Source organism: Rhinolophus sinicus, chromosome 18 (assembly GCF_057876585.1).
Source record: "Rhinolophus sinicus isolate RSI-liver-muscle chromosome 18, RSI-T2T, whole genome shotgun sequence".
Classification (NCBI taxonomy): Eukaryota; Metazoa; Chordata; class Mammalia; order Chiroptera; family Rhinolophidae; genus Rhinolophus; species Rhinolophus sinicus.
Window position 1 is genome coordinate 106,113,991 of NC_142518.1, and position 72,089 is coordinate 106,186,079.

General features: G+C 37.1%; 1 long non-coding RNA gene and 1 pseudogene across 1 annotated transcript; one reads left to right on the plus strand and one right to left on the minus strand.

Moving 5' to 3' along the window:
* Positions 1 to 7,408: 7,408 nt before the first annotated feature.
* LOC141569545 (uncharacterized) lies at positions 7,409 to 22,445 on the minus strand. Its single transcript, XR_012493262.2, has 6 exons — positions 22,037 to 22,445; positions 21,704 to 21,897; positions 12,772 to 12,927; positions 11,242 to 11,317; positions 7,626 to 7,792; positions 7,409 to 7,500 (listed from the first exon to the last, which is right to left on the minus strand). It is a non-coding gene; the product is annotated as an uncharacterized LOC141569545 (long non-coding RNA).
* Positions 22,446 to 39,068: 16,623 nt separating this feature from the next.
* On the plus strand, positions 39,069 to 39,613 carry LOC109461244 (calmodulin pseudogene; annotated as a pseudogene).
* Positions 39,614 to 72,089: the final 32,476 nt, after the last annotated feature.

Sequence of the window (72,089 nt, forward strand, 5' to 3'; positions counted from 1 at the left end):
GATAATATATTGTTATAATTCTACATACTGGGCCCCCATTCTGGGAGTTATTATTTATTTACTTGTTTAGTGATGGGGTGTATTATGAGGTCTGACACTTAAGTTCACGAACTTACTACAATGATGTTGCAAACATTTTTTTTATATCAGAGGGATTATTCAGAATGAATTTGTACCAACTGGACAGTTAACCAACTTTACTATTTGGAAGTGCTGAAAAGGCTGTGCGAAAAAGTTACAAGAAAATGACCTGAAATTTTCGCCAATGATTCATGGCTCTTGCATCACGACAATGCACCAGATCACTGTCTGTGAGGGAGTTTTGAGCCAGTAAACACATAACTGTATTGGAACACCCTCCCTACTCACCTGATCTGGCCCCCAATGACTCCTTTCTTTACCCAAAGATAAAGGAAATATTGAAAGGAAGACATTTTGATGACATTCAGGACATCAAGGGTAATATGATGACAACTCTGATGGCCATTCCAGAAAAAGAGTTCCAAAATTGCTTTGAAGGGTGGACTAGGTGCTGGCGTCGGTGCATAGCTTCCCAAGGGGAGCACTTCAAAGGTGACCCGTAGTGATATTCAGCAGTGAGGGATGTAGCACTTTTTCTAGGAAGAGTTCGTGAACTTAATTGTCAGGGCTGTGTTTTAGAGAGGTCTATTACTCCACACCCCCCCACCCCGCACGCGTGCACGCGCACACACACACACACTCACACACAGTGTTAAGCCTGTGCTGTTGCTCCTCTGGGTGGCACAGCTTTGGTTATGCCCACAGTAACCATGTGATGACAGTCGTATAGGTAGGGCCCTCAATCACTCTTTCCCAAAAAACACACTTAGCAGTTAAACTCCAGTAATTAAAGACGAAGATTGCTTCATTGTTCTTAACTACGCTCTGGAGCGTAATTTTTTTAATTGTATATATTTAAAGTATACAACTTGACAATTTGCTATACACGTACGTTGTGAAATAACCGCAATCAAGCTAATTCATAATCTTTACAATACTGAATCTATCGAAGGACAAGATAAAATTGACCTCTTTTTTGTAGTGCTTTTTAAACCCTCCAAACCCTGCATCTATCATACAGTCAAATAAATCACAACGAAGATGGCCTGAATTTCTATACTTCCTACTGAAAGAAAACACACTGAAAAACCTATTGGCTATACAGTGAGTAACAATGTGCTGTGTGCTGTTCTTCTCCCTCCAGGGTTTAACAATTACTCTTCTCCTTCTTTCACTGTGAATATTCTTCATGACCAATCAACACTGCCTCTGGTGACCTAGGTGTCACATTCTGTTCTCTAACTCCCTTTCCTGCTAATTACAATTAGAAACTGGGGAACATCGTATAAGTGATGCTTACCCCAGAACACCATGGCCATTTCATTACCTAGTGCATTATTAAGTGTATAGCTTAAGGGAGGGAGGGGTATGGGAATCTACCTTCACATTCAGAATACTACCATGTTTCCCCAAAAATAAGACCTAGCCGGAGCCGGACAATGAGCTCTAATGCATCTTTTGGAGCAAAAATTAATATAAGACCCAGTATTATATTATATATTATATTATAACTGGTATTATATTATATTATATCTTGTCTTATAGTAAAATAAGACTGGGTCTCATATTAATTTTTGCTCCAAAAGACTCATTAAAACTGATTGTCCAGCTAGGTCTTATTTTGGGAGAAACATGGTCACAGCCTCTGAGAATAGTAGTAACTGTAACAAATATTTATTAAGCTCTTCTTAGATTATTGAACTTAATCATGTTTCTCACATCATGGCGTAGATACCATTTTTACTTCATTTTCACATAAGGAAAGGGAGGCATGTATAGGTTAAATCACTTTTCCAGTGTCACAGGCCATCAAGCGACAAAGTAGAAATTTGAAAACAGGTCTATATAACCCTGAGAGCCTCATTCTCTTAACAACGGTTAACTCCTACTATAGACTCATTCCACCCTCCTACTTGCTCCTGCTCTTAGATCCTGAAGTTTCAGTCCAGGTTGCAATGCTGTGCCTTCCACCACCTTCTTCTCTCCACTTATTTATGACTGACATTCAGAAGAATACTTTTCACATATCTTGAGTATGAGTCAAAGAAAGGGAATGTGCAGTGGCTGGAGGAAGAAGTAGAATTTAGAAGGATTTCCTCTAGTGGTATAGATCTGAATATGTTTCCAAGGGAATGAAAGGCTGCCAGGATAGGAGAAGAGAGACTGAACATACAGGTAAGAGGATAATTGATGGAGCAAGTTACTTCTTCCTATGAAAATTATAATTCTGTGGTTCTGGGAATGACTATAGAGCTCGTTAAAGCAGTTCCAATAGGAAACCAGCTGCAGGCCCATTAGCATGGCATTTTAATGAAACAAGTTTATAAGAAAAAATGTATAAACTATTTTAAAAAGATGGTTTATTTGAAATTATGCCAACATTAACTTAATAGCATTAACTTAATAGCAATTTTAAATGTTAAAAAAGTGAAAGATTTTAAGGATCTTTTAGAACTATTGTGCTTACTATAATACATCGCCTTGCCAAAACTATTCTCGAAACTGAGCAATTTAAGAAGCTATTTTGGAAACTAATTGCAAAGATTTTCCATTAAAACAGTTTCATTTTCTTTTTTTTTCATTAAAATCTCAAGTAAATACATAGCCATCCATAGAATATTATTTATCATAAGACACATCTCACAGTATAATAAAGCCTTAGATGAGACTTTGGCATGCATTATGAATTTAATTCTATCACTGAGGATTTTTCCATTTCTTTCTTTAAAGTTAAATCTTATTTTGTGAAGAATATTCAGCTTATAGCCACAAAGCTGTCCATTCATTGGACTAACAAATCAAATATTTTGCTTTGGCCATTCAAATCAGTCGAATACCTCATACCTTTACGTCTCCTGTTTCTTTGTTGAATGAAGTAAATCCCACAGCCATTCATGTCACATAGACTGTCAGGAGTAACTATCAGAAACTGTTTCCTTCTCCATATCTGTTGGTCCCTTCTTATAATATTTAACCAGTCAGTAGTTTGCAATTGTGCTCTCGTACAAGCTAATGGTCCTGTCACCCTCAAGGACTAGATCCTCTGGGGACAATAAAATAGAAAATAGCTTTAGATTCTCTCTGGAAAAATGGAGAATACATACATAAATACAGTATTTTGCACACAATTTCAAGGGGGATAAAAATCCACCTGTAGTTGATCCATGAATCTTCTAGGAGTCACTTAATTCTTATTGTAGAAGGTTCGTCTGACTCTGTGCCCCTATTGATGTTGATAGTCAAGAATGAGAAATGGGGGGGGGGGGAGGCAATGATCAAGAATACAATCATGTATCTCCACACCTGAAAAATATGAATTTCTACGTTGAACAGGGCCACCCCATGTCCAGCAAAAGGAAGGAAAACGACAGAAACTGTGAGACATCATCAAGAAATTTCAGGATGCTAGGGATAAAGAGAAAAAAGTAAAAGCTTCTTCTAGCAGTCAGAATGCTTTGGGCTGGAGGGGGGAAAATAAAGAAAATTCTCACTCTAATCTCCTTAAATAAAAAGCAAATTAATTATCTTACTAAATAAAAGATAGTGTAGAAGTAGGGTTGGTTTCAGTAAGGGTTGCATCAGACGCTCAGTTGACATCATCAACGATTCCAGTTCTATCTGCCTCTTCTTTCTTCCTCTGGTTCTCCCTAAATCTGGTTTCCTTAATGTTCACAAAATAGTTGAGAGTAGCAAAAAAAAACTACAAATTTCATAGTTCACATTCATAAGAAGAGTAAGAACCCTCTCCACCAATATGCTGTAAGTCTTTTCCTGCAGGTTGATGGGGTAACTAATATCACATGCCCATTTCTGGGCCAATATTGGCAGATAAAAGAATACCATCTACTGATTGTCTGAAACTACTCAAGATACTCTTATGAAACTGGTGATGGGGTAAATACCTGGACAAATTTGGGGTGAATGGATGTTGGATAGGCAACAACATCTACTGCAGTATCAAGTGGAGAGAAACAGGGAACATGAAAGGATGAGGAATCTGCTGTTGGATTTATCAACAGCAACAATGGAAAATCATACAGACTACACACTTTCAACATGATTAAGGAAAATAATTTCTCACGTAAAGTTCTATCGTCATTCTAGCCTACTTGAAAAACATGATACAATAAATGTATTTTCAATATTTGAAGTCTGAAAAACTTTGCCTCCTAGGTATTATTTTTAGGAAGTTATTTAAGAATGTACTCCACCAAAGAAAAGGATATACCAAGAACGAGGGAGAAATGTGATCCAAGAAACAATGAATTCACACTGAAGAGACCCAAAAGAAAGTGCCAGGATGACAGCTACCCTGTTTCCCTGAAAATAAGACCTAGCCAGACCATCAGCTCTAATGAATCTTTTGGAGCAAAAATTAATATAAGACCTGGTCTTATATATGACCTGGTCTTATAGTAAAATAAGACCCAGTATTAATTTTTGCTCCAAAAGATGCATTAGAGCTGATGGTCCGGCTAGGTCTTATTTTTGGAGAAACATGGTATGCAATAGGCCTAGAGAGGAACCAGGAAGAAGAGACTATAAGGCCCGCAACAGAAGACTCTAGAAAAATAAAAGGGATGAAAACTTACTAGATGAAATTTATCTTGTGGAAGAGAAATCCAGATATTTGAAGCTGCGTAAAGAGAGAAAATGCACATGAATAAGAAAAAAATGAAGACAGAAATTCTTACCCCTAGGAAAAATGGAAAATAGTGTAAAAGAGGAAACATAGTCCTAGTAAACCGCTGGTTCTGCAGTGAAGAAATTTTATGGGGTGATAATTAAAAATATATACATATTATTGGTGTCTCTAAGGAAGTCCAATAAATAGTTCCTTCTTTTTCGTACCTGGAATCTGAGCAAATTGAGAAGTGAAGAGCAGCAGATTGGAGGCCAGAATATCACTGTCATTACTTATAAAAGTGGAGGATAGAGCGTAGTGTAAGAGAAAACAGGCCTCCTAACAAATCCCTAGCTTGTCCCACCGACTCATAGCAAAATTGGATAAGGAAACGTCTCTCCCCCCTAGAAGGAGCAAAGTGTACCCTGAAGGAGCATTTGGACACAATGCTTCCTGTAGGCAGCGCAATCTGAAGAGCGCGAAAGGCAGAGCCCAGTACAAGATGCTCTTTATTTTTCTGAATTGATCTGTCTAATAAATCACCTCTCCTGCTGTGAAATGAATAAAATAGCAGGAAACAAAAGCCAAGAGTAACCCAAATGGGGCTGCATCCACTGAGAAGGAAACAACAGGAGTGGGAAATAAGCAAGTCACACGCAAACAATCATTTCATTAGAAATTTGGAATTCACTATCTTGGGAGAATGGCAAGGATATAGGTGATAAATGGGGGTGCGAGGCATTAAGGGAGGTAAATTTGGTCGTTCATAATATGGCAGTAGAAAATGTACAAGTATATTGTTTAGAGCCGGAATGAGGTGACTATCAGATAAAAGAGCAAAATGAGTCAATGAATGGTACTTGGGTCTGGTGTGTGGGATTATAGAGGGAGACGTGGTGGGATAGAAAATGATTAAGTTTTTGTTTTATGCATTCTAGTACTATTTGATCATTTAAAATATGTATATATTATTTGGGTAAAACATTAAGGCCGTTCTTTGAAAATAATGTTCAAGTATAGGACCTTACTATATGAAAATACTGCCTAAGTATACTTCTACTTTCTAACCTTGAAAGAGAAAATTCAAGTATTTTTCTGAAAATTTAGAGGATGATCCATTCTGGACAAGAAAAGTCTAAGCTTCCTTTAAACACATGATTATTGTTAACTAGAATTGTAACCTAGTCTATATTTTGTTGGGATTTCACCTAAATTTAAAATTGTACTTAATACATGTTTTCACTTCTTCATAAACATTTGTCTTCCTTTGTATCCCACATGACCGTTCTGTTTTATTTTAAAACACTTTGTCATGAAAATGATCAAAGATGTATATACAAGAGTGAAACTAGTTTAATAAACCCCCATAAGCCATTCTTGCAGCTTCATGACCAATCTTGTTTCATGTGTGCCCCCTTATTGGATTATTTTGAGACAATATATTTTTCATTCATCCATACATTAATATCAAAGTTTTGTGCTGATTCCTCAAATATGATTATGTCTATATAGTTAGAATTGCTCCTTAGGAAATACCATCACAACAAAAATGTGTTTAATGAATTTACACTCTGACAAACTATAGTTAGTACGTCATTGGTCTATTTGGTTCATGTATTAAACAAAGATGCCAATACCAGTGACAAAAACATTAATGAAGTGCTATATAACTATAATGCAAGATTTTGGGTTGTTTGGTTTGGTTTTTTGAGGTCTGCCAATTAGGAATAGTCATGTGTCTGATTCTGAATAGTGGAGAACTGGGGTCAGGACAGTGGTAGGTGAATACAGTACTACCTGACTGTCCTGTGGGGGGCGTAGAACTGAATTTACAGGAGTGGGGAGGAACAAGAACGGGCCTCAAAGACAAAGAGAGGTGAAAATGCAGTATATCGAGAGCTGGATGCCATGTACCTGTTCTTACTGACAGCTTTCACATCAGAGATTAAGACATGTTGTGTCTTTGTTGTATTGCTTTCAGCTTGATGGTTGACATAGAGTCTTGACTGATTCAATTCTTACAACTGGTATTGATTGTAAGCGTCTTGACTGATTCAATTCTTACAACTGGTATTGATTGTAAATGCCATAAAATCTCCCTGATTTTGATGGAACCAGTTTCTGTATTTACAGAACAAAAACTGAGGCTTTCGCCAGGAGAAGACAATGGGCAGTGCACGATTATTAACAGATGTCAGGAGTGACCCATAAGTCACCACCCCTCAGTCTTTCTATTTGTGGCCATATCTGCATGCCGTGCAGAATCCCATCCTGCTCTGTAGGAGAGACAGAGAGGCTGGATGTGACTGAAACAACCTGTGAGCAGCTTTGGTGATAACCAGATATATTATATTATCATGATAGAAAAAAACAAGTGAGGCCTAAAAAACAGTAAAAGTACTACTTATAGCATTTCAGGGTAGATTTACTAAAAAAGAAATACCAACCATTTCTCCATATAATTTTACACTTGAAAATACTTACAGAGAAGCACCTTCAAAGAAATCTGTCCTTGATTAACCCTCTTTTTTTATTTTCTGATGTGGCTTCCCCAAGTTTTACCAACTAATTCTGGTCCGTGGAGGCAGAAGATGAAAAGGCAAAACTGCTTTCCTATATTATATTTCTGCATTCATATATACATAATGTAAGCCGCATATGTTATACGTATTATTACATATGTATTACTTTTTTAGTCCCCCACACATATTCATCTTTACCTTGAAGTAGTAAGATGGTCCCAAACTCTGGAAACTCATGGGTTCTATTGCAGAGGCTGTTTCCATTCAACGGACCTGAAAAAATATTTGATGCTATTTGTCTTTTCTGTTAGAGAATATTCATTGAGCCCAATGCTAGACATTATTTAAAGCGTTTTAAATACCCTAGTTTATTAATTCAATAACCATTTACTGCTCACCTGCTTTATGCCAGTGAATACAGAGGTGAAAAAAAAGTTCTTGCCTTCTGGAGTTTACATTCAATCAGAGAACCCAATGAGAAACAACAGTGTTCAATAAACTTTCCCAATCTTTTGAGAGCGATGCAATTATTTTCTTCCTCGCTTTACGAAGAAAAAATAATAATCTGAGGAACAGAGAGGAGAAATGTTTTACCCAAGGCCAAGTAGGTAGAGTCTGACCCACTGCCATCTGATCGGCAGTTCTGTGATAACCACACAATACAGCCTTTTCTGGTATTACTTTCTCTAGCCTTGTAAATTTTCGACCAACACAGGTGCAGTTTAGTACTTACCCATAATCTCAAGCGGTCTCTTCTGAGCTGTAGGGTTTTCTTTCTGTACAGCTCATTTTCTCCAATACTCTACCTATAATTCTAGCCACCTTGGACTCCTGAATCTCTGATCGCTGTCTCTTCAACTCAGTAAAGCCACAGGACTCTGCTTGTTTTTCCTCTTCTGCACTGTGACCTCGATTTGAACATGCCATTAGGAAATAGGGCTCATCTTGTTTGATTTCCCTTTCTCAGAGATCACAGCCCTGCACTACCTGTTGTGCCATGTCTTAAAACCATTGTTTCATATATATATATATATGTGTATATATATATATATATATATATATATATATATATGTATGTATATATATATATGTATATATATATGTATATATATATATACATGTATATATATATATGTATATATATATATATATATATACATATATATATACACACACACACACATATATATATTTGTCTTGTTTCCTAGTTATAGCTGCTGAAGGGCAATTCCTGTAGCAATCAGCACTTCATGGACAGAAGTGGAAATTCTGGCATCCTTTATTTTTTAAAAATTGTACTTCATGTTTTACAGTTTTCTTACATGAAAATGCTAATTTGGGTATATATTTTTATGTAATTTGTGTTAATAATGAATATTATTTTTAAAATAAATGCGTGGTCATAGTAAAAATAGGAGAAATTTTATTGACTTGGAGAATAGTTACTTGTAGACATATGAGGTGTGACAATTAAGTTCACAAACTCACTGCAACGATGTTGCTCACCTTTTTTTTATATCAGAGGGATTATTCATTGAGAATTTGTACCAACTGGACAAACAGTTAACCAAGATTCCTATTTGGAAGTACTGAAAAGGCTGTGTGAAAAAGTTAGATGACCTGAACTTTTCACCAACAATTCATGGCTCTTGCATCACGACAATGCACCAGCTCACACGGCACTGTCTGTGAGGGAGTTTTTAGCCAGTAAACACATAACTGTATTGGAACACCCTCCCTACTCACCTGATCTGGCCCCCATGACTTCTTTTTTTACTTGAAGATAATGGAAATATTGAAAGGAAGACATTTTGATGATATTCAGGACATCAAGGGTAATACGATGACAGCTCTGATGGTTAGTTATCCCAGAAAAAGAGTTCCAAAATTGCTTTGAAGGGTGGACTAGGTGCTGGCATCAGTGCATAGCTTCCCAAGGGGAGTACTTTAAAGGTGACCATAGTGATATTCAGCAATGAGGTATGTAGCACTTTTTCTAGGATGAGTTTGCGAACATAATTGTAGCAATAGCTTCCTGTAACATGTAGTTCTTCCCTTATTTTAATCACTCAACATCAGAAGCATTTTCACACAGCATAAATGTTTTCAACCCTATTTTAAAGGTTGTATAATAATCACATTGCTATACCGTGATTTTCTGAATTATATGAATATTGAAGGCCATATTTAGTTTTCTGCTATTTAAAAAAGGAATATAAAATAGTGGTTGATACTTAAAGCTTTGAAATCAGACACAGATAAATTTAAAATCTAGCTTCCCTGCTTAGCAGTAGTGTGGATTTAGGCCCGTTTTAAAATCTGTGTCCTAATAATTAATATTATTCTTTATAGGATTATTGTGTAGATCAAATAAGATAATGCATATAAAGTGCTTACCAGAGAACTAGCCATCCACAAAACTTTATCATTTATGTTCCTGATATATACTAGGCATTACATAGCTTTGGATAAATTGTTTTTTTGTTATACCATAATGAACATAACTGTGCCTGAGGAAGGGAGGTGAATTAAGTTAGATAGGACCACATCTATAAGGACCTTGTTTATCAAACGGACGAATTACTGACTTGCTCTTGAGGTTGATTTTATTTTTCCTATGTTCATATACGTCACTCTGATATTGCTTAGAAGTATATTTATTGGAAACAATACAATCGTGAATCAACTTATTTAATGACATCTTTTCAGTCTAACAAATGATCATCTAGTAATAGAGAATGTTTTATGGCTTATCTTCATGTATTCATAGTTCTCAAAATATTTTATTTTCTCAACCTTCATATTTTCTCTTAATTTTATTCCTCAGTAGTTTGTATATTCTGTCAATATTCTGAGTGGCTTATTTATTTTGTAATTGTATGTTGTTTTATAGGGTAGCTATCAATTTTTATATTCTTGGATTATAACTAACCATTTTATTGAATTCTTTTTAGTTTTAACAGCGTGTCTGCTAATCAAACATTATTTTCTATCCTTCTAATAATTCTGTTCTGCCTTCTAATTCGGTTGCATTTCTTGTATATCTTTCAGAATGATATAATAATAGTAATGACATGCCTATCATTCTCTTCCTAGATTTAATAAGAATGCCACTAGGATTTCACCTAAGTATGATACTATTGGGAAACTGAAAATCACTGATAATACCATCCCCCCAAAAAACCCAGTTTGGTACATATACAGTAGTCCCCCACTTACCCATAGAGAATAAGTTCCAAGACCCCCAGTGGATGCCTAAAACCGTGGATAGTAATGAACCCTATATATACATATACACACACACACAAACCCTATATATGTTCTATGTTTCTTTTGTCCCATACATACATGTAATATAATAAAGTTTAATTTATAAATTAGGCACAGTAAGTGATTAACAATAATAAAAATAGAACAACTATAACAATATATTATGATAAAAGTTATGTGAATGTGGTCTCTGATAATCCAGACAGCTACTAAATGATAATGGGCGGGGAGTATGTACAGCAAGGAGACGCCAGACAAAGTGATGATTCAGGCGGGGTGGAGAGGGACCCCGAGATTTCATCACACTATTCAGCATGGCATGCTATTTAAAACTTATGAATTGCTTATTTCTGGAATTTTCCATTTAGTATTTGCGCACCTCAGCTGAGTACAGGTGACTGAAACCACAGAAAGCAAAACCATGGATAAGGGAGGACTACTGTATACACATTTTATGGCAATTGCTCTTAAATTAACACTCTTGGCTATTTTTGCCCATGACTACTTACATATCTACATTCTTTCTCAATACTGTATATTATTATTGCATTCTATGGATATGGTACTACTCACCAGTTTCTGGCTATTTTGGTTGATTCCAATATTTAGTTATCAAAATGAATGCTGCAATAACATCCTTTTGCATGTACATATAGATGCTTTTGTGGGTATACTGAGATGAGGTTATGAATAGATTTTTATAGTTTAGTAATGCAACTTTGATGATATTTTTTAAAATATTACCTTTGAAGTATTGCATTTCCTGAAGGTCTTTTAGATTTGAGGTTCCTCAGCACTTCGGATGGATGTTAGACACTACCTTGAAAAAAACACACACATTGTTCAGTTAGTGGTTAAAATTTTGATTTTACTGGATGCAAATGGAGACAATACTCTTTTATTTTTAAAGTTTATTGGGGTAACAATTATTAGTAAAGTTACAGCGATTTCAGATGTACAATTCTGTAACACATCACATTGTGTGTTCACCACCCAGGGTCAGTTCTCCTTCCATCACCATACATTTGACCCCGTTTACCCTTTTCTATAACCCTTCTTCCCCCTTACCCTCTGGTAACCACTAAACTATTGTCTGTGTCTATGAGTTTTTGTTTCTTCATTTGTTTGTCTTGTTATTTTGTTGTTTTTGGTTTATATACCACATATCAGTGAAATCATATGGTTCTCTACTTTTTCTATCTGACTTATTTCACTTAGCATTATAATTTCAAGATCCATCCATGTTGTCGCAAATGGTACGATTTCATCTTTTCTTATGGCCAAATAGTATTCCATTGTGTATATATACCACAACTTCTTTATCCAGTCACCTATCGAAGGATACTTTGGTTGTTTCCATGTCTTGGCCACCATAACTAAAGCTGCAATGAACATTGGAGCACATATGTCTTTATGGATCAATGTTGATAATATTCTTTTAACCATGATGTTTTTGAGACAGAAATAGATTTTTGAAATTTAAAAGCCTTCTTCTACATATGAAGAACCAAGCTTCGATCTGAGCATAGACATTTACTAGAATCTGCAGTGTGAAAAAGACAGACTATCGATGAAGGTAAGTTCCTGATGGACAGGAATGAGGGGAAAAAAAACAACAACTTTCTAATGCTGGGAGGAACATGAAAAGACCCAAAGGGGATGAAACTATGTTAATGATAATGTCTGCATTATTGAAATACTGTTCTGCACCCCCCATCCCCTAAACCCTGGCCCTGTGTTCAAATAGAAGAGGGTGGGGTCAATAGAGGGGCACCGAGTCGTATTAATAATAATTTTTAAAAGAGAGGGGAAAGCTAAAAACATAGGGTGTCTTTAAACATTTCTCCCATGGAACTCTATAAAAAAATAGTGTCCGAATACAAACCTGGGGTGGTTGTAACAGAGCAGAAATGGTGATTTCATGTATTTAATAAAAGAGAAGGGCCCCTCTATTTTCCCACAATTTTTACCAGACATGCAAGAGGTCCAGAGGATCCCATGAGACCCTGCAGAGAGCGTAGAAGGGATGTAAGAATAAGGGAGTATGGTTCTCTGGGGGTCAGGATGCCAAAGGGCATAAGTATATATTCTAGACGTTTCAGGGCGGGTATCCCAAAGCTGAAATCTAGATGGAGTATTAGATGATTTAGCCCAATAAATAAGAACAAAGATGGGAAGCCGAGTAAGCAGAAAGAGTAAGCAGGAAGAATCAGCTGATGGTCCTAGAAATCCCTATACATTTCTGTACCACCAAGAAACTCTAAGTTATATTACCTGGAGACACTTCAACAGCAGATGAAGGAAGAACATTGGGCCACATCCCCAAAGCAGAGGTCAGTAGGTGTTCAGAGAGAAAGATAATTCTTGGTCCAGATAGCCCTCCCCGGCTTCCATAATGGTATCTAAATTTTCTCTCTGTCCAGATGCCGTCTGTAGAAATGGGAAGAGGAGGAAAGCAAATGAACTTGGAAAGTTTGACCGTTTAACTACAAAGAACCTGAGTTCATCTGAAACCGTTTGTAAACCTTGCGATATGTTCAGTTACTTTGAATGGGCAAGTTTAGTATACGTCCCCAGATGCTGTCACTACTAAGAGGACTTAAGGGTTCAGAATATGTAGGAAAGTGTGGTCATATATACATTTTTTACCGTGTTGCAGAAAGTATTTCCAAGTTGTCCTCCAAAAGGTTGTGTCAATTTCCATTCCTGTAGGAAAGTGTGAGAATGCTTATCTACCCTCACCCTACCTCATACTGGAGAAGAGGTAAAAATTGGAGGCTGCCAAATCCCCTATAGATAAAAAACAGTGAAAAGTGCAGCTCAAAGTGATTTACAAAGTAATGCGGTTCAAGTTCTATGGCTCACTTAAAATTTACGAGTTCACTAAAATGAAATTGGTAACAACCTGGTTTGTCCCCTTTCCCTACACAATGTTATCATTTCAGTAAATGATGTCAGAGATATATTTGAAAGTGTTTAATTTTGGTAAAAGATACCTCTATCTTTGTTTTCCCTTTTAAAACATTATTTTAATTAACAATACTCTGTTCCTGTACTGACTCCATCCACTTAAATAGAAATGTGAATATTAAAAATTCATTCAATATGTTTAAAGCATTTTCTTTTTAAATGTAGGGAAATATGTATTACAAGCCTCTACTCATTTCAATTTCAGAAAATCTTTGTCTATAAAAAGCCAAATGTATTTTATATTATGAAGGGTAAAAATGCATCATTCATGATATAAGACATTGACATCTTAAAATGCAAGTAATAGATAAAAGTAAATGACATCAAAAATTTTTAACTGCTGAAAATCCCAAGTTTGGGTTCTTCTGCTTTAGGATTTTCATGCACTGAACTAAACTAGGCCTAAGATCAAGGGTGATGATAATTAAAATGTAATAGGAGAAAAGGAAATTTTGATAAGATGTTCTGTAAATGTTTGAAAACCTAGAGTATTTTCTTGTGCTTGACTCTTAGCTATATTAGGCAAAAGTTTGATTGCAATTTCCAATTAAACTTGTCAGATTTGTTGACATTGTTATATAAATTATTTCAATCAATGAACAAGGGGAAAAAAGCAAGGATATTACAAAAGTTGTTTGACCATCTTTAGAAACTTCTGTTACTATCTTGAAAAAGTCTGGTATCTTGTTACTCAAGTAAACCCTCTTTTTCAAAGGTCCCTAGACTCAAAAGAAGGCTGACTTGTTTGAGTAAATGATTTTAACTTGCATTCTCATTATCACAGATGTTCTGTTGTGGCAATTTTCTTTGTGACAACTAAAATGATCTCATATAAGAGTGCCTGTTTAAAGTCAGAAGGGGTGTATTTTGAATGCCCATATAGTATTAGAAACGTGTTATTAATCATGAAAGCAAGAAAAAGGGCAGGATAAATGTGAACCTATTTGAAAACCAAGAAAGACTCAAAGCTCAAGTTCTGTGGTGGGTGGGTCAGTGGTGTCTGATTAAAGAAGAGGTTATATTCTTTGCTATATATAAAAGATCCTGGACCAAGTTCCACTTGTTTGCCTATGCTAAATGAATTTTTGGACAGAAGGAAGTATGTGAGCAGAAGGAGCTGGAGTGATGGGTGGAAAGCTTATAACCAAGCATCACCATACTTCTTCCTATGTGACCCTGGACAACGTAAGGCCTCTGAGACTCATTTTTGTCCTACAAAACAATACTTCCTTTACCTTCTAAATTTGACAGCATATTTATTATACGGTCCTCACAGATATTTGTTATATCTAGCTATGATTCAAGGAGAAATTTAAAAAACATTAACAATTGGCCTAATAGGAATTCTTCAGTTCACTATAATTAAGAAGTAGTTGGCTTGGCTCACACATCTCAAAGCGTTTTCTTCATTTTAACTGTTGAATTAGGTGGCATAAAGTTTGACTAGTGTTACTCTGGGTTTACTTACACCAAGGCACTGTCTTAGGCTGTTCTGAAATACTTAAAACCGTGCCTTTCTCAGAAGAGCAGTGCTTGTTTTTTGCTTTTCCCCAAATTTGAACAATATATGAACCTTCCTGTAAGGAAAACATTGCCTCAAGACCCCAGGTTTGACATTTTATTGGCTAAATATGCACAATCATAAAGCTAAGAATAAACTTCTTATCCTCACAGCTCTTAAAACCATATTCAAATAGCCAATACAATTCAAAGTTACAATATTAGTTTCATATGAAGGATGATGTTTTCCAACACATAGGTTGCTCCTCACAATATGAATGTAGTAATGACTACTGTGAGGGGTCATCGAACTAGTTAACAGGCCTCTATCACTTTGTGTTTGTGGTAACTCAATTTTTTTACTACCTTTCTCCATTCAAACTACTGTGAAATTTTCATTTAGACTGGGACATAATCATTGGCCTTATACTTGGCAAATACATTATTTGGATACTTAATCTACCTCCCCTTTTCCATTAGTCCACAATTAAAATATAGTTAATAAAATTACACGACGGGGCTTAGCTCCAGAGGATTTCTTCCAGTTGATCTAGACTATGATTGCATTATTTTTGCAGATCACTCCAAAGGGGAAAAGCCACAATTAAGAAGGTTTTATGGAAAACTTACAGACCCACCAGAATAGGGCTCTGGGAAACCATCAACAAAAGGAACAGGCATCTTACGAAATGGGAGAAGATTTTTGCCAATGCTACAGCTGAAAAGGGGTTAATATCCAAAATTGATAACTCATACAACTCAACACCAAAAAAACCAAACAGTTCAATTAAAAAATGGGCAGAGGACCTGAATAGACATTTCTCCAAAGAGGACATACAGAGGGCCAACAGACATATGCAAAGATGCTCAAAATTACCAATTACCAGAGAAATGCACATTAAAACCATAATGAGAAATCACCTCACACCTGTCAGAATCGCTACCATCAATAAATCAACAAATGTTAGCGAGGATGTGGAGAAAAGGGAACTTTGTGCACTGTTGGTGGGATTGCAAATTGGTGCAGCCACTATGGAAAACAGTATGGAGGTTTCTCAAAAAATTAAAAGTAGAACTACCTTATGACCCAGCAATTCCACTCCTGGGTGTTTAGCCAAAGAAATCCAAAATACTAATTTAAAAAAAATATATGCACCCCTATGTTCAGTGCAGCGCTATTTACAATAGCCAAGATGTGGAAACAACCAAAATGCCCATCAATAGATGACTGGATAAAAAAAAAAGTTGTACATTTATACAATGGACTATTACTCTGCCTTAAAAAAGAATGAAATCTTATCATTTGCAACAACATGGATGGACCTAGAGGGTATTTTGCTGAGTGAAATAAGTCAGACCGAGAAAGACAAATACCATATGATCTCACTTATATATGGAATCTAAACAACAGAATAAACAAGCAAACAAAACAAACAGACTCAGAGATACAGAGAACAAACTGATATTTGATAGATGGGAGGGAGGTTGGGGGATGGGTGAGAAAGGTGAAGGGATTAGGAAGTACAAGTTGGTAGTCACAAAATAGTCACAGGGATATGAAATACAGTATGGGGAATATAGTCAGTAATGTTTTACAAACTATGTTTAGTGTCAGATGGGTACCAGACTTATGGGGGGAACCACTGCATAAATTATATAAATGACTAACCACTGTGCTGTACACCTGAAAATAATATAAAATAATACTGAATGTCAACTATAATTAAGATTATATATATATATTATATGTAATATAATATGTATATATGGTATATAGTCACAGGATGTAAAGTACAGCATAGAGAATATAATGAATCGTATTAGAATAGCTAGGTAGGGTGTCAGATGGGTAGTAGACTTGTTGGGGTTATCACTTTCTGACGGGTGTAAATGTCTAAACATTTTGTTCTTCTGTTCACCTGAAATTAAAAAAAAAAAGAAAGAAAAAGAATTGTGTCTGGACTACCAGGAGTCCATTGACCCTCATTTGAAATACCATGACAGCTAGCAATAGTTTCATTGTATAAACTTAAACACAGATTAGAGGTTTCAGAAGCTGCTGCAAAACATTAGGGCATTATTTAGCTTTGTACAGTTATGTAATTAGATCACAACATGTGACAATTGATTCTTGTTCCTTCCTCTGTCTCATGGTTGGTAACCACCCTAGAGCTAATGTCTTTTCTCTCCATTTTGAGTCACAATATCCCACAGCAGTTCGACCTTGCCCACTGTAACACGTCACAGAGATTTAAATTAGCCCCCTCTCTCACTAGGAGGTTGGCCATATAAAACATCTAAAGCTGGCTCGTGAGAAACAGACTAAACTATGCTCAGAAGCATCCCTCTCTCTGATGACTAAGGAATAATGAAGTGAAACCTTGAGGACCTGCCGTCCCCTTCATTCTAAATGAGTTCCCTCCCCCTCCCCCTGCAGGTGACTCACTCTAGCCCACAAATAGACCCTGTATCCTTACCAGCCTTCTACCTGTTCCCAGGCCTATTTGAATCCCAGGAAGAACGCAATGCTGATCAACTGGGTCCCCATCTTTCACCAGAGAAACAAGAGGTACTTAACTGTTGCTGCATTTTGGACACCCAATGTTGTGTTACACACTGACTCCCCGGGATGATTTGTGGTATCTCCTGGAGACTTGTCTAAACGGAAAAATGCAATGGGGACGCCTCTAAGATTTCCTGATGACACTGATATTCCAGGAGCATCTATAAGCTAGTTTACTGAGCACCAAAGTCTGTGTGACTTTGAGTCTGACAAGCAGCATCGTATGTAATCAGTGTTTTCTAATCCATCCTTGTGTGCTGCTGTCACTCCTGCTTTAGACCACCAGCTCCATCTCCTTGTTATGCCTTATACACAAACTAGATACGCAGATTTTGTTGCTATTCCAACCATGTTATGGTTGGAATTTTTGTGTGTCCCCCCCCCAAATTCCCATGTGGAAATTCTAACCCCAAAGGTGATGGGACTTAGGTCAGTCTGTGACCCGAAAGAGGGCCCTCACTAGAACCTGACCAACTGGGCACTGTGACTTCAAACCTCCAGCCTCCAGAACTGTGAGAATAAATTTCTGCTATTTACAAGCCACCCAGTCTGTGGTATTTTGTTATAGTAGCCCAAATAGTAAACACTGCATGACATTCTGATTTTCCACCTTTGCTCACTCTATTCTATCTGCAACATCCGTCATACCCTATCAACTTTTGTGACTTCCTATATGCCATGACAATCCTAGCCATCATTCTCCACACCATAGTTATTTCCTAACATGCTAATTATATAATTACTACTATCCCACTCTTACTATTCCTGTTCCCTTATTCCTTCCCTCCATCTCTATTGAACTCAACTGCTTGAGAAAAAAATACAAATACTCATCTATCCCCTACAGTTTCAATTAATAGTTACTCAAATTAAGCAACAACTGTTCCTAATAATCCTGTTGAAAAAATCTGTTTTAGACAATTTTAACATGGCCTTAAAATAAAATGACATATTCTTTGAGAACTCAAATTGAGGTACAATAAAAAGAGGGCAAATTGTTCTATAAGACACTTGGAAATGAGCTGTGGTGTTCTTGAAAGGAAGAAGGGTTGTGATCCTCAAACCAAATTCATCACTGTTGGGAAGGAGTCTCCCTATATACACGTATGTGTAATATAAAGCCCGTTCCTGCCTGCAGTGGCCAGAGCTCAGTTGTTTTTCTTTTTTCTCCCTTCTGTCGGCCATCACAAGGAAACAGTTTCACTTGCTGCTTAATGACATTGCAAGTTTATAGATCTGTGGGCAATTGAAGTCTACGCAGTAGGATACAAACTTGCCAGAATCAAGGTGATAGATGGGAAAAACATTGAAAGCCAGAAAAATCAAGTGGGATCTATGACAGTGAACTGATAGGTCTCAGATGATGTAGTTATAAAGCGTTCTTTCTTTCTTTTCAAAAAAAAGTGAATACAGTTTGATATTTATTCTAGACTTCAAAATATCATTATTCTTTATTGTTTTGGGGGTTTCTGCATATTAAAATTTTAACTCGATTTATGAACTGGAAAGAAGGAGCAGGAGTAGCCTTTTCACAACACCACACTTTGGTCGAAGTGCTTCTGTGCTGACGCCAGAAGTTTAACATAAAACATTGCTAGTATCTTTCTTAAAGGGTTGTCAAGCATATTATGGATTTCTCTGTTTTTAGCCTTGCCATGATGCTATTAAAGCCAGAATTTCAAAGCCCCAAAATTACATTCAGAAATGTTTTTTTGAGAACACTGGGTCTCAGAAATATGGATATACTAGAATTCCCTCCTAAAAGAACATTACTCCTATTAATCAAAAGAAATGATTTAACTCATTGTAACATGAACAAAATCGGTTTTACGTGACCATAGCTTAAAAACTGAGTCTATGGCTATTCAATTACAACATCTGACTTGGGTATACACAAAGCAATTAATGTTTGGAATTTGGAGGAACAATGAACACGTATATGAAAAATATTGCTATTATAAATTGTTAATATTAAGTGAAACCCTGTGTCTTGGGTACAGGACCCTGTATAAAAAAGTAGCGATTTAGTTTGAGTCCCTGATAACAAATGTAAACATAATTTGTACCATTAAGGTATTTTTATGTTGCAAATAGATACTTGACATTAAGCTAAATAGGGAGATTGAATATGAGTATACTGGATGAATCCTATCTCAAGGTGCAGGAATACAGCTGAGTTTCAAGAACTAAAACTAGAGACTGAAATGTCCATTACACTTGCAAAATCTTCTTTCCACTCCTATCTCTATGCCTGGCTCCTCTATATCTTTAGATATAGAACCAATAAGAGATTACATTAATAGGTACAGATATATTTTATTCTGGCTATAGGCAGGTCATTTGTGCTTTTGAAGACACTAGACATAAAACATGGTCATAGGCTACTCCCAAATTTTCACATCACTAGTCCACCTACTCGAGAGAGACAAATTCAAAATTCACAATATGTTTGGCTAACTACCATGTTTCCCTGAAAATAAGACCAGGTCTTATACCATATTTCCCTGAAAATAAGAATGGGTCTTATATTAATTTTTGCTCCAAAAGGCACATTAGGGCATAATTTCAGGGGATGTCTAATTTTTTCCTGTACAATAATCTATACTTATTCAAATACAGGCATGTCATTTTCTTCTGGAACATCGTCATAATGTACTAAATGTATCCATCTGGCTGACGATCTTAACTGGGGCTTATTTTTGGGGAAACACAGTACTTATATTTGGTCTAATCAGTTGTGGTCAGGGGTATAACTCACATTGTATGGATTTATCTGTAGTTCCCCCCTTGAAAAGATGACAAAGGAAGCTTTCAAACAAAGGGAAACCATTGAAAGTTGGAAAGAAATGTAATAGGCAGTGAATACGAGTACAGTATGCAACTTTGATGCAAAGTCTGCTTGCTGAGACGTGGAATGAGTACTGAACTAGGCACGTGATGGCTGCACCAGCCAAGAGGAAGCGACCAAACAGGCCACAGAACAGTGTCCATAAAACTGGGTGGTGGCCTCTGGGAATTAACATTCACTTAGCTCAATAGCTACAACACTACTGTCAAGTAGGTATATTACACCAATTATGCAAGCACAGAAAATGAGACTCAAATTTTGAGGTTCTTTACCACTGCTAGTCAGTGAAAGGAATGTCAGGGCCAATGCCTGTTCTTTATACTTTGCTGCTGAGAAGGCGTCAAGGCCAGATGAGATTCAGTGAAATGCTGGTATCGGAATGTCCATATAGAAATTCCTACGTGAAAATCTAAGAGTGATGGTTGAGGAGGCTGATGGAACTGAACTTTAGTTCTATATATTCTCACAGACCATTTAGCTAGTGTTTATGAATAAAGGAAGCAGAATCCAGACTCAAGGGCTAAAGAGATTGTCAAGCATAATTATAATGCTAATTAAAGGCAGAGATGCCATTTGATAAAGAACATTATTGGTTATAATGTATATACTAGGCACCTGTTATAAGTCATACCAAGGCCTGTAGAATAAGGCAGAGTAACTCTAGGGTCTTGATTCCTTAGTTTGATCTAGAAGGCTCTCCACAGTCTAGTCCCAATCTTTCTAGTCACGTGTATCCATACTTGTTTTATACAAATACACTTATATTTCAACCATACCAGACTTATCACCATTTGCTGAACATGCCATGTTCTTTTAATGGTTTCAACACAACCATGTCTTTCATTACGTCTTCCCTCTTCTATAACCAGGACACTGCCTGCTCCATTTCTACCGTGTAAGTTTCTATTGTCTTTTGAGATCCCCATCGCTTCCTCTGTCAAGACTTATCTGAAATCACTTCCACACTAGTTAGAGGTGAGTGCCACTCACAACACAATATTTGTAATGATCTGTATGCGTCTGTAAGCCCCATAAAAGTATGAGTACCTTGAGGGCAGGAAGAAACATTGTTTAACATTGTTTTCTCTATCCACTGGCAAAATACAATTATTGCCAAATACCTGGTCAAACACCATCAGAAGCTTATCTCTTCACTCCCACAAAGACTCGCTTCACACATCATGCTATTTCGACTTGGGTCATTTTGCAAATTTGTGTGGCCTACAACTGTTCCTCATAATTTCAGCCTTCTGACTGACACACAATCACAGGTACTTTGGCTTCCCTGAACAACATACCGTAAGTTCAGGAAAGCCTGCACTCACGATTTAGATGGGTGTTAGCAATTTGTCCTTTTTTTCTGTCACCTCCAAGACACTGCAGCAACTTCTTCAGAAGATGGTGATATCTCTGCCTTGGTAAATCCTGTGTGTCCGTTTTGTGGATCTTAACCTTCACCAAGGATTTTCAAGTGTGGGGCTATGTTAGATTAAATGGTACATCTTCATTAGCACAAGGGCTGTAATGGAAGAAAATATTAGAACATTGATATACATGCATAACATTAATTTTATTTAAAGAAAAGTAAGCATTATTTATATTTAATATATTCATTACCACTAAACTAACATAGAGACACCTTCATTTTGTCTACTTACGGAAGGTAAGGTATCCTGAGGGAAGAGTGGGAGTTCCACAACCTTTACTCTTTGATTTGCTTTGAGCACAGTGTGACACATCACTTCTTACTCATGCCCCATTAGATAAAATAATCTGAAAATGTAATTAATAATTAAATTGTCACTAAGTGGACAGTGGCTTAAAGATATTAATGGAAATAAAGAACAGATTTCAGAGAGTAGGGATGACTCAAGCACAAGTAAAGACAACAAACTGCCAGAACTGACAGTATTCCTTCCCTGGCCTATCTGACTCTCCAAAGTAAAGGTGACATATTAGCATTTTAATTATAAGTAAAAAGTGAAGGCCTTTTGACAGGAACTTATGCTAATGAAAGAACATTTCAAAGATGGATGTTTGTAATATTGACATCACCATGTGATTTTTCTTTTTCTTTTGGTCAACACAATATAAATATGGTGCTTGTAAAACCTCTCTTATCTGTACACATTAAAAACACAATTTTATAAACCGCTTTATATTCCAAGAAAAGAGTATATGTCCAAACTCATCAAATTATACATATTCAATATGTGCAGGTTTTTTGTGTAACAATTATGCTTTAATACAGCTGTTTTAAAAAAGAATATGGAGGCAATTGATATAGAAGATAGAGTTCAAATGCATTAGTAAGGTGTTTAAGCCCTCCACTCTTCAGCCACTGCATACCTATTTGGTTCTCTCTCCTCTTCCATCCCTTCAGTCACTCTGTATCCCTTGCACCATCTCATACTCTTGTGCCCAATTTTCTTTGCCTCCACATTTCTGCATGGAATAGTCTCATTTGATTTTTACCGTTCTCTTAACCATGAATGCTCATTTCCACTATGATATCAAAATCCTACTAGACTTCAAAAGCTAGCTCATGACCTCTTGTCATATCTTGCTTCTTTATGCTTCCATATAACTTGTTTTATACCTCCATTATAGCTCTGATCATAGTTATCCTTGTAAGAGCTTCCATAAATGGCTCTCTCCTCTTAGGAGTTCCTCAAGGTCAAGGATCACATCTTATCCGTGTGTTTTCCCAGTCCCTAGCATAGTAAGTCACCTGGCATGACCACTGATAAATGGGTTGGAGTGTATTTCCTCACAGGAAAAGAGAAATGAAACAAATGGCTACACTGTGATTAGAACAATAGACTACTTTGAGATGCCACAAATGCTTGCCTCCAACCACGACTGTAATGTTTTGCTTACCTATCACTTTTCATTTTAATCTTTAGATCGTATTCTTAGAAGTCAGTTTTTACAAGGATGCTGGGAATTGATGTGACTACAATTGGAAATATTCCAAGGATTTTATTGAAATAAGAGGCAGCCCAAGAACTGACCAGGTGTTAAAGAACTACAAAGATGTACCTTGGGCATCTCATTTTAGTTCTGGTGAAATATGGACATGGGAGTAAGTTTTCAAAATTGTATGTGGGATTCACATGCACAAAGCCCATTATTTTCCCACATGTACCTGAAATAATAGGGGTACAAACAACTCTTGCTTCTATGTTCCCTACACACATCTAAATAAGATTGAGACCACAGGGATGCATGAAAAGTGCTCAATGGTTTTGCAGTAGTTTGTAAATCTTTCCTCAACAAATAATGTTATTCTCAGCATGAAAATTCTGGTAACATATACAGTGAGGATGGAAAGAAAGCAATGAGTTTCAAATAGGAAACTGAAATATATCTATTTTCTTTTTATATATTTAATCTAATGTGGGATTTGAGAAAATATGATGTAAGAAATACATCTATTATATTATAGATATAATACAGAACTGGAGATACTGGCTTAATGACAGTTCATCCTGCTGTAAAAGTCCATTTGCTCGCTGGACCACTTTTGGCAAACTACATAACCTTTTTCCACTTATGTCTTTTTTTTCCTGTTCTTAAGCAGGGTTAGTAATAACTGTTGCAAAGGGTTATTGTGCTAATTGAAATAATGGATGCATTGCTTAGCACACAGATGTTTAAAATTATAAATGCCATATTAGTAATTATAATTTGTAAGCTAAAACATCAAGATAATTTTATTTACCAAAAAGGTGATTTTAATTATTCTGAAAATAATGTACTACTTAAACTTAAGTAAAGCTAGTCTATCAATCAAAGGGAATAAATCTATTTTCTAATATAACAAATAGAGATAAGGCTCATATGGCAGATTTTATTCATGTCCCCCATGCTTCACCCCTTGCTCTATCCATTCCTTCTGTCATGTGTGAAATTTGGCAATGTACCTTTCATGCTGGGTAGGGGTCCTTTCCTATCCCTTGACTCTGACCTTGGCCATATGACTTTCTTTGGTAAACAGAATGAAGTAGAACTAAAAATGTGCTATTTCCAAACTTAGGGTGAATGCATATTTTCTTACGCCTCTCCAAGCACCATGAGAAAAGCATGTCCAGACTCACCTCTCGGTCTCAGAAGCACAATGAGATACACTTGGAGTAGACTGACCTTTAACCAAGTCCAGCATATATCAAGTGACTCCCTGCCAAACCATCAACTGCAGAGATAATAAACGATAGTTGTATAGACATTGACTTTGGATGGCTTAATTATGCAGCAAAGGCTAAATCGATACAGATACAATGGCTGAGAATGAGGAACCTATATGGTATTCAAAGACGAGGGTGATAAGATACATATATGGTCCCAAAGCAATCATATCACAGCCCCCAAAATCCTCAGAACTTCAGCTGATACTTAGTGGTTACATGTTCCTTCTGGAAGTTCCCTGTTAAATTCTGTCACATAGGTCAAGTGAATATATTAATTTAGCCTCATAATTTTTAATAAGTTAACATTTATCAGGGTTGAGAGAAAGAAAAATACAAAGGCAAGACTCCAACTGAACAGATTCAGGGAGCTCAAAGTAAGAAAATAATTACCAAAAATAAATTATATATTCTTCCAAATTATTCTTCCTTCAGAATTCTAAGGAAAACACATTTTCATTAACCTATCTTTTTTTCTGAGCGTGAGGTTCATTTCTATTCATTGTAGAACAATTTTGAAAACACCTAAAAAGCACGAGGCACATAAATACCTGTACCATTATAATGCAGATATAATCTTTGTTAAAATTTAGCTGTGCATTATTCCATGCATTTAATTATTTCTGTACAGTTTATATTTTGGTGTCAAAATGTATACGCCATTTTGTTATAACAATTTCCCCAATAAATTTAATTAAAAAAAAAATTTCCACATAAGTATTTTATAAAGATATCAAGTAGCCTCGTAAACACTTTTGAAATGTGAATTGATTCCAATGATTGATTCCAACATATCTTTGATTTGTGAGAGATGTTTTGACTCTTGGTCTATCATGCATTTTAAATATTTTCTAAGTGTTTTCTAAGCTTTATAATAAAACGTAAATCAGATATAGTGAAATTTTCTATTTTATGTGGTCATTTCCAGCATCTCTTTTCCTTTAGGCTTTGTTCCATAGTGACAGTACAGTGAGTTGGTAAGGAACACATGTGTTATGTCATTTAATCAACTAAAAACCCTAAGAAGGTAGTATCTTTCCTTTTTTCAGTTACAGTTGACATTGAGTATTATTTTATATTAGTTTCAGGTGTATGGTTTAGTAGTTAGACATCTGTATAACTTACGAAATGATCCCCCCAATTAGTCTAGTACCCACCCAGCACCACACACAGCTATTACAATATTATTGGCTACATTCCCTATGCTGTACTCTATCCCCAGGACTATTTTGTAACGACCAATTTGTGATAGTATGTGTCATTATCACAGCTTTGTGGATGAAGAATAAAGCGTAGAGAAGTTAAATCACTGAAAGCCATGAACCAAATAAGTAGTCTGATCTCATTAGGTTATCGGATACCAAGGCCGCCACCCAACTGTGGCTGCATTACAGGCCGTCCCGAATCTGTGCCTAAAACTACACTCATGTGTTATTTCCCATGATTCCATAAGTTCATTGGGAACTGCTTTTACGGGGCTCGCCTGGGTCATTCATGCGACTGCACTCAGCTGAGCTGGGGTGCTCTAAGATGCCCCCTCACGTGGAGCAGGTCCCTGCTGGAATGGCGGAACAGTTAGGCTGGCTGAGCCGCTCCCTCCACATGGCTGTTCATTCCTGATTCTTTGGAGAGGCTGAGCTCAGGGTTCCAGCAGGCAAAGGCAGAAACCACAAAGCACCTTCAGGCTTAGCCTAGGAAGGTGAGCAATGTCACATCTGAAACACCCTGTTGATAGAAGCCAGGTACAACCCAGCCCAGGATCACCGCGTGGGGAAAAAAATGCAAACCCTCCAGGGAAGAGAAGAAATGGTCCTGCTGCAAAGGGTGTGTTCACAGGGACACATGATTCACTGGGCATCGTTATTTTAACCGTCCACCAAACCCCTCTGCAGCATGTCAATATCATTTCCCTTGTATGTTCCTTGTTGTGAAACTCACACCTCACAGGTGAGTGTTAAAAGGTGGGGGCTCTCACAGGTGAGTGTTAAAAGGTGGGGGCTCTCACAGGTGAGTGTTAAAAGGTGGGGGCTCGCTGAACAACATCAAAGGTCATTAAGGTGTTGTTTTTGCCTGGATGGAGCACCTTTAATGCCTGCACAGTTACTGGCCTAAGTCGTATGTTTTCCTTCATTAATCAGACTCTTTCTTAGAGTTGGAAGGCGCCTAGGTAGGTAGGTGACTAAATATTGCTGGATTCCCGACACTCTTTCCAGCTCACTGCTTGAAGCACTGAGTGGTGAGTTCCTGTGTCCCCATTTGGGCTCAGGCAGGAAGTTCTTTGTTCTCTGAATCATCTCGTCCTACTTCTCCCCGTCTACAGTGACGGTCATTGGGAGAGGGACAAAGCAGCCAGTGCTCACATAATTGACCGTGAGGGGCAGGTACCTCAGTATTGACAAGATGTGCATTGGGGTGGATCCGAGGACCGGAGCTGAGCTGGCTGACGTGAACCCCACAGCAACTGCTTGGCAGCTTTGGGGGATCCTCTGCCAGCAGCCTGCATCCGAGGGGGATGTTTGAGAGAAGAGACTTAAGGGAATGGAAGGGAGAAAACGAAAAGACACAACTGAGAAATCAACATAAGCTGCTGTCGAACTGGTCAGGGAAATCGGGAGAACACAAGACACCCGGGGTACCATACCTGCCCTCGTCCCTGACCCGACCACATACAACTGCCATTCACACCCTGGCCTGGCCCTCTCGGGGGGACACAAGAAGACAGAGGGTGGCAAGGAACCTATGTTCAATTTCCTCCTACCTCCTGTCCCACTCTCACCAGCAGCCTCAGCAAATCGACTGGACGGGGGTGGGGACCAAGCATTACTGCCATCACCATGGAAATGTGCTGTCACTCCCCATGGAAGAGTGCAAGATTGTTTTGGGAACCAGGAGACGAAACTGGCGTCAGAGGAAACCTGGCCAATCAGAGCCCATCACCAACCATCCCCGTCTTTTGGGAAAAGCCTTTTTCCTCCCAGCTCCTCTTCCATCTGTTCATAGAGGGGCGCCCACCTGTCACCTGTGTTCATTCTTCCAGTGGTGCCCTTCCCATGTCTGGGTGGGATGGGCTGTGTTTCCCTCTCCCGGCTGCCCCGGGATGTCCATTTCTCTCCACAACTCTTTAAACACCTGGTCTGCGACACACCCCATCTTTGCCACTGAGCAGGAGGGAGCTGGATCCTGGTGACCTGCACCCTTGTCTACTGTGTCTCGGGAGGAAGAAGACAAAAACGTCCTGATTCTGGTGCCCAGGCGGAACTGGACGTGAGGACAGACAGGCAGTGGTTTCCCTTCACCTTGCTGAGGAACCAGAATCGGAAGCCCAGCGTCCTCACTCCCGTGTCCTCATGAATGGGGAGGGAGGGGACTCTTACCTCCATCTCTGCCACGACCTCCTTACTTCACCTGTTTGTGTAGCGGCCTCTTCCTCCCCTACCTGACTGCCAGTGCCTTGAAAGCAGGGCCCTGCTGTGCGTCAGCTTTCCATCGGTGTCCTGGCCACAGTTCCTGCACGTTACAGGCATGGATCCAATTGCCGTGGATGAATAAGGGCTCCCAAGGGACACGATGCCCCTTGCGTTGATCACAGCTGAACACTAGGCTCTGATGCTCCTTAGAAATGGGGGCAGCCTGGGTGGGGGGTTTAGAGTGTGTAAACACGCCGGCACAGCCCCCCCCCCCCCCCCCCCCGTCCCCCTAAGTAACACCTCCCGTATTCACACCCAAAGTATAAATAAAGCCCATAGGGTGTATCAGGACCTGCAAATACACTACAGCCTCTGGGAAAAGTGATTCTTAAATGCACAAAGGGAAGGACTTCAAAAATGCCCAGAAGGTAGCGTCCCCCACAGTCCTAAGAGTCACTAACTAACATCTCTTGTAGAGAAATGACACATTTCTCACAGCAGAAAATAACAGAAAATAACACAAACCCATGAATTTGGTGGAGGAAAACTGTGTCCATGCTACTTGCTGAGGCCATGAAGTATCTGTGGGTGTGGAAAGGGACCCTGTGCATACAGATCTGATATGCTCACACCTCCACCCTTTCACCCTTAGGAGCAACTGCCCTTCACCTGCTGTCAGAGCCAAGTTCATGCCCACATCTCTGCTTCCTGATTCGCAGATGCTGCTTCCGGTGAAAACTCTTTAAAGGACTAAAAGAAAAAATATGCTGTCATCCTAGAATTCAATGCACAGAAAAAATGAATTTCAAAAGTGAAGACAAAATAAATTATGTTTCAGACACACAAAGACTAACAGAATTCATCACCAGAAGATCCAGTCTACAAGACATGCCAAAGGACGTCTGTCAGACTTAATGAGAATTACGAGTGGGAAGCATAGATCTATGCAAAGAAAAAAGAGTGCACAAAATGATAACGACATGTCTTACTATAATAATTTTTAGTATGTAAATTTAAAAGATGATTGACTGTTTAAAGAAAAGTAATAATAATGTATGTGGGGTTTTAAAAATTAGTAAAATTAAAATGTATAATGCCAATAGCATGCAGGCTGAGAGGAAAGAAATAGAAGTGTTCTATTTTAAGTTTCTTTTACTGTATGTGAAATGATGTAACATCACTTGAAGGTGGACTGTGAGATGTTTGAGATGTACGGTATAAAGTCCAAAACAACCTCAAGTAACAAATAGAGAATTGGTAGCTAAAAAGCCGTCAAAGGAGATAAAATTGAAACATAATAGATAATCCAAATGTTGTCTGAGAAAAGATGAAAAATAGAAATTCCACAGGAAACGTGGGACAGATTGACAATAAATAAGAAACTGATAACTCTAACCATATCAATAATCATATTAAATACCAATTGTAACCCCAATTAAAAGAAGATACTGTCAGATTAGCCTAATTAGATGCTGCTGATAAGAAACACATTTAGATATGAAGATACTGGGGTGGCCGGTTAACTCTGTTGGTTAGAGTGTGGTGCTGATAACACCAAAGATGCCGGTTCGATCCCCACATGGGCCACTGTGAGCTACGCCCTCCACAACTAGATTGAAACAATTACTTGACATGGAGCTGATGGGTCCTGGAAAAACACACTTAAAATAAATAAAAGTTAAAAAATAAACTATTGCAAACAGAATTAAAAAGAAAAGAAAAAAAGAAGTGAAAAGAGCACAATCAACATCTTCCAAAAATGTAGAACAAAATCTGGAATCGGCTGCATTTTCAGAGCAGGCTCTTTTGAAGTAAAAGTACCACAAAATAAATATAAGAAAATTGAATAAATCAATATAAACTCATGCTTACAATTTTAAAAAGTGAGATCCAATTCAACACATTTGGACTAAGGAGACCGCTTTCTAAACAAAGCAGCTATAAAGCAGAGAAAAACCGTAAGATAACATTCCCCACCAAACTAAACACACTCAAGCAAGCATTTGAGTATATGAAAAACCTCATCGACTCTAAAATCAATACTTAAGAATAGAAATGTACAAAAAAAACTGGGAAAAATGAAGAGATTTTCTTCAATGCAGTAAAAAATGACAAAGTTATCTCAGAATTGAAGATTAAATTATGTTAAAAGATAAACTGAGGCTAGTAAAAACTTTTTAAGAGATATTTTTACCTTTTCATTTCTTTAAATCTTATTTATTTAAGAGACATTTTTAAAAGAAAGTTATAAGAAATTACTTTATAGACTTGTAAATAAATACATTCACTTAGATATAAAAACATGACATCATATAACAGTGACAGAACGGAACTAACACCAAGTTTTCTCTTTGACTTTCAAATCATTGTTTATTTAGAATCTAATATTTAAACTCAGGGGTATAAGTATTATATATTGTATTAGACCACAAGGATTTCAGACTAGATGTGTGCGAAAAGTAAGCTTAAAAAATTCCAAACCATTAAGAACTTAACTTTATAAAGGCACGGGGACAGCTTAATCAGCCTGTGTCTTAGGCCAACTGCATAACAGGGACTCCCCCAAATTAAGTTCCTTGTGGAATACAATATTTATTAAAGTATAAGTACTAAAATGTGGTCATTTGAACCTTATATATCAAAACATAAATCACAACAATTTTTGAACCTAACGTCACCCTCCACCCCAAACACACTCAGAAACTCCAAAGTGATTTTTCTTCCTTCTTGCCAGGGGGATAGTGTTGAAGAAATCTGTCTTCAATGCAGTCCTCATCCAATGCGTATTGCCCAATGTCTGGCTAACTGTGGACCTGCTGGTCTGGCCCCCAGCCCTGGAGGACCCCACTTAGCTGCTTTTTTACGCACCTGCCTCTTCCCTTTCTTTTCTCCTTTCCTACCATTAGTGAACTTGCAGAGACACAAATATTTCCTTTTCATAACTTGTTTATTTTATTTATTTCTTTATTTTATTTTAATCATCATCATCCACGTTCTCTGCTGCCGTTAGATTCAATCTCTACACAGTTGACCATTTCTCAAGCTACATTGCTCTATAGCTACTGGCTACACAGGTCATTACTTGAAGTGGTAGAGTTTTCCAGGGTACTTGGTCCTTCCCAGTAGGAAATGATTTTCATTCAGTTTCTTATTCAGCCTGTGATAATTGCTCAATAGCGTTGGCCTTCCTGTTCTTTTAGATTTTCATGAAGGGATGGTTGTTGTGGGAGAGGCTTTTTTTTTCTTGAATTCCCTTGAAGGGCTCTTTTTACCTTCATGTTGTCTTCACCTAGAATGTCAACAGGGTAAACCCAGAAGTGCAGTGATTTAGGAAAAGAGGTTGGGAACTGGTGGAAAGGCAGACTTCATGAGAGTGATGCAAGATGAAAACAGTGTTTGAGCCAGGCAAGAGCAGGCAGGAACCTTGTGGGGGTGGGGGGGACCAATTGGGAAGAAGAAGAGGAACATGGGTAGGTCATTTAGCCTTGCCACCATCTCTAGCTATAGGTTGACAGGGGTAGTCATCTTCCTCCCTTTGGTACTTGGGGTTGGTTGTTCTGTAACAATGGTAGGTGCTTGTGGTTTCCTGTTCACCTTAATCATCTTAAAACCTCTCACTGGTTTACACCAGAGCTTCTGATGTACCTCTATATGCCCCTGTTTGGGTCAATGGAGACTTATATCTTAGGCTGTGTATGATCAGCAAGGCTCTGTCCCAGCCAAGGGTAACACCATCCTTACTCCTCCATGGGTTGGGGGTGGGGTGCATGCTGGACAGGTCAAATCCTCTGAAGAAAAGAGGCGTTTCTTCAGAATGCCCTAAAGAGCCTTTCCCAGATGACCTGCCAGCCTTCCTCATCTGTCTAGATTTAATCTGGTGGGTCGTATTGTAGGCAGTGGTGTCACCTTCAAGCCATTCTTCATGGCCCACCCCATTCGATGGTTCATTCTAATGTCTCTTGCTCTTAACCTTTACCAACCTCGTACTTTGGATATCTTATCTAAAATCCCTCCAAGCTAATGTGGCCTTACTTAAGGCTCCTGGAGTTGTGAATGATCCTACTCCCCTCCTATGAGTCCCTTCCGTGCCTTGAACCCTTTCACTTCTTGGCTACCATCAGGAAACTTTTCCATCTCTCTCCTTTCCCAAAATGTCAATGTAGATCTCTTCGGTCTTATGATTTCCAGTCTGAAATCACTCCAGGCTGTCAAGACTCCAGTGAATACATTTTCTGCACCAAGTGTCCTAGTTTTGTTTTATAAATGGTGGGTTGTGTTAATCTCAGAACGGGTAGTAGACTGAATGGTGGTCTCGCAAAACATATGTCCATGTCCTATAATCCTTAGAATCTGTGAATGTAACCATATGTTGTAAAAGATGTGAATAACTTAAGGATTTATACGCCAAAAGATGTGACTAATGTAAGGATCTTGAGAGGAGACATATATCCTGGATTATCCAGGTGGGCTTTACATACAATCATGTATGTTTTTATAAGATTGAGGCAGAAAGGTTTTGGCAGAGACACACAAAGGAGAAAGCAATGTGAAGATGGATCAGAGAGAAATGTGGCCACAAGCCAAGAAATGCCAAGGCAGTGCCAGCAGCCACCATCATCTAGAAGAGACAAGGAACAGATACTTCCCCTACAAATATCAGAGGGAGTGCATCCCTGTTGACACTTTGAATTCAGACCTCTGGCCTCCATAATTGTGAGAAAATATTTGTTATTTTACTCCATGAAGGTTGTGGTAATTTATTACAGCAGCCACAGGAAATTAACACAGAAAGTACGGGGGCCAGACTTGGGTTTTACCAGTGTAGGGGAGATAAGGAAGATATACACTTTCTGTAAGATGTGCTAGGTGATTGCATGCAGGACTCTATTAGGCTGGTGCAAAAGTAATTGCACTTTAAACGGTTAAAAAAAAAAAAATTGCAAAAACCGCAATTACTTTTGCACCAACCTAATACAATTGAAGACTGACAAGTAATCCCAGATACTAACCAGAGGTGTGTGAGCCTTATGTGCAAAAGTCTTCTCAACATGTGTGCTCACCCAGCAGACACCTTTCTCACTTTATTTTCCCTTTGACATTATTAGCATCCTACCTCTCTGGAGCTTACTCACCGTGGGGACACCAGTAGAATTCATTTTTATGAATAGCTACAACAAGCTTCCAACGTGTTGGAGGAGACTTTGTATTCAGGGCCTATCTATATAGCTCCCCAGTTAGAGGGACTCCCATTCAGATTTTAGGCACTAAAAGAAACGGGTAGTGGGGCTCACCACAGGCCTATATTGCTAATCAACTAACAGTTTATGCCAGCCTGAAATGCTCACCTGAGCACACAATGTTGTAGCTCAGTGCCGGTTCTTGGGTTTCCTATGGAGCATTCATGCCTTGGTGCACACTGGTTGCTTTCTCACCTAGTGTTCACACCAGCAGTAAAGAATCTCTCAATGGGCTTATCACTTGTGGATGTCAATGGAGTTTGTGATTTATGATCTCACATGGTACAGTAATTCATAAAGCATTTATTAAATGTGGGCTTTGAATGAAGAACTGCACTGTGATCCTGAAATGACACATAGCCAAAGAAAATATGGCCCCTAACCCCAAAAAAGTTCTAACCTAGAAGAAGAGGAAAGTCTTGGCGGTATATTCTAGTCTTCTCCTCCAGATCTCTGTTCCTACGTTACCATTTTCTGGTCTTGGACTTAGCCCTGCCTTTTTTTTTTTCTTGACCCTCACAACTGTCTCAGGCTGTCCCAAGCTCTGCTGAGGACTACATCCCCTTCAACCCAAATTCTTCTTCTGTTTCGTCCATCAGGCTCTCCCAGAGATGCCATACACATCCAATATGATATACCACTGATAGCATCATCTTGTTTTCTAAGACTTTCCCCAAACATGGAGTTACCTACTTCAGTCTGGGACCTTGTCTTTTTCTTTGAATGTGTGGCTGCCAGAGGCTAAAGGCATCTTTATTCAATGAGCATTTGGCATTACATCATTAGAACAGGGGTGGTGCGTGGGTTCAAAGAAAGAGTGGTGGAGTGATGTCAGCAGCATGGTAGCATGAGGCGACCTCCAAGTCTCTCCCCTTGAAAATACAACATGTTGGGAAGCTATGATTCAACAAAGGATTCCCTGCTCAACACACAAATACATCTGAGGGATTCACACATCAAGATATCTGAAGGTGGGCATGTTGGAGCAAGCAGGGGAAGCAAGATGGGGGAAAAGGACACAGACAAAATAGATGGGAGCCACAGATGCAGTCTGTTGCTCACCACGGCTCCAGCAGACGCAATAGCAGTGAAGGGTTGGGGTGCAACTTCTACTGGGTAGACCAGAGGGGAAGAGCAGCAGTTGGGTCAGGGTGGCCAGTACACACTGAGGCTGAGCCCAGTGTCGGGGTAGAAAAGCAGCACAAAGGGTGGCAGCATTCCAAAAGCTGCCATCATTAGACAAAGAATGCCGCAGCTACAAGGTCCTGCCCCCACCCACCTTCCTGTGGCCCATCTGGCATTAAAACCCTCAGTCAGCAGGTCAAAAAATGGCAGAAACAACATTCCAGCCTACGTATTCTTTACTCATTATGGCTAAACCCACTGGAAAGAACAGAGCCACAGACACGTGAACCTGCTCTCCTTTGCCTATCCTTCCCCTACCCATCAAGGCAGAGCCTGACAGAAGCAGCTGAGACACTTCACATAGAGTGGTGCAGCTGGCCCCTTTTGGCTGCAGAAAAGCTGTGCTGGAACACATAGGACAGGAGACCCATAGCCTGCCACATCACACCATAGAGGAGGTGCCCTGAGATCAAGGCAACCAGGTCATAAAGTGGACACCTACCTACTCGGGGAATACAGGGCATTTTCCAAGGCCAAGGCAACACCGCCCCACAGAGATCCCAGAAGTCCCAGTAGTACAAGTGAGAGAAAGCAAAATCTTACACTACACTACCACCTATTGGAAACAAAAGAAAGACCTCTACTTGTCAACCTGATAAACTGTTAAGAGTCAAATACTTAAATAAAAATGATTTCATTCCCACAAATGCCCAGGCAGAGAAATAATCCTCCAGGCATAAGGAATACCCAACATAATAAGGTAGATCAGAAAGAAACTGAACAATTTCCAAGTCTCTAAACTTTTAAGTCTCTAAACTTAAAGATATAGAAGACTGTGATGTAAGTGATAAACAATTCAAGATTGCACAGCTGAGAAAACTCAATGAGATACAAAAAATTTAAGAAAAGCAATTCAATGAGCTCAAGAATAAATGAACAAAGGTACACTTTACCAAAGAGACTGTAACTATAAAAAAGAATGAAACAAATTCCAGCACTAAAGAACTCAATAAATGAGATGAAGAATGAACTAGTGAGCTTAGGAAATACAGCAGACCAGATGGAGGAAATAATTAGTGATACTGAAGATAGAAATCTAGAAATGACTCAGGTGGAAGAGAGAATTGAAAGTAAAAAAATAATGAAAGAACTCTATGAGAACTAGGTGGAAGAAGGGAAAGAATTGAGAGTAACAAAATGGAAGAACATTCTGAGAACTACCTGACTCCATTAGAAAGAGCAATATAAGAATAACGGGTATACCAGAAGGAAGAGAGAGGGAGAAGGGAAGAGAGAGCTTATTCAAACCATAATTGATGAGAATTTCAAATTCCAATGGAAAGGGCTGGAACCTCGAATCCAAGAAGCTAATAGAACACCTAATTATCTCGATGCAAAAAGGCCTCCTCCGAGGCACATTATATTAAAGCTGTCAAGTTAATGACAAAGAAAGAATTCACAAGGCTGTCAGGAAAAAGATGATAACACCTTATAAAGGAAACCCCATTAGTTTATCATTGGATTTTTCAGCAGAAACACTACAAGCTTGGAGAAAGTGGAATCAAATATTCAAAATATTGAGAGAGAAAAATCACCAGCAAAAATAATATATCTGACAAAGTTATCCTTTAGATATGAAGAAAAAATAAAGGCTTTTCCAGACAAACAGAAGTGGAGGGAATTTTCTACCACAAGACTTGCATTACAAGAAATGCTAAAAGGTGTTCTTCTATTTGAAATAAAAACACAAAAGGATACAAAACTGTAAGATGACAAACAGACAGAATCAGGAAATCACAACTCTTGTTGAGACTATTCTGTTAAAGGTAATAAACACTTAAATATAACATAAAGGTTAAGGGGGTAAAAGCATTTTTAAGAAAAGAAAACAATACCTACTGCAATTTGGAAATGAATGCACAGCATAAAAAGGGATAATTTGTGACAACAAAAATATAAAGGGGAGGGGGGAGAACTAAACTTGCACAGGTGAATGGAGATAAAATGAAATCAGAAGAAAAAGGACTATTATATGAAACTTTTTTGCATAAACCCAATGCTAACCACAAAACAAAAACCTAGAACTGAGACACATAATATGAAAAAAGAGGAAGTGGGGCGTGGAGGGGGGAACCACAGAATACCACCAAAGTAAAATAACACAAACACGAGGGAAAAGAAATAATGGAGACACCGAGCTACCAGAAAACATAAGATTAAATGGCTATAGGAAGTAATCATATATAAAAAATCATCCTAAATATAAATGAGCTGAACTCACCAATTATAGTGCACAGAATAGTGGGATGGATAAGAAAAATAAAAACCCTACTACATGCTACCTTCAGGAGTCCCATCTCAGCTACAAAGACAAACAGACTCAAAGTGAAGGGGTGGAAGATGATACTCCAAACAAATGGCATCCAGAGAAAAGTGGATATAGCCATACTCACATCAGACAAAATAGATTTCAAGATTAAAAAAAGGTAACAATAGACAAAGATAGACATTTTACAATGATAAAAGGGACAAAACATGAAGAAGACATAACACTTACCAATATATATGTACCCAACCTGTGAGCACCAAAATGTATAAAGCAATTGCTAACAGAACTAAAGGGACAAACTGACAAAAATACAATTATAGTAGGGGGCCTACATACTCCACTGACAGCAATGGCTAGATCATCCAAACAGAAAATCAATAAGGAAACATCAGTCTTAAATGACACATGAGACCAAATAGACATAACAAATATTTACAGAGCTTTTCATTTCAGAACACCAAAATATACATTCTTCTCTAGTACACAGGAACATTCTTAAGAATGGACCATATCTTGGGGCACAAAACTAGACTCAACAAATTTAAGAAGACTGAAATCATACCAAGTATATTCTCCAACCACAGCACTTTAAAACTGGAAATCAACTTCAAAACGAAAGCTGGAAAAAACCATGTGGAGACTAAAAAACATGCTACTGAGCAATGATTGGGTCAAAGAAGGAACAAAAGAAGAGATCAAAAGATACATAGACATAAACAAGAATAACAATACAACACACCAAAATTTTGAAGATGCAGCAAAAGTGATAATAGGAGAGAAGTAGGCATTACAGGCCTACCACAAGAAATAAGAAAAATCTCAAATAAACAGCTTAACATTTCACCTTAAATAACTAGGAAAACAAAAAATGAAGCCCAAAGTCAGTAGAAGGAGGCAAATAATAAAAATTAGAGCAGAATTAAATGAAACAGAGAACAAAGAGACAATAGAAAAAAAAATCAATGCAACAAAGAGCTGGTTCTTTGAAAAGATAAATAAAATTGATAAACTTCTGGCTAGACTCACTATGGAAACAAAGAGAAAGGACTCAAATAAATAAAATCAGAAATGAAAGAGGAGATGTTACAATGGACACCACAGAAATACAAAGGACTATACAAGAAAACTATGAAAGGCAATGTACCACCAACATTGATAACCTAGAAGGGACAACTTCCTAGAAATATATAACCTTTCTAGACAAAATCATGAAGAATTGTAAAATCTAAACAGACCAATGAACAGTAAGGAAATTGAAAGTCTTAAGAAAAGTCCCCAAAAGTAAAAGTCCATGACCAAATGGCCTCACTAATGAATTTAACCAAACATTCAAAGAAGATTTAATACCTATCCTTTGCAAACTCTTCCCAAAATTGAAGGCGAGGCAATACTTCCTAACTCATTTTATGAGGCCAAAATTACACTGATACCAAAATGACAAGGAGAACACACAAAAAGAAAACTGCAGACCAGTATCTCTGATGAGTATAGATGCAAAAATCCTAAACAAAATACTAATACATTGAATATAACAATACATTAAAATGATAATACATCATCATCAAGTGGGGTTCATTCCAGTGATGCAAGCTTGGTTCAACATATACAAATCAATGTCATACACCACATTAACAAAATAAAGAATAAAAATCATATGATCATATCAACAGATGCAGGAAAAGCATTTGACAAGATACGTCCATTCATGATTAAAACACTCAATAAAATGGGTATGTAAAGAAAGTACCTCGACATAATAAATGACAAACTCTCAGCTAATATATCCAATAGTAAAAAAGTGAAAGTTTTTCATCTAAGATGAGGAACAAGGATGCCCACTCTCACCGTTATTCAACACAGTACTAGAAATCCTCGCCAGAGCAATCAGGCAAGAAAAAGAAATAAAAGTCATACAAATTGGGAATGAAGAAGTTAAATTGTCACTCTTTGCAGATGACATGAAAAACCTTAAAGACTCCACCAAAAGACAATTAGAAACAATAAATACAGTAAAGTTGCAGGATACAAAATCAAAGACAAAAATTCATTGCATTCCTGTATAGTAACAATGGAATATCAGAAAAAGAAATGAAGAAAACCATTCTATTTGCAATTTCAACAAAAATAGGAATAAACTTAAAGGATGTGAAGAACCTATACACTGAAAACTACAAGACATTGTTGAAAAAAATTGAAAAAGACACAAAGGAATGGAAGGATAGTTCATGTTTATGGAATGAACATATTTAAAATGGCCATGTTACCCAAAGCAATCTAGAGATTTAATGCAAGCATTTTTCAAAGAAATAGAACCCCAAAAAAGAGATCAAATTTGGAATTAGTCCGAGTGGAGCGGGCAAGCTGAGTGGTTGTGTGGTCACATCTTGTAGACTGGTCATGCTTGCAGCATGGCTGACCGACTGACTGAAGAGCAGATTGCAGAATTCAAAGAAGTTTTTTCACATTTGACAAGGATGGTGATGGAACTATAACAACAAAAGAACTAGGAACTGTAATGAGGTCTCTTGAGCAGAATCCCACAGAAGCAGTTACAGGACATGATTGATGAAGTGGATGCTGATGGTAACGGCACAATTGACTTCCCAGAATTTCTGACAATGATGGCAAGAAAAATGAAAGACACAAACAGTGAAGAAGAAATCAGAGAAGCATTCCTTGTGTTTGATAAGAATGGCAATGGCTCTATTAGTGTAGCAGAGCTTCGCTATGTGATGACAAACCTTGGACAGAAGTTAACAGATGAAGAGGTTGATGAAATGATCAGGGAAGCAGACATTAATGGTGATGGGCAAGCAAACTATGAAGAGTTTGTACAAATGATGACAGCAAAGTGAAGACATTGTACAGAATGTGTTAAATTTCTTCAACAAAACTGGTTATTTGCCTTTTCTTTGTAACTTATCAGTAAAAGGTTTCCCCCTACTGTCAAAAAAAAAAGCATGTATAGTAATTAGGACTTCATTCCTCCATGTTTTCTTCCCTTATTTTACTGTCATTGTCCTGAAACCTTATCTTAGAAAATTGATCAAGTAACACTTTACACGTGGCTTACTTTGGATATATCTAAGCCCTCCTGCACATCTAAACTTAGATGGAGTTGGTCAAATAAGGGGACATCTGGGTTATGCCTTTTTAAAAGTAGTTTTCTTTAGGAACTGTCAGCATGTTGTTGTTGAAGTGTGAAGTTGTAACTCTGCGTGGACAGTCAACAATATGTATTTAAAAGTTGCACTATTGCAAAACAGGTGTATAATCTAGGTACTCATACACAATTTTTTGTACTACTGGGCCTGTATCAGAAACATTTTCTTTCATTGTTACTTGCTTTTAAACTTTGTTTAGCCACTTAAAGAAAATCTATTTATGGTACAATTTGCCGCAAATCCATTCTAAGTTGTATAGCTGTTTTCCAATAAATTATTTTTTACCCAATTAAAAAAAATCATCAGACTTGTAGGGAACCACAAAAGATCCTGAATAGCCAAAGCAATCCTGAGAAAAAAGAACAAAGCTGGAGGTATCACACTCCTTGACTTCAAATTATACTACAAAGCTACAATAATCAAAACAGTGTGGTATTGGCTGAAAAGCAGCACACAAACCAATGGAACAGAATTGAGAGCCCAGAAATAAACCCACATGCATATGGGCAACTAATTTTTGGCAAAGGAGCCAAAAACATATAATGTAGAAAAGAAAGCCTCTTCAATAACTGGTGCTGGAAAACTGGAAAGCCACATGCAAAACAATGAAACTAGACTGTTATTTGATGTCATACACAAAAATTAATTCAAAACGGATCATCTTTTCTTATGGCAGAATACTATTCCACTGTGTATATATACCACATCTTCTTTATCCAATCATCTATCGAAGGACACTTCGGTTGTTTCCATGTCTTGGCCACCATAAATAAAGCTGCAATGAACATAAGAGCACATAGGTCTTTACGGATAAATGTTTTCAGATTTTTTGGGTAAATACCCAGGAGAGGGATTGCTAGGTCATGTGGATCAAAGACCTGAAACAATAAAATACATAGACAAAAACATAGTTCTAAAGTTATCAACCTTGGTCAGAGGATTTTATGAATTTGACCCCAAAAGCAAGGGAAGTAAAAACAAAAATAAAAGAATCTGACTTCATCAAACTAAAAAGCTTCTGCACAGCAAAAGAAACCATCAACAAAACAAAGAGTCAACCAACCAAAAGAGAGAAGATATTTGCAAGCAATACCTCGGTAAGGATCTAATATCCAAAATGCTATATTAAGAACTCATACAATTCGACAACAACAACAACAAGAAAAGCAGAAAACAAAGAATCCTATTTGAAAATAGGTAGAAAATCTGAACAGACATATTTTCCCAAAGAGACATACAAATGGCCAACAGATATATGAAAAGATGTTCAACTTCACTAGCTATTAGGGAAATGCAAATCAAAACCACAGTGAGATATCACCTCACACCTGTTAGAATGGCTATTATCAATAAGACAAGAAACAGCAAGTGCTGGAGAGGTTGTGGAGAAAAAGGAACCCTCATACACTGTTGGTGGGAATGCAGACTGGTGCAGCCACTATGGACAACAGTATGGAGGTTCCTCAAAAAATTAAGAATAGAATTACCATATAACCCAGCAATCCTTCTTCTGGATACCTACCAAAAAAATTTGAAAAATTTATTCATAAAGATACACATACCCCTGTGTTCATTGCAGAATTGTTCACAGTGGCCAAGACATCAAACAACCTAATTGTCCTTCAATAGATGATTGGATAAAGAAGATGTGATTCATATACACAATGGAATACTACTCAGCCATAAGAAAACATGAAATACTGCCATTTGTGACAACATGTATAGATCTTAAAAGTATCATGATAAGCGAAGTAAGTCGGACAGAAAAGGACAAGAACCATGATTTCACTCATATGTGGGATATGAAACAGAAAGTAACAAATGAAATAAAACAAGCAAACAAACTCATAGACACAGACAACAAAGTTACTAGAGGGGAAAAGGAGGATGAAGAGGGTAAAGGGGGTCAATATATGGTGATGGAAGGATATTAGACTTTGAGTGGTGAGCACACAATGCAATATACAGATGATGTATTATAGAATTGTACACTTGAAACCTATAAAACCAATAAAAATCTTTTTTAAACCAATGTCACCCCATACATTTAATTGAGAGAGAGAGAGAGAGAGAGAGAGAGAGAGAGAGAGAGAGAGAGAGAGAAGATTGGATTTGGGTCAGGGAAGCCTAATAAGGGAACGCAAGTCTTGGGCCAAGATATGATGGTTATATACAAATTCCTATGTCTGAGACTTAGTAGAGTGGTTTACATGTGTGGGAAGTCCAGGTAGGCATAGGGGCTACATGCAAGGGCAGTGTCAGGACTCAGAAGCACATAGGATTAACTGGAATTGGGAATCAACAGCCAGTTTTGTGGAGTTGGACCACAGAGTAGTATCCTTTGGAATGTTCTCACTTCTTATACAATGACTTTTTCTGCTTCTCTAAAATCTGCTGAATCGTATCATGCCCCTAATCCAACAGCAGCAGGTAGCTCAGGAAGGCACCCTCCTCCTCTGTTGGTACCATGTTGTCAGGGACAAAGTGTTAGCAGAGGGTCGAGGGTACTCATTTCCTATCATGGCATCTACACAGACTGAGAAGGGAATCTGGACCTTGACCCCCTAGTCAGTGCAACCATTTAGCTTAGGGAAACATTCTTCTCCACTGCCAGTGATAACAGCAAAAACTAAGCAAAGTGGTCTGCATCTTGTCATTCCCACCCCATATGAAGTCATGGCAAGCAGCATCCCTCACCTACCCAACTAAAGGGGGTGGGAAAGATCTCAAAGAAGAGAGAGCTGGAGAAAGGAATTCTTTAAAACTGTAAGAAAACACTAAGCAGATCCCTGACCAACTCACACATAAAAGTTAGAAGAAACATGTCAAAAAATTTCAGAACTGACATAAAGTTTGGAACACCACTCAGGTTTTCACAGTGGTCTCCGTGTAGCATAAAAATGAAGCATACCTGAATAGCACTGCAAGGCTCTAAAAATTAAATGTCATTTGAACCACAGCCCATAAATGTAGGCCAGGACCCATGCACCAAACCTAAACTGGGTGACTGCTTGCTAAAATAGAAGATTTAAATAGGATTCAGAGTTTCCTAACATTATATCCAAACTGTTCAGGACATAAAGAAATCTCTTTTATCATACCACAAAATCATAACTTGAATCATAACTTGAATGGGAAAATAAAATCACCAGATGCCAACACAAAGATGAATCAGATACTGGCATCATCTGACAAGAATTTTAACTCAACCATGATAAAAATGCTTAAGGAATCAATTACAAATTATTCTGTAACAAAGGAAAACAAAATTTTATCAAAGAATTGAAGTTATAAGAAAGAACCAAGTTAAAATTAGAAACATGAACTATATAATAACCAAAATAATAAAAACTTACTGAGAGGACTCAATGGTAGATTAGAGATGACTGAAAAAATAATCAGTGAACCAGAAGACAGATCAATGGAATTTACAAATCGGAATACCAAGGAGAAAAAAAATAATGAACAGAGGCTCAGATACCTGTGGGACAATAACAAAAGAGCTAGCATTCATGTCACTGGTGTCACAGAAGGAGAGGAAAAATAGGAGATAGCTGGCTAAAAGATGTTCTTCACAGAAAAAAAAGAAAAAAGAAATGAAACAGAAGGGATCTTGGATTACCAAGATGCAAGAAAGAACAATGGAAATATCAATAATATGAGTATATACTTTAATTCTCTTCCTGAGTTTTCTGAATTATGTGAGAGATTGAATAAAAACTTTTAACACTCTGCCGCAGTTCTCAATATGTGTAGAGAAACACATTTAAGAAAAGTATTCACTAAATGCAGAGGCTTAAAGGAACTAAATGAAGATAAGTTGTCTGTACTTTACTCAGACTTGTAAAATGCTCATACCAGCAGACTATGATAAGTTACATGTCTTTAATGCAACATCGACAAACTACTAAATATTCTGCGCAAAGAAATGAACTTTAAAAACCTCAACAGATAAGTCAAAATGGAATTCTAAAATATTTTCAAGTGACTCACAGGAAAGGGTGAAATGTGAAGCAGATGAAAATAAAACTGAGGAATCAGACACAAAATAAAAAAAAATTGCAGGCTTAAGCCCTAATACACCAACGATAAAAATAAACATAGTCTAAACATACCAATTAAAAGGCAAAGATTACCTGAATGGATTTTTTAAATGACACCACTACATTTTATTTAAAAGAAGCACATTTTAAATATAATGGTATAAGTTGTTTGAAAGTAGAAGGATCGACTATGGAGGTCCTTCAAAAAATGAAAAATAGAACTACCTTATAACCCAGCAATTCCACTTCTGGGTATTTATCCAAAGAAATCTGAAACACTAATTTGAAAAGACTTATGCATCCCTATCTTCACGGTAGCGTTATTGACAATAGCCAAAATATGGGAGCCACCTAAGTGTTCATCAATAGATAACTAGATAAAGAAGAGGTGGCACATACCGTGTTTCCCCGAAAATAAGACCAGGTCTTATATTAGGGTTTGTTCCAAAAGACGCATGAGGGCTTATGTTCAGGGGATGTCATCCTGAAAAATCATGCTAGGGCTTACTTTTGGGGAAATGCGGTATATACAATGGAATATTACTTGGACATGAAAAAGAATGAAATCTTGCCATTTGTGACAACATGGATGGACCTAGAGGGTAATACGCTAAGTGAAATAAGTCAGACTGAGAAAGACAAATACCATATGATCTCACTTATATGTAGAAACTAAATAACAAAATAAATAAACAAACAGAAGAAAAACAAACTCAAAGATACAGAGAACAAACTGATAGTTGCCAGATGGGGGTTGAGGGGCTGGGTGAAAATGGTGAAGGGATTATGAAGTACACATTGGTAGTTTCAAAATAGTCATGGGGATGTAGAGCATACGGAATATAGTCAATGATATGGTAATAACTATGTATAGCACCAGGTGGGTACTGGACTAATTGAGAATCATCAAGAATCACACAAAGGTTGAAGTGGTTCAGTAGGGGTCAAGGAGGCAGGAATGACAACTTTGGTTATGGAGCAAACTTCAGTGATCAAGGTCACTTTGGTGGCAGTCATGGTGGTAGGAATATGGTGGCAGTGGGGATAGCTATAATGGGTTTGGTAATGTTGGTGGTTATGGAAGACGTGGCCCTGGTTACACTGGAGGAAGCAGAGGCTATGGAAGTGGTGGACATGGTGATGGAAACCAAGGCAGTGGCTATGGCAGGACTGGCAGCTATGACAGCTATTAACAACAGAGAATGCAGAGGTGGCTTTGGTGGTAGTAGTGGAAGCAATTTTGGAGGTAGCAGAAACTACAATGATTTTGGCAATTGTAGCAATGAATCTTCAAATTTTGGACCCATGAAAGGAGGCAACTTTGGAGGCAGAAGCTCTGGCCCCTATGGTAGTGTGGAGGCCAATACTTTGCCAAACCATGAAACCAAGGTGGCTATAGTGGTTTCAGCAACAGTAGCAGTAGCTATGGCAGTGGCAGAAGGTTTTAATTACTGCCTGGAAACAAAGCTTAGCAGGAGAGGCGAGCCAGAGACATGACAAGGAAGCTACAGGTTATAATGGATTTGTGAACTTAGCCAAGCACAGTGGTGGCAGGGCCTCGCTGCTACAAAGAAGACATGTTTTAGACAATACACATGCATGTGGGCGAAAAACTTGAGAACTGTATATATGACTAATTGTGTAACAGGTTATTATAGTTTCCATTCTGTGGAAAGTGTAAAGCATTCCAACAAAGGATTTTAATGTAGATTTTTTTGTACCCACACTGTTTATTGCTAAATGTAATAATCTGATCATGATGCTGAACAAATGTTTTTTAAAGGCCATAACAAGAGACAAAGAAGGACACAGTAATGTTACTTCTGGGTACTTATCCGAAGAAACTCAAAACACTACTTCAAAGGATGCATTCATATGTTCATTACAGCATTATTTACAATGGCCAAGCTATGGAGGCAACCTGGGTGTCCGTCAATGGATGAATGATTAAAGAGGATGAGGTACATATGTACAATGGAATATTACTCAGCCATAAAAAAGAATGAAATCTTTCCATCAGCAACAACATAGATGGACCTAAGGGTACTGTGTTGACTGGAGTAAGTCAGACAGAAAAATTCAAATGCCATATTACTTCACTTACATGTGAAATCTAAAGAACAAAATTAAGGAGCAAACAAAAGAGAAACAAACACATAGATACAGAGAACATTTTGATGGTTGCCAGATGAGAGGAGGGTTGAGGGGCTGAGTGAAAAAGGGGAAGAGATTGAGAAGTACAAATTGGTAGTTAGAAAATAGTCATGGGGATATAAAGCATAGCATAAGGAATACAGTCAATAATATTGTAAGAACTATATATGGTGTCAGATAGGTATTAGATACTATACTAGGGTGATCACTTTGTAAGTTATATAAATGTCTAATTGCTATGTATACCTGAAACTAATATATTGTATGTCAAATGTAATTTTTAAAAAAATTAGAAAACTACAAACATAAAAAGCTAATCTTGACAAAGATTCATAAGTTCAACATGAAATTTATCTAAAAGCTTAAAAAAATCATAAGAATACCTAAGTCTTAAAGAGGACACATATATAATATTATCTATTGAAATGCAGATATCCCCGTTGAATATCTATAGCCTGTTCAACTATTTCATGCCCTATATAACAATCAAACCTATGCAAAGGGCTTGACTATATTTTGAGGACTCATTCCCAAAGGACTAAGTTACAGTTCCAAACTTATCAATACTGACATGCTTTGGTGTTATTAAAATTAGTAAGTGTTCATTTTATTCTGATGAGCAATCTGTCAAGTTTAGCAAATACTGTTTTGGGTAATTATCTCTTAGCCTTTACTAGCAAACACCAAGTACTTGAGGTTACTAAGGCAAGATCTTATGTGTGTCTGACAGATAAAATAGGACGCATGTAAATTTAGAAAACTATTTCCTAAATTTGAATCATTCCTAAATAATATATATGCTTATGGAAGTGATAATAGGCAAGAACCTGTGACTTTGAAAATAGTCACAGAAATGTGTAGTGCAGCATGGGGAATATAGTCAATAATGTTCCAATAACTATGGAGTGCTGAGTGGGTAGTAGACTTGCTGAGGTTATCACTTTGTGAGTGATGTGAATGTCTGATCACTATGTTGTTCTGTGTGCTTGAAACTAATTTAAAAAATTAAAAAAAAACACCTGTGGCTTTGGGATTTCTCATTTATTGTTAATGAGAAATTTCAGTCTTGAAGATTATTATTAGTATCTTTGTAGCCAAATTCAAATAACCTGGCAATGTGTAAGTCCTTCTATTAAAATACAGATTATAATTAATTTAATGGAAAGATTAATTACTCAGTGCTGAATTTTGAATGCGATGTCAGATTTTAAGAATGGCTTTCTTTCTGGAATTTGGCTTGCATGCCATCTTTTGGCAGTTATTTGGTGGCTTCTGGCCAGTAAGTTGGTCCTTTTAGGTTCTAGTTATATCTGAAACACTTAAAATTGTACTTTATTGAAGAATGTAAACTTGGCCCCTTGGTCCTCTGTTCCACCAAGACAACTTGTTGTAAAGGTTACATCACATGATGTAAATGATTACATCAAAATATTCTGTAATAATGAGTTATTAAATACTCAATATGTGCTAATCACTATGTTTTACATGCATTATATAATTTGTCCTTTATAATTATCCTATAAGTTTGGCAATATAATCCCTTTTAAAGATTACCATGAGGATATGGAATCACAGAGGTTAAATCGATTAAATTCACAAAGCTAATAAGTAACAGAGACAAGTCTTAAAATCGGGTCTGTTTGTTTCCAAAAGCTATGCCTGTAAATATCACGCTATTTTGTTGGTCTTTTAACAACTAAATACGCTTTTTTAAAACTAGAGTTGATTTTTTTTTTTTTTTAGAGCAGCTTTCAGTTCACAGCAATATTGAGAGGAAGGTACAGGGGTTTCCCATATACCCCCTGCCCTCCCAGAGGCCCAGCCTCTTCCATTATCATCATCCTCACCAGAGTGGTACATTTGTTACAACTGACGAACCTCCACTGACACATCATAATCACCCAATGTTCAAAATTTACGTTAAGGTTCACTCTGAATGTTATCCATTCTATGGGTTTGGACAGCAGTATAATGGTACATATCCATCATTATGGCATCATCCAGCATATTTTCAATGCCTCCCAAATCCTCTGTGTTCCACCTATTTATTCAGTGTGTACCCTCTCCCAACCTTTGGAAATCACTGATCTCTTCACTGTCTCTATAGTTTTGCCTTTTCCAGAATGTTGTGTTACTGGAATCATACAGTACATAGCTTTTTTAGATGGGCTTCTTTCAATGAGTAATATGCATTCCAGTTTCCTCCATGTTTTTTATGCCTCGATAGCGCATTTCTTTTCAGTGCTGAATAATAGTCCACTGTCTAGATGTATCACAGTGTATTTATCCACTCACCTACTGAAGGACATCTTGCTTGCTTCCAAGTTTTGGGCAGTTATGAACAAGGTTATTATGAACGTCCGTGTGCAGGCTTCTGTGTACACATAAGTTTTCAACACCTTTTGGTAAATATCAAGGAGTGTGATTGCTGTATTCTATGGTAAGAGTATTTTAGTTTTGTAAGAGATCTACAAACTATCCTCACAAATGGCTGCACCAATTTGCATTCCCACCAGGAATGAATGAGAGTTCCTGTTGCTCCACATCCTCACCAGCATGGAGGTTGCCAGTGTTCTGGGTTTTGGCCAGTCCAATAGCGGTATAGTTGTATCTCATTGTTGTTTGAATTTTTCATTTCCCTGATGAAATATAGTATAGGACAGCTTTTCATGGGCTTATCTGTCATCTATGTATCTTCTTTGATGAGATGTCTATTGAGGCATTTGGCCCATTTTTTTGAGATTTTATTTGCTTATTGTTGAATATTGAGAGCTCTTTGTATATATTTTATAACAGTCCTTTATAAGATGTCACTTTGGCAAATATTTTCTTCCTATTTATCTTTGGCTTATCTTTTGATTCTCGTAACATTGTCTTTCACAGAGTGAAAGTTTTAAATTTTAATGAAGTCCAATAGATTTAATAAATGCTATATGGACCACTACTGACTGATTTTCCTATATTAATACAAACATGCATCCCTGCGATAAACCATACTTGGTGATGATGTAATTTTAACTCTTGCTGCATTCCATTTGCTATTGCTTTATTAATGAGTTGTTCCCCTGTATTAGAATATTTGTTTTTGATATATTATTTCCTGGAATATCTTTGGTTTTGATTTCAGGGTAACAATAGCTTCATAAAATGAGTGGGGAAGTGATCTTTTTCTTTCTATTTTTGAAAGACTTTGCAGGATTGATCCTGTTTCTTTCTTAAATGTTGGATAGAATTCAACAGTGAAGTAATTTTCAAATGGCTGTTTGGATATTGCAACTTTCTATTCCTTATGTCAGTTTTGATAATTTGTATGTTTCAATGTAATTTTTTTTTTCCATTTAAAACTGTCATGAAGTCCACACTTCGTTTAAAAAATTTATTAAAATTACTGTTTTCTTCCTATCCAGTCAGTGCCATTATTCTAGTCCTCTTTCCACTGCTACACCAATTATTAAAGCATTTATAGATGCTTTTACTCCTAAGAGGGTCACATCATTTTCTGGATTTTAAATTATTAGATGTCTTTGAAACTTCAGCTCCCCGATTGGTTAAAAAAAACACGTTATTTTGTAGTTCATACTGCTTGCTGTCATTGTTATAATGCTGGTGTTGTTTTCCTGCCACTGTTTAGATCCTCCAGAATGAGAAATCCTAAATTCCATCTGTTTTTATTCCTGCTTACTCTTTCATATCTGATGTGTAAATCTGATTTTCTTTATGCTATTGCTTATCAACTCCTTCACTTCCTAGGACGCCTCAATCATTACGAAGATCTGGTTGCTCGTAGGAGCCACTCATATTTCTCTTTAAAAATACAGTATGTTTTAAAACAAAGAATACACAGTTTGAAAAGCATCTTGAATAAAGCAATAATACTTTTAGAGAGAGTGTCTTCATTAATTGAATATCACCTGTAACTTGTATATTCACACAACATTTCTGTGTGAGAGGACTTGATGACGTGGCTTAATGCAATTTACCAAAATTTCCTTTTTGTTTCTTTCTTGAAGCATAATAAACTGAAATATTCCAAGGAAGACATCATTTGAGTAGTTCCCAAGACTATTGTATGGATCACTATGCACCAAAATAGAAGTTCCTGATTTGATTAATACGGTCAAAATCAACCTATGAGTCAAATAAGGAAAAATCGATTCTGCTTGCTGTGTTCCTACATACTCATACTGGCCTTATTCAGGAAAGAAGAGGCTTTGATTTAGTTTACATAGTCAAAGTAAAATTGTGACCTATGGCCATCTTTAGGTAATATTTAAAAAGACAGATCAATAAAGTTGATATTTTAAAAATTATCTAGAAACGTATACAATATTTTACATAAACAAAAGAAGAGTGGTGTTAAAAGAAATGAACAGACTGACTCCTTTTAGAATTACTGTTTTTTTTTTCTTCTTTTTTTTCATATATTCCAAGTTGGAAGATATGAGCAAGTTACTAGGAAAGGAATATGAGGAAAATATTCAGAAAACTTAGAGTAGAACAAAGTCCTCTATCAATTCTACTACTTTCAACAATTAAACTTGATTAGAACTAAATCAATACAAACACAGCAATTGGGATTTTGAGAAATTTTCATGGTGGTGTGTGATTTAGATGCAGGACTGCATCCAATATATATTTTTTTTCTATTAAATACAAGATGATTTCTCACACATTTAAAGCTTATAGCTAACACTTGGCTTTGGGAGATTTTTCAGCAGATTTTACTTGAAATGAAGACAGCCAAATATGCAAAGAAAAAAAAAACTTGTCAGCATTTTCTTGTGCTTCTTCTAATTCTTAGTAACAGTAGGATGAAGCAAATTTAGAGTGTCAACGAGGCACTTTTGATGGTCTATTTTGGGTTAGAGAGTTTCAGTGCAAGTAAAATCAATGTCGGCAACAAATATTACTTTGAATCAGATTCATACATTTAGGATTTGGTTATATTTTGATGCACCAGTATTTTGGGGAAAATCAAATTTTCAGATCCTTAAAAGGTACTGAAATATTTTGTATGCAGCTGCAGAGGTCCAGGAGGTTAATGAGTGAAACAAGTTTGAAAAATACCTTTATACATTGATCAACAGCATTTATTTCCCTGAATGAATATATATTTAACACTGCTGAGACAAAAGTGGAAGGAAATCTGTTTTAGGAAATATGTTTTAATGCAAAACGTGGAAACTGTTTTATAATTTATTTGTTTCAAACCCTCAGAACAAAAAGTGGCCAGTGCTTTACCTCTAAAATGATTTATTACATCACACACACACACACACACACACACACACACACACAATGTAACAGAAGAAATAAGCATCCCTTCTTCCCTTCTAGGTTCTTTGGCTGGTCTAACAATTAAATCAACTTAAGACAAATTAGCAGGAGGGGAAAAAATGTACATACGGGAGTCCCCAAAGCAACCAGGCACTTGAGGCTTATGTATCACCCTGAGCTAAGGAGAAGTGGGTAGGGGTCTGAAGCAATTCACAGGGAGATGGGAAGTGTAAATATTTGGTAAACAAATGCTTGCCTGGTCATGCAGATATTTGCTCTCCTCCTGGTACAAGCCCTCTATCTAAATTCTTTTAGGCAGTTAAGGGGGGGGGGGGAGCTTTCCCTGTATCTTAATTGCCTTCAACTGGAAACAATCCACGTGCCAAAGTGGCAGATTTTGGGATCAAACATTCTTTTCCCACTCAACATCAACAGATTTTTTTTTATGAGTTGCACCAAAATGTCAGCTTCGTATGGATTAAGTTGACTTGCAAAGGACAAGACTCATATTTATTCTGTTCAAACAATGCACTGTAAATCCTTTCCATGCAATCTAAAAGAAGGATTATCATAAATGAGAAAACTTTGTAGAGAGACTCAGTGGAAATCTAAAGGCATTCTTTATCTCTAAAACATTCCAGCGTGCCAAAAGTTACAATAAACACAATTTTAGAGTAAGTTCAGGACAATAAAATAAAAACAAAGTGTTTGATATCATAAAAGTACTCTGGTACCTGAGAGGAGCAGAACTGTCAACTTAAATTTTGGAAAATGGGCAAAATATCAGAAACCAAGGAACCTCTTAAGCATCTTGTAAGAGATAAAAAGCAGAAAATAATGAGTCACTTGATATAAAATATCCAGTATTAAACAGGAGCAGAAAACAGTACACGGCATAGTACACATTAAGGGTACACAGATCTGGAAAAAAAATATCACATTTGTTAATGTTATTTCTTTTTTATTTACTTCATATGAGAAAGAGAAGAAACTATTATTCACTGAGTATCTACTATGTGCCAGACTCTGTGCTGAGTAATTTAAATACATTATTTTACTTATCTCATGAACTTATTATTTTCAAATAAACTTGCTGGTAACATTGAACCTCACTACCTTATTCCTACAATTAGGAAAACTAGACATAGAAATAATCTGTAAATATTTTCATAAAGGTTTATTCACGGAGTGCATGTTTAACCTTGCATGTCTATTTATTTTTCTAAGATATTTCCAATTTTTTTCCCATCAGTTTGTGATGTTTCAGAGAGAAAACCTTCACAAACTGCCTATATCACTTATTTTGCCTGGGCTTCAGAAGCAAGTGTCAGTGAGGCAGTGTTTCTTGAACTTTTACTACCATATTTTCCCGAAAATAAGACCTAATCCCTAGCATGATTTTTCAGGATGACAGCCCCTGAAAATAGGTCCTAATGTGTCTTTTGGAGCAAAAATTAATATAATACCTGGTCTTATTTTCAGGGAAACACGGTATTATTCAATGCCATGCTAGTGCTCAGGCAGATATAAAATACGTATCAGGTATAAACTGATCTTATATACTGAGTGTAATAAGACTACCATGGGCTAACTGCAAAGTGATTAATATTTAAATAAGTAACAAGTTGGATATAGTGAAATATAAACAGTGTTTTAGAAAAAGTTTACGGGTTGATCAAGAAGGAAAAATAACTTCATAGTAATGTATGGAACCTGAAATGATAATCTTTGCAAAAATGGAAAGAGTATTTCCAATTAAAGAAATAGTAGGTGTCGAGAGGCAAAAGAGTAAACCTGTCAGGTATCAGGGAATTAGAAGATGGTGTTTGCAAGATTAAGGGGTACAAGTTGGAAAATAGCAGGAGTTAAGACTGACTAGACCAGGGAAAACCAGCTTGGCAAAGTGGAATCAATCTTACTTGCTAAAATGAGGAAGTTTAATAATTGTATTTGCAGCTATTGTAGGCTTCTTAAAGTAGAGCTGGAAAATGAGTGATATTCCAGAAAAATGAGCCTTAAATCGCTGTGTTCTAGGGTATAGGAAGAGATTAAAAAAATTGTTGGCAAGGAAATCAGTTAAGGAACTGTTGCATTTCTTCAAGTATAAGGAAATGAGGAACCTATGTTAGGGTGATGGTAATAGTAATTGAAAAAAAATGAATAAAAATGGCAGCATACGGTGAGCCTCTGGAAATCTCCCCTGGAATTTACAACTAATCGAAAAACAATAACTCCACAAAGGACTCCCTGCACAGCAGACAGGCAAGACGACGAGGCCCACTACTGCATTCACCTAAAGGTGGGCAAATTGCACGAGCAGGGGAGTGGGGAAGGGAGAAGTGCAGAGACGGAGCCGCGCGGGTGCAGGATGCAGACCTAGCTCAGTGCTCCGAGCTCGCTGCATCCCGGAACTACCGCAGCTACGGGAGAGGGAAGAACTCGGACTGCGAGGGCTCCGCTTATGGCCCACAGGGCTGAGGGGTGTTTAACCCCGCACTGCTGAGCAGAGAACAGAAGCCTTAGGCACTGAGACTAGCCGCCTCCTCCCTACCCTCCCAGAGCTCGCCCTGCCCCAACCTGCCCGGTGCTAGAAATGGAACAGTAGCAGTGTCAGGTCACAAGAACAGAATATTTGTAGTTTTGAGAACTGTGGTCCGCAGACACAGATTCACAGCCCAACTAGTTCCAGCAAAGGGGAGGGAGCTGTGGAAGCAGGACTGGCTGTGGTGATGGTCACCGCCACTGCTCTGGGCCACCTCTCACAGCTCATCCTGACACTGTCCCCACCTATCTGGGTGGATCCCTGCCGGAGTAAACAGAACTGCTGAAACTCACAGGCTCTGAATTTGGTGCAGGAAGAGCTTTGGAACTTCAAAAGCTCTCCACATCCCCACAGGACGTGGCACCCTATGACACAGGCAAACTGTTAACAGAGGAGAAGCCCGTCTTCCAGAGAATCCCCCCATTGTATGAGAAGCTAGAATAGTGCAGAAAAAACATAACACTACAGCGTGAGAGAGAAAAAAGGGCTACAGTCGGTGAGAAAATAAAACGTTCTATCAACACGTACTGGAAAACAAAAGACCACTTCCTACGAACCTGTTGCAGAACCCACTCCTGTAGATGTCCAGGAAGAAAAATAATAAATCACTAATTGCCATGAATAACTAAGGCAACAAAACAGCTCAGAAAGAAAGTGAAAAGTCTCCAAAAAAAATGAAGTTAAAAATATGGAAATATGTGACTTAAATGACAGAGAATTCAAGATTGCAGTTCTGAAAAAACTCAACGAGATGCAAGAAAACACAGATAGGCAGTTTAATGAACTCAGAAACACAATCAAAGAACAACATGAGCATTTTACCAAAGAGATTGAAATTTTAAAAAAGAACCAAATAGAATTTCTGGAGATTAAGAACTCAATAGAAGAAATTAAGAATGAAATAACCAGCTTAGGTAGTAGAGTTGACCAGATGGAGGAAAGAATCAGTGACATCGAAACTAGAAACCTGGAAATTACACAGATGGAAGAAGAAAGAGACCTGAGACTTAAAAGAAATAAAAGAACTCTACAACAACTTTCTGATGCCATCAGAAAGAGCAATATAAGAATAATGGGCATACCAGAAGGAGAAGGAAGAGAGAAGGGAACAGAGAGTATATTCAAACAAATTGTTGATGAGAACTTCCCAAACTTGTGGACAGAACTGGATCCTCGAATCCAAGAAGCAAATAGAACACCTAATTACCTCAACCCCAACAGGCCTTCTCCAAGGCACATTGTATTGAAGCTGTCTAAAATCAACGACAAAGAAAGAATCCTCAAGGCAGCCAGGGAAAAGAAGACGGTAACCTACAAAGGAAAGCCCATTAGATTATCATCAGATTTCTCAGCAGAAACTCTACAAGCCAGGAGGGAGTGGAACCAAATATTCAAACTATTGAAAGAGAGAAATCATGAGCCAAGAATAATATACCCAGCAAAGATACCCTTTAGATATGAAGGAGGAATAAAGACCTTTCCAGACATACAGAAGCTGAGGGAATTTTCTAATACACGCCCTGCACTACAACAAATTCTAAAGGAGGCTATTCGACCACCATCAACAGGGACAGTTTGTGGAAACCTAAACATAAAAAGGGGGAGAATAAAGGCCTGAACCGGAATATGGGAATGGAGAAAGTAAGTGTGCTGAAGAAAATGGAATACTCTAAATGTCAAACTTTCTTTTACATAAACTTAAGGGTAACCACTCAAAAAAAATCCAGAACTAAAATACATACTCTAATAAAAGAAGAAACAGAGGAAAACATCATAGAATACCACCACACAGAAATAATAGACAACAGCAAAAAGACAAGGAAACAATGGAAACACAGCCTTACCAGAAAACTGAAGATAGAATGACAGGAAATCCTCACATATCAATAATCACCCTAAGTGTAAATGGACTGAACTCACCAATAAAAAGGCACAGAGTAATAGATTGGATCAAAAAACTAAACCCAACCATATGCTGTCTCCAAGAGACACCTCTCAGCTACAAGGACAAGCATAGACTCAAAGTGAAAGGGTAGAAATTGACACTCCAAGCAAATGGTATCCAGAGAAAATCAGGTGTAGCCATAATGATATCAGATGAAACAGACTTCAGGGTGAAAAACATAACAATAGATAAAGATAAACGTTTCATAATGGTAAAGGGTACTATACAACAAGAAGAAATAACAGTCATCAATATTTATGCCCCCAATCAGGGAGCACCGAAATATGCCAAGCAACTACTAACAGAACTAAAGGGAGAAACTGACCAAAACACAACTAGGGGACCTAAATACATCATTGACAGCTATGGATAGATAATCCAAACAGAAAATAAATAACGAAACAGCAGCCCTAAATGAAACTTTAGATGAAATGGACATAATTGACATTTATAGAGCACTTCATCCTAAAACATCAGACTATACATTCTTTTCTAGTGTACGTGGAACATTGTCAATGATAGACCATATATTGGGACATAAAACTAACCTCAGCAAATGTAAGAAGATTGAAATCATACTAAGCATATTCTCTGATCACAAGGCTTTGAAATTGGATATCAACTACAAAAAGAAAGCAAGAAAAACCACAAATCATGGAGATTAAACAACATACTTTTAAAGAATGACCTGGTCAAAGAAGAAATTAGAGGAAAGATCAGAAGATACATAGAAACAAATGACAATGAAAATACATCCTACCAAAATTTTTGGGATGCAGCGAAAGCAGTTTTAAGAGGGAAATTTATATAATTACAGGCCTATCTCAAGAAACAAGAAAAATCCCAAATAAATAACCTCATGTTACACCTTAAAGAACTAGAAAAAGAAGAACAAGTGAAACCCAAGGTCAGCAGAAGAAAGGAAATAACAAAAATCAGAGCAGAACTAAATGAAATAGAGAACAAAAAGACAATAGAAAAACTTAATGTGACAAAGAGCTGCTTCTTTGAAAAGATTAACAAAATTGACAAACCCTTGGCTAGACTCACTAAGATAAAGAGAAGACACTAATGAAAAAAATGAGAAATGAAAAAGGGGAAGTTATCACGGACACCACAGAAATACAAAGAATCATCCAAGAATACTATGAAGGACTATATGCCACCAAATTCAATAACCTAGAAGAAATGGACAAGTTCTTAGAAACATACAGTCTTCCAAGGCTGAATCACGAAGAACTGGAAAATCTAAACAGACCGATCACCAGTAAGGAAATTGAATCAGTCATCCAAAACCTTCCCAAAAGCAAAAGTCCTGGACTAGATGGCTTCACTAGTGAATTCTACCAAGCCTTGAAAGAGGATATAATACCAATCCTGCTCAAATTCTTCCAAAAAATTTAAGAAGAGACAGTACTCCCTAACTCAATTTATGAGGCCAACATTACCTTGATACCAAAACCTGGCAAGGACAACACAAAAAAAGAAAACTACAGACCAATATCTCCAATGAATACAGACGCAAAAATCCTAAACAAAATTCTGGCAAATCGAATGCAGCAATGCATTAAAAACATTATTCATCACGACCAAGTGGGGTTCATCCCCGGGGCACAAGGATGGTTCAACATCCGCAAATCCATTAATGTGATACATCACATAAATAAAATGAAGGACAAAAATCATATGATTATATCCATTGGTGCAGAAAAAGCATTTGACAAGATACAACATCCATTTATGATTAAAACACTTAATAAAATAGGTATATAAGGAAAATACCTTAACACAATAAAGGCCATATATGACAAACCCTCAGCTAATCTAATAATTAATGGTGAAAAACTGAAGCCCTTTGCTCTATGTTCAGGAACACGACAGGGCTGCCCCTATCACCTCTGCTTTTCAACATAGTGTTGGAAGTCCCTGCCAGAGAAATCAGGCAAGAGAAAGAAATAAAAGGCATCCAAATTAGGAATGAAGAAGATAAATTGTCACTCTTTGCAGATGACATGATGCTGTATATAGAAAACCCTAAAGACTAAACCAAAAAGCTATTAGAAACAATCAACGAATACAGTAATGTGGTCGGCTACAAAATCAACGTACAAAAGTCCATTGCATTCCTATACACTAACAATGAAATCTCAGAAAAAGAAACAAAAAAACAATTCCTTTTGCAATTGCAGCAGAAAGAATAAAATACCTAGGAATAAACTTAACCAAGGATGTGAAAGACCTATATGCTGAAAACTACAAAACATTTTTAAAAGAAATTGAACAAGACACAAAGAAATGGAAAGACATTCCGTGCTCATGGATTGGAAGAATCAACATAGTTAAAATGGCCATATTACCCAAAGCAATATCCAGATTTAATGCAATCCCCATCAAAATCCCAATGGCATATTTTAAAGAAATAGAACAAAAAATCATCAGATTTGTTTGGAACCACAAAAGACCCTGAATATCCAAAGCAATCTTAAGAAAAAAGAACTATAATGGAGGTATCACACTTCCTGACTTTGGCTTGTACTACAGAGCAACAATAATCAAAACAGCGTGGTATTGGCAGAAAAACAGACATATAGACCAATGGAATAGAATTGAGAACCCAGAAATAAAACCACATAAATATGGACAGATAATTTTTGACAAAGAAGCTAAAAACATACAATGGAGCAAAGACAGCCTCTTCAATAAATGGTGCTGGGAGAATTGGAAAGCCACGTGAAGAGTGAAACTAGACTGCTATTTGTCACCATGTACCAAAATCAATTCAAAATGGATCAAAGACTTAAGCATCAGACCTGAAACAAGAAACTACATAGAAGAAAACATAGGTACTAAACTTATGGACCTTGGGTTCAAAGAACATTTTATGAATTTGACTCCAAAGGCAAGGGAAGTAAAAGCTGAAATAAATGAATGGGACTATATGAAACTTAAAAGCTTCTGAACAGCAAAAGAAACCATTGATAAAATAAAGAGGCCACCAACTGAATGGGAGAAGATTTTTGCAAACAGTGCCTCCGATAAGGGGCTAATATCCAAAATATACAAGGAAATCATGCAACTCAACAACAGAAAAACAAACAACCCAATTGAAAAATGGGCAGAGGACCTGAAGAGACATTTCTCCAAAGAGGACATACAAATGGCAAATAGACATATGAAAAAATGCTCAGCATCACTAATCATCAGAGAAATGTAAATCAAAACCACAGTGAGATATCATCTCACCCCAGTCAGAATGGCTATCATCAACAAGACAAATAGTAACAAGTGTTGGAGAGACTGTGGAGAAAAAGGAACCCTCATACACTGTTGGTGGGAATGCAGACTGGTGCAGCCGTTATGGAAGGCAGTGTGGAGGTTCCTCAAAAAATTACAAATAGAATTGCCATATGACCCAGCAACCCTCTCCTGGGTATCTACCCACAACATCTGCAAAAATTTATCCATAAAGACACATGTGCTCCAATGTTCATTGCAGCTTTATTTATGGGGCCAAGACATGGAAACAACCAAAATGTCCTTTGATAGATGAATGGATAAAAAAGTTGTGGTATATATACACAATGGAATACTGTTTGGCGGTAAGAAAAGATGAAATAGGACCATTTGTGACAACATGGATGGATCTTGAGAATATAATGCTAAGCGAAATAAGTCAGACAGAAAAAGCAGAGAACCATATGATTTCACTGATATGTGGTATATAAATCCAAAACAACAAAAGAACAAGACAAACAAATGAGAAACAAAAACTCATAGACACAGACAATAGTTCAGTGGTTACCAGAGGGTAAGGGGGTGGGGGGGTGGGAGATGAGGGTAAAGGGGATCAAATATATGGTGATGGAAGGAGAACTGACTCTGGGTGGTGAACACACAATGGGATTTATAGATGATGTAATACAGAATTGTACACCTGAAATCGATGTAACTTTACTAACAATTGTCACCCCAATAAACTTTAATATAAAAAAAAGAAAAAATGATGATTCAATAATTATTCTATTAATAATCAATAAGATTTTATAATAGTTTATATCCATGGGGATGAATGGAAGATTGAAGTCAAGGATGAAAAATGATACCTTAGACATAAAAATAGTATAGTGAGAAAAACAGTTAGTTTTTATCTGGATGCTTCACTAACTGGATGTGTGAAAATAAACAGGTCACATTAATTCTGAGTTTATTTCTCCTTCTGTGAAACAAAGGGATTGTATGGTTTTCCTTAAAAATTCTTTAATTAGTGGAATTGGGAAGAAAGTTTAATTAATAAGGAATGACGAAGAGTTTTACAATTGATGTGCTCTTTGAGGAGAAGATGGGATATCCAAGTTTGAAATATGAGACGAAAGATTTAACACTTATGGATAAGCTCTGTAGTGGAACAGAATTTGTCACTACCAAGTATGTCTCTTTGGCAATAAGGGTTACTTTAGTCTGGTTAATTTTAAGAAATAGCAGATACAGGTTAAGCTCTGAAAACTGACAAGTTACCTTTGTGGTAGAGACATTTACATTTATAAGGGAAATCTCCATTTGTAAGGGTGCCTCCCTCTCAGTACCAGGAAGAAGAGGATGAATTTACATCTCTAGAAACTCTTATCAGTGCAGAAGGCAAGGACTGAAATCTGCATAACAACCTTACCATTGTTTATTGTGCTTTTCCTGATAACCTCATAAACCTGACCCCTCCCCCAACCCCAGCATATTCCTTTGTCTGGAGCTGAAGATGGTATTTAAGGTGATGGCTTCAATCATTTGGGAAAGTTACTCAGTTTTCTTGTGTCTCTCGTACGTGTACAGGAGGTATACATATTACTAAACTTTTCCCCCCTGTTAATCCATCTTTTATTACAGGGATGTCTAAGCCAGAACCCAGAAGGGTATTACAAAAATTATTTTTCCTTCCCTGTAGTTCAAAAACAATGTGTACTCATGAATCATAACAATAAAGTGATCTAAATGATAGGTGACCACAGTAAACCACAAAATATAAACATCACAGATATACATGTGGTAAAGAAGTGAACCAAACTATCGTTCTTTATGCTTCTATCACCCAGATATATTCTCCTCTTGGGCCAATGATTCTTTTAAAACCAACTAAACACTGTGCCTAAGGAAATCTTAAGAGATTACCTATAATTGAAAAGTTAGCACATGGGACATAATTTTTATTCCTTTAAAATAAAGTTATTGAATTATGGACAATGTGGATGAAAAAAAGGCGTTCTATGAAAAGTGACCTCACAGGGTGATCTGATCATAAATTCCTAAGTGGGGGCCAGCCCGGTAGCTCAGGCAGTTAGAGCTCCGTGCTCCTAACTCTGAAGGCTGCCAGTTTGATTCCCACATGGGCCAGTGGGCTCTCAGCCACAGGTTTGCCAGTTCAATTCCTTGAGTCCCACAAGGGATGGTGGGCTCTGCCCCCTGCAACTAGCAACAGCAACTGGACCTTGAGCTGAGCTGCTGCTGAGCTCCCAGATGGCTCAGTTGGTTGGAGCGCGTCCTCTCAACCACAAGGCTGCCGGTTCGACTCCCGCAAGGGATAGTGGTCTGCGCCCCCTGCAACTAGCAACAGCAACTGGACCTGGAGCTGAGCTGCACCCTCCACAACTAAGACTGAAAGGACAACAACTTGAAGCTGAACAGCACCCTCCACAACTAAGATTGAAAGGACAACAACTTGACTTGGAAAAAAGTTCTGGAAGTACACACTGTTCCCCAATAAAGTCCTGTTCCCCTTCCCCAATAAAATCTTTTAAAAAAAAGTACACATAAAAAATATATATATATATAAAAAAATAAAAATAAATAAAAATAATAAAAAAAGTAAATTCCTAAGTGGGCAGGTCATGGGGAGTAGTCACGCCCCAGGCCCATAACTTCTTTACTAAAATATTTATCTTTCCTTAAGACAGCCCTGTGCATTGTTTCTGTGCATCTAGGTTAATGTACCTTTGAAATACCCCCTTTCAGACCTGTCTTCCTAAAATGAACCATCCTCAAGAGAGCACATCATCTTAACTACCATGTAATCCGATCCCCACCTTGCTTTCTCACACCCTCATGTAATCTTCCTTAAATTCCCTTCTTAATTTCAAATGCATAAAAGAAACTGCGAAACTGTTATTCTTGAGCATTTTACATTTTGCTCCTTGGCATATGTCATCAGTTTGGCTTAAATGAACTGATGCAAATTCTCTACAGGTTTGGATGTTTCTTATGTCAATGATTCCAATCCTATTCTAATCAGAGATCTGCACACTGTTACGGAAACACAGAGGAGGGAATGTCAAGCTTTACTTTGAATGGAGGGACTATTGAAGGCCTTAATGAGAAACTGTTAAAAAATAACTTTTTTAAGAATATTGTAAATATAGCTTTTACAAATATAGTTTTTCTAATTTAGCTCTCAAAAGAATATTGTTATACCATATGATCTCATATGTGGAATCTAAAGAAACGAATAAATGAATGAACTAATCAGAAACAGTCTCAGAGACATAGAGGAAAAACTGAGGGTTGCTAGATGGGAGGGGAGGTGGGGATAAGGGGGAAGGTGAGGGGATTAGAAAGCGCAATGGGTAGGTAACTACAAGATGGCCACGGGGATATGAAAGACAGTTTGGGGAATATAATCAATAATGTGGTAAAGATTTTGTAGGGTGTCCGATGGAGGGACCCTGAGGGAGACCACCTCAGGGATGATGTAGATGCCTGATCACTGCACTGTACACCTGAAGCTGAAACTGAACAATAACGAATGCCAACTACAATTTATATATACATATAGTATATATAGAATTTATATATACATATAATATATAGTATATATATGTAGTTACAAGAAGTGGAGTACAGCATTAGGAACAGAGACAGTGGAAATGTAATGGCTGTGTGCGACGTCAGAGGGGTAGTAGATGGGGGGAGGGGGGTTATCATTGTGTGAGGGATATAAATGATGTACAAAATTATTACATTGTTTCGCACACCTGAAACTAATTTTTTTAAAAAATTAAAAAGAAAGAAAAAATATATTGTTATATTTCTATTGTGTTACCAGTACCCAGAGAGCAATAAACTCCACCCCACAGCATTCTTCTGGTTCATCCTACATCAGTAAGTGTATTAAGATAGTACAGAGACTTGGACCCAAGGCCAAAGGAATGCTGGACGGCCAGGAGAAATGCTGGATAAGCTGACCACAAGAATGCCACTTTGCCTTTACTCTTTACAAAAAATTCAGAAGTAACTGATTTTATCTCCCCTCTAACCATTTACTTCCTTGCAGATGTCAAAACCATTATTCCACATGCCGCATGCACAGTTGATCAAGGTTTGACCAGTACAGGACCTTTCTGGAGTGGCAATAATGAGCAGTCCGCCATCTTGCTCCCACAGTGCAGGCATGAACATAGTTACCAGGCAACGCAGCTGGAAAAGGAAGTCACTGGACTCTGACATGTAAGATTCTGAAAGCCCGCCTTTTTCAAAAAGCCCACTCTGTGTCCAGTTTATAAAAGCAGCCAAGCAGAGCCAGCCCCTGAGTCAGTTCGGAGGATCCTCTTTTCCTCTGTGCTGCCTCCCTTGTACTTGAGCATAAGTTTAATAAAATTTGTCTGGAAATTTTTCTGGGGTTTCCTCTCGATTTCTATCTTGGGGAACCCAAGAACCCTAACATCAGTAACAGTATGAGGCATTGCAAAGTGGTGGAAAAGCACTGGTCTTTTGACAGCAATTGGACCTTATTAGGTGACTTGGTCAATCTGTCTTACTCTAATATCAGATCTCTGTACTATCATGTTTCCCCGAAAATAAGACCAAGTCTTATATTAATTTTTGCTCCAAAAGACATGTTAGGGCGTATTTTCAGGGGATGTCTTATTTTTTTCCTGTACAACAATCTACAGTTATTCAAATACAGTCATATCATCTTCTTCTGGAACATTGTGATAAGATACTAAATGTGTCCGTCTGGCTGACGATCTTAACTGGGGCTTATTTTTGGTGTAGGTCTTATTTTCAGGGGGACACGGTTCTGACAACACACATTACTTTAGAAAGGGGTTGAGTTCTAAATGTTCAATTGTCTATTACTTGTTTAGAGATGAGGATATTTTCCAATAGAAAGTCTCCCAAATGTATATTAGTCAGTTACCCTTGAAAATGTACATAAGCTATATGTTCACTGAAATGTCATGTATTTATACAATAGAAAAACATAAAAGAAACATTTACAATCCTGGTAATTTTACCAAATTGTAAACTGAAAAATAAGGCAGTAATACATTTGGCTTGGTACAGGAAGAAACTCAGGTTATATTTATTTTGGTATAGGAAGAAATCAGGTTAAATTAAGAGGATTATGAGGCTATAGAGATTTTTAAGGAGAGTGTAAAGGAGCTTTCTGGCAGTTTGGTAATTTTGGAGTTTTAGAGATTAGGTTCTTTAAAATATCTACTGCCTCGTTAAATCATATATGTGGGTTTTATCTGCATTGGTTGCTTAAATGCCAAATAGTCATATTTTGTATTACAAAAGGAATCAAGAGAAAGAACATGGAGTGGACAGAAATACATTACTGTCATCCAACCAGCAAAGGAGATACCAGGGAAGACTTTAGAAGCAACCCCACTGAAATAAGACACAGAACAAAGACGCTCATTATTTATTTTTGTGTTTCATAATATAATGGAGGCCCGAGCTGAGGCATTAAACCAATAAAATAAATAGAAAATGAATGAATAAGAATCAACATAGCCTTTAATTGTAGATGATATGATTTTATGATTTTATATATATATATATATATATATATATATATATATATATATATATTCCATGATAATACAATTATTAATACTAGAAAGGTAATTTAGCACTTACTAGATAGAAACAGAAAAGTCAATATTTTTTCTATTCAAAAACAAAAACTATTAGGAAGTATAATAGAATAATTGCATTCCCAAGACAAAAAGCTATAATATACCTTTTTATAAATAACATAAGCTTATCAAGATCTTTGTGGAGAATATTACAAAACGTTATTACAAAACATGAAGGAAGATCTGAGTTGATGAAAAATTCTATTTTATCATTAGACTCAACATCATAAAACTCTAATTCTTCCCCCCATTAAACTATATGTTTAATGAAATTCCAATCAAAATTCCCAAATCAGTATTTTTGTGGAAATTGGCAAATGAATATTAAAAGATAAGGGGCGGCCAGTTAGCTCAGTTGGTTAGAGCGCGGTGCTCTTAACAACAAGTTTGCCGGTTCGATCCCCTCATGGGCCACTGTGAGCTGCGCCCTCCACAACTAGATTGAGACAGCTATTTGACTTGGAGCTGATGGGTCCTGGAAAAACACACTTAAAATAAATTAAAAAGTTAAAAAAAAAGATTAATGAGCCAACAGGAGCAAAGACACTTGTAAAGAAAACTAAGATAGCAGGCTGACTTACCCTACCAATTTTTCAGATTTTTGGAGAACCATACTGTATGTAAGTCAATGTGGTACTGGATCATTTATAGACAAAATGACCAATGGAATAAAAAGGAGCGACCAGGAAAAGATTGATGCATACAGGAACATTCGATATATGGAAAAGTTGCCATTACAAATCAGTGCTGAGACACTTAGCTATCAAGATGTAAAAATAATTTCAACAAAATGACTACATAGCATCACATACAAAAATACATCACAGGCAATTGCAGTATCTAAAGATGAAGAGCAGAATTTTAAAACTATAGAAAATACACAGGAAAATAATTTCTGACTGCAGAATAGGGAAGTATTTGTAAGGAAGCATTTGCTACACAGAGCTGAAAAAGTACAGATCATTAAGAAGACAATGGATATAATTGATTTAATTTAAAAAAGAACTCTCCTGTTTAATAAAAGCTACCAAAACTGAGTTAAAAAATAAACTGCAGACTGTGAAAGAAATTTATTAATGCAGTTAAATGGCATTGCATTGATATTAAGACTATATAAGAAGTCCAGCAGAATAAGCAAATGACCAAGACCACATTTAGAGCGATCATAAGGAAAAAATCCAAGGAGTAAATGAAAATAATAATAATGAGTGATCATTTTCACCTTACAAGTAGGTGGTGATGCAGGAATACAGGCGATCACATTCACAGTTGATGAGACATTAATTGAAGAAACATATCTTATAGGGAAATTAAGAATACTCATATCCTTTGACTCATCAGTTTATCCATGGAGGACTTATATAAAGTAAATACTCATAATATACCTAAAGATACATTTATCAGGTGTTGGGGCTCAGGACAGGCCACCCCAAAATATCCCACAATGGCATATTGATTACTTTGAATTAAAGTTACTTGACAAGCAGCTGGTGCCAGAAGGACACCTTGACCTTCCCATGTCCCCTTGGATGCAGGAAATAAACCTTCCTTGTGAAAGGCGTCCTCCCCATACATGGAAGACACCCGTTGCTAAATAACTCAGAGCTGAAAAGTCTAGATCAACAAATTTTGTTGTCTCTTTTCTAATTTACTACTTTAAGTTCCTTAGTAAATGAATACCCAAACCTTGATTAGATTCCTTTCTAATGAGCACTTTTTTTCTCCTGTCAATTTCTCACAAATTTGTTTCTTTTTCTACAGCGTGTAAAAAGATGCCTGGTTTAATTATTTCTTTGAATCTCATTTTATGACCTGAGCATCATATTATGACCTCCCGAGGACAGGTCTTAAACTGGACTGTCTCCTATTAATCTAGTCTTGTGTCAAGTTTATTATTTTATTAGTGGTCCACCCATAAGAACTAAGAAGGGTAGGGGGGAATTCTCCTCCTCCCCAACACAGGATATTTCTGGTAGCATGCTTTTCACAGCAAAAGCTTATACATCGATTAGTGTTTGATGTTTTGACAATAAGAGGAACCTAAATATCCATTAATAGAGTATTGAATATATTAATCATGGTAAAACTATACAATGGACTACTATGGAGATGGGAAAATAGTGAGACCTATCCATATTTACAAACCTAGAGATGATTACATGATATATTATATTAAGTGGAAAACTCAAGAGGCAGAACAATATAAAAGTATGATCCTGTTTTGGTAAGCTGAAGTTACACCATTTCTGAGTGCTTGAAAGTCTAGAAGTTGCATTCCAAACTGTTAACACTGGATATTTGCAGGAAGTAGACTGGGAAGATTGGAGGATGAGAGAGGGTAGTATGACGGAACTTTAACTTTTTATTTGATAAACTTATACATAATTTTAAATGTTTCAAATGGTCCCAACACTTCATTTTAAATATTTTAACCTAAGAAATGATTACAATTTAATATGAACACCTGCATACCCTTCATCTAGACTCCCCAATATACAGACAATTGTGTGAGACATTTAAACGAACATTAAGTGCCTTGTGTGTGATAATGGTATTGCAGTTACTTTGGAGAACGTCTTTGTTCTTAGAAGATATGTGCTGAAATCACTATCTTGAAGAGATACATGAGGTCTGACAATTACGTTAGCGAACTTGCCACTATACGCTTACATTGGCAGCACTGTACAAACAGCTCAGTAAGATTTCATAACATTGGTATATCAGTGTCTCACAGCTGTGTTCGTGTCGACATGCAGTGGTGTCTTGCTGAGTGGTGTTCATTATTGTTATTGTGTGTTTTTGTGTGCTGTCATGAGAATGTCTGAGCTTGAATGAGATTAATGAACAAACATAAAATTTCTTGTTAAACTTGGCAAGAGTGGAAGTGAAATCAGGGACATGTTAGTCCAAGTTTATGGGGATAGTGCCATGAAGAAAATGGCAGTGTCCAAATGGAATAAAGGTTTTTCTGAGGGGAGAGAATGTGTCACTGATGAAGAGAGGTCAGGGCAGCCAGTAATGAGCAGAACTGATGAAAACATTGCAAAAATTCATCAAATTGTGCATCAAAATCATCAGCCGACTGTGAGAAACATAGCAGACCAAGTAAATATCGATAGAGAAACAGGAAAGTCTTAACTGAAAATCTTCGCATGAGAAACTTGTGTGCAAAAATGAATTACAGAATTGTACACCTGAAATCTATCTAACTTTACTAACAATTGTCACCCCAATAAACTTTAATTAAAGAAAAGGTCCCGAAGGAGCTCACCAATAAGTAAAAGCAAAGGAGAGTCGAAGTTTGCCAAGACCTTTTGGGGAGGCAAGACAAGGTTTGGGGCCGTGTTATCACTGGTGATGAAACATGGGTGTACAAATATGACCCTGACACAAAGTGCCAAAGTGCACAATGTAAGTCAGCCAATTCTCCACAACCAAAAAAGTTCCATCAGTCCAAATCAAGAGTCAAAACGATATTGCTAACCTTTTTTGATGTCAAAGGGATTACTCATTATGAATTTGTACCAACTGGACAGTTAACCAAGTTTACTATCTGAAAGTGCTGAAATGGTTGCGTGAAAAAGTTAGATGACCTGAAATTTTCACCAACAATGCATGGCTCTTGCATCACCACAATGTACCAGCTCACAGGGCACTGTCTGTGAGAGAGTTTTTACCAGTAAACAAATAACTGTATTGGAACACCCTCCCTACTCACCTGATCTATCCCCCAATGACTTCTTTCTTTACCCAAAGATAAAGGAAATATTGAAAGGAAGACATATTGATGACATTCAGGACATCAAGGGTAATACGACAGCAGCTCTGATGGCCATTCTAGAAAAAGAGTTCCAAAATTGCTCTGAAGGGTGGACTAGGTGCTGACTTCAGTGCATAGCTTCCCAAGGGGAGTCCTTCGAAGGTGACCATAGTGACAGTCAGCAATGAGGTAGGTAGTACTTTTTCTATGGTGAGTTCATGAACTTAATTGTCAGAGTTTGTATGCACCACTATGTTCAATGTAGCATTATTCACAATAGCCAATACATGGAAACAACCTAAGTGTCCATGGACAGAATATAACTCTTCATGTTGTATCCCCACATGGAATTAAATTAGAAGTCATAAAAAAGACATCGGAAAAGATCACCAAATATTGAAAAATGAAGAACAATTATAAATAAACCATGGTTCAAAGAGGAAATCAAAACTGACATTAGAATGTATTTAGAAATTTTAAAAAATGAAAACACAACTGATTTGAATTTGTAGGATGCTGCTAAAGCAGTAATTAGGAAGAAATTTATAGCACTAAATTCTGATATTAGAAAAGTGGAAAGGTCTCAAATCAAGGACCAGAACATCCACCTTAAAAAATAAAAAAAGAGGAGCAAATTGAACCCAAAGTAAGCAGATGAAAGAAAACAGTAACAATTGAAACTAAAATCAATGAAATATAAAACAGAAAAGCAGTAAAGACACAACAAATTAAATCAAAAGCTGATTCTCAGAGAAGACCAATATAATTGATAAACCTTTAAGGAGAGTGAGAATGATTGGTAGAGATAGATCAATGATAGATAGATATCCTGATTTAATTTTACATACACCACACCACAATTGGGGTAAATTTTCTATGACTGGCTTTGGGGAAAATGTATTGCTTACACACTGATTTAACAACCATCTAAACCATCAAACCATTAAAGGAAGATTTCTCAACATCAAATGCAATGCCACTTGTGAAAAATGGACAAAGACATGCAACATTTTATCAGCGGGCAGAAGTTAACTTGTCTAAATATGAATACAGGGTGACACTGTGATAAAATGACAGATCTGTCTGCTTGGGAGATGATAATGAATTTATCAGAGAAAAGGTTACCTGTAAGGTCTTCTCAGTATACATCATGAATCATGATTTCAGAATGGATATTGGGAAATCAACAGGCTTTAGAGAATGGTATTAAAAGTAATTATCGTGACATTTTTATAAGATTTAACCAAAAGCTATAGAGCAAAGATGGGAATCATAACCTGAGCCCGGATTAATTTAAGGTTGACAAAAGGCACGTTATTTATTTTTCTTTCCTAACAGTACAAGTCAAAAGGGAACAGCTGCACCAAAGACAGATGTGGGCTGTATTACCAATTCTCAGTGAGCCAGAATATTTTCTTTGTCAACACTGCTCATTGTATGAAGCAGATGGTTTGAGAAGATACCGTGTTTCCCCGCAAATAAGACCCACTCCCAAAAATAAGCCCCCGTTAAGATCGTCAGCCAGATGGACGCATTTAGTACGTTATGACGATGTTCCAGAAGAAGATGACCTGACTGTAGTTGAATAAATGTAGATTGTTGTATATGAAAAAATAAGACATCCCCTGAAAATACACCCTAATGCGTCTTTTGGAGCAAAAATGAATATAAGACCCGGTCTTATTTTCGGGGAAATACGGTATAAGACACGGTCTTATTTTTGGGGAAACATAGTGTGTGTAAATATATATATACATACATATAGTCACTAGTAGAGCTCAGTGCAAGGGAGCACATTCTGGAAAAGAACTTAAGTTTTGTTAGGTAATAGTGTAGGGAACAAATTTTTATAGAAATGTCAAGGTCTAAAATTTTACCCATTGGCAAAGTTAGTGCCAATAATTTATAGAGTTCCCTAGCTGTCCATCTATTTTATGCACATAAAGGTAATTACATTTTTGCATTATTTTGCTTGATTTGTGAAAGCTCAAAGATTCTGTGCTTGGTGATTTTCAGAATGCTATACCAGCTGCAACAATTTAAATTTACTCTTAGTTTTTTTCTCTCGGGTATTACAATTTCTAACAAATATTCTTGGCTTTTAACAAATTTTTATTTTTTTTATATAACACTGACTTTAATCAAGTGGTCTGCAACACATTTACATTCCACTTCTTTTATTTTCTAACATTAGTGATTCTAATTCATATGGTCCCTCAAAGTTTCTCATTTGAGTTGTCTTAAAATCAACTCTTTATGTCTATGTCAGTGTGTTCTCCCTCCTTTTCATGCTTTTTCTTACTTCAAAATTTCAAATCTGTCTTTCCCCACCCAGATTGAAATATAATTAAAATATAACATTGTGTAAGCTTAGGGTATACAATGTGATGATTTGATACGCTTATATACTGCAAAATGATTACCACCGTAGGGCTAGTTGACACTTCCATCACCTCACAGAGTTACCATTTTTGTGTGTGTGGTGAGAACATTTAAGATTTACTCTCAGAGCAACTCTCAAGTATATAATATTGCTACCTAGAGTCACCATGCTGTACATTACATCCCCAGAATTTACTCATCTTACAACTGAAAGTTCATGCCCATTGACGAACATCTCCCCAATCCCCGCCACCACCAGTTCCAAGCAACCACTATTCCACTGTTTCCATGAGTTTGGCTTTTTCAGATTCCACATTTAAGTGATACCATATAGTATTTTCCTTTCTCTAACTTATTTCATTTAGCCTTCAAGGTTCATCTATGTTGTCACAAATGGCAGGATTCCCTTCTTTCTCATGGCCAAATAATACTTTATTGTCGACAGACACTTTGATTGTTTCCATACTTTGGCTATTTGAATAATATTGCAATGAACATAGGAAGGCACATATCTCTTTGAGATTCTGTTTTCATTTCCTTTGGATGGATATGTACCCAGATGTGGGATTCCTGGATCGTATGGTAGTTCTAATTTTCATTTTTTGAGGAATCTCCATATTGTTTTCCATATCACATAATGGGTGACTAGGTGTTAAGATGACAATTCTACCCAAGTCTATCTATTGATTCCATGAAAACTCAATCACAATAGCAGCAGAATATCTTGAAGAAATTAACAAGTTGATTTTAAAATTTAGATGTAAAGGGCCAGAAACAGCTAAACGATCTTGAAAAGAATGAAGTTGGTAAACTTACACTTCCTGGTTTGTAGATTACTACAAAGATACAATAACTAAGCTAGTGCGGTGTTGGGATGAGGATATAAATATGCATCAGTGGAACTGTATAGACAGCCCAGAAATTCACACGCATATAGTCAATGTTCAACAAAGTTCCAAAGGCATTTGAATAGGGAATGAAGCATTTTACAACACACTGTGCAGGAATTTTACTGACGTATTTTTTTCCACACGGGGCCAGTTGATTGTAGTTAAATAGCTCTCTCTACACATATTTTTTGTATATTCTCCATAAAGAAAATTCACACACATGAGAGAGACAGAGAGACAGAGAGAGACAGAGAGAGACAGAGAGACAGAGAGACAGAGAGAGACAGAGAGAGACAGAGAGAGACAGAGAGAGACAGAGAGAGAGAGAGAGAGAGAGAGAGAGAGAAAGGATCCAGGAGC